General features: G+C 42.8%; 3 protein-coding genes across 6 annotated transcripts; 2 read left to right on the top strand and 1 right to left on the bottom strand.

Annotated features, from left to right (window-relative positions):
• Positions 1-4,465: 4,465 nt before the first annotated feature.
• On the bottom strand, positions 4,466-6,573 carry rh50 (Rh50-like protein). The gene has a single exon (XM_065000796.1). The coding sequence runs from the start codon at positions 6,542-6,544 to the stop codon at positions 5,048-5,050; it is 1,497 nt and encodes a 498-aa protein (XP_064856868.1). The 5' UTR covers positions 6,545-6,573; the 3' UTR covers positions 4,466-5,047.
• A 4,391-nt stretch (positions 6,574-10,964) lies between these two features.
• LOC115143028 (ADP-ribosylation factor GTPase-activating protein 1-like) lies at positions 10,965-24,275 on the top strand. Of its 3 annotated transcripts, XM_029683000.2 has the most exons (13): positions 10,965-11,148; positions 11,470-11,540; positions 11,776-11,885; positions 12,198-12,369; positions 12,535-12,635; positions 12,756-12,842; positions 15,021-15,135; positions 15,341-15,397; positions 15,488-15,520; positions 19,766-19,822; positions 20,248-20,307; positions 20,709-20,776; positions 20,883-24,275. In XM_029683000.2, the coding sequence occupies exons 2-13, from the start codon at positions 11,481-11,483 to the stop codon at positions 21,262-21,264; spliced, it is 1,302 nt and encodes a 433-aa protein (XP_029538860.1). In that variant the 5' UTR covers positions 10,965-11,148; positions 11,470-11,480; the 3' UTR covers positions 21,265-24,275. The 3 variants fall into 3 exon arrangements, with proteins under 3 accessions (XP_029538860.1, XP_029538862.1, XP_029538865.1); XM_029683002.2 differs by lacking the exon at positions 19,766-19,822; XM_029683005.2 differs by lacking the exons at positions 19,766-19,822; positions 20,248-20,307.
• A 3,121-nt stretch (positions 24,276-27,396) lies between these two features.
• On the top strand, positions 27,397-67,339 carry LOC115143027 (engulfment and cell motility protein 2-like). 2 transcript variants are annotated; one of them, XM_029682995.2, is made up of 23 exons: positions 27,397-27,480; positions 28,932-29,002; positions 45,386-45,486; positions 46,304-46,344; positions 47,763-47,835; positions 49,422-49,472; positions 51,864-52,033; positions 52,413-52,512; positions 53,274-53,419; positions 53,731-53,809; positions 58,173-58,208; positions 58,626-58,676; positions 58,818-58,940; positions 59,053-59,172; positions 59,335-59,439; positions 59,597-59,705; positions 59,951-60,087; positions 60,330-60,493; positions 62,155-62,267; positions 62,438-62,545; positions 62,888-62,970; positions 63,920-63,997; positions 64,156-67,339. In XM_029682995.2, exons 3-23 carry the CDS (start codon positions 45,409-45,411, stop codon positions 64,354-64,356), a joined length of 2,166 nt encoding a protein of 721 aa, XP_029538855.1. In that variant the 5' UTR covers positions 27,397-27,480; positions 28,932-29,002; positions 45,386-45,408; the 3' UTR covers positions 64,357-67,339. The 2 variants fall into 2 exon arrangements, with proteins under 2 accessions (XP_029538855.1, XP_029538854.1); XM_029682994.2 differs by having other exon boundaries at positions 53,274-53,425.
• Positions 67,340-72,089: the final 4,750 nt, after the last annotated feature.

Here is a 72,089-nt window from a genome sequence, read left to right as displayed (position 1 = left end):
TGAATAAACAAGAGATAACGATAATCGATTATACCATATTAAGGAATTATTAACATGGTAAAACAATTTTTGCAGATTATGCAACTAATTTATATGTGAAAGCTGAAATGGTCTATTCATTCCTTTTTCAGTAGACACGCTTATCCAAGACAACTTACAGTAGTGAGTGCATACTTTTTCATACTGCTCCCCCTTGGGAAATGAACCCACAACCCTAGCAATTCAAACACCATGCGCTACCAACTGAGCCACATCATCACAAACCACTTGATGTCTCCATGTACTCAATTACTGTATTGTCCATTGTTTTTTTTCATGGTGATGGAACGTCTACAGGTACAATCATAGATGACCAGCCTATGTATAATACAGTAATGCACATTTACATTAAGTGGTTTGTAAGGATGGTAAAGTAATACTGCACATATAGTGGTTGTTTTCCATGTTATTTGATCAAGAACAATATTTCATTAGTAGATGTTTTGTGTCTTTGCATATAACTTTCCACCTTTTGATTTAAATGTTTGAGGACAGGGTTTTGTTCTTTCTGAATACATTAGAATGACAATCACACCAAAATGGACAGGGCAACAACTCTTACAATTACAACAATTGAATCCTGCAAGATACTGTTCTTAATTGTACAACTACCTTTTTTGCCAAAGCAGAGATGCTGCAAAAATATTTTTTTCCTGTGCTAAAGACAATATCGGTCCGCTAATACTAGTAAAGGCCCAGTACACTACTTTTGTGAAAAAATATATATTTAAAAAAAAGAATTGATTCTTCTTCTTTTTAATTCAGATTTTTCAGGGGGTGCTGCAGCATCCTCAGCACCCGTACTTCCCGCGGCTGTGGTAAGTCCACAAAAATGAAAGTGGACAGAGAGTTCAAAGTAGTTTGAAGTGATCCTGCTCTGTACTCTCTACCAAAAGATAATGTGTAACGTGGATGGTATTGTGTCGAAGCTCTGGCTGAAATCAACATTGTGGACATAGTACAATGTTTTGACCACTTTGACCCTGTGTATCAGGAAACCAGTAATCCTACATGGCTCTGTGCCCAGAGCTCCTGTAAGAGGGGACCAGCAGCATAGGGCTTCACACACTAGACTGCTTTATCAAGTGCAAAAGAAACACCACCGCTAATGAAAATAGTTTATTCCTAATATCTGGGGCCAGGGGGTTTCCTGACCACGTAGCCTGACCAGGAACAACTCTGGACCTTATAATGGAAATTAAAAGATTCAACACGTGATCCCACGACCTTGAACAGAATTGAAAAACAAATTTGTAGTTAATAGCGGCAATTTACTTATGGGGGCAATTATTATTTTATTATTCAACCAAGACAGTCCACTCAGCAACAATAGTCCCTAACTATTGGTGATAGGTAGCCTAGCGGCATTAGAGCATTGGTCGCTGGATTGAATACCCGAGTCGACAAGGTGAAGTATTTATCTGTGTCTTTGAGCAAGGCATTTAACCCCAATTTGCTACAGGGGTGCTATGGCTGACCCTTTAAAACAACACATTTCACAATATATATATATATATATATATATATATATATATATATATTGTCATATACACCGGATAGGTGTTGTGAAATGTGTTGTTTTACAGGGTCAGCCAAGTACACTATATATATATTTTTCTTTTCTCACAAAAGCCTTTAATAGTACACTATATATATAGTACACTATATATATTATATATATATATAGTGTACTAGTAAAGGCTTTTGTGAGAAAAAAATAAATATATATAGTGTATATATATATATCATATAGTGTACTTGTTGCCTTGGAGTTTTCCAACAGAACATCTTGAGCCGGTCAGCAATAGGCAATAGGTACAGATGTAGGATCTTAATTTGAGCCAGTTTTCTACAGCAGGAAAATAAGCCTGCAGAAACAGGAAATGTTCATTATTATGTGGAATTATAATTAACGGACATTTTTGTAGGGGTTGACACATTTTTTTGTGAAGGAAAATCAACTTTGAAATGTCCAAGTTGAAATGACATTTCCTGCATTGCATGGATGATCTCCTGCCACAGGGTGATCAAATTAAGATCCTACATTTATATCACAATGCCGGTCATAAATTGCTGCTAATCATCCATTATAAACCAACCTTTCCTTGATCCTTCAACCTGTTGCATTCTTAACATAAGCTGCTGGTGCTGATATAGAATTGTATGATTATTGAGGTGCTGATAAAATAGTAAACCCTAGATTAAGATTGCAAACAGGAGATTAAGACTGTAAAAGAGCCAACACAAAGTTGAATGATTGTTACTACCTAACAAAGCTTTAGTCTCTCCCTCTTATAATGGATGTTTCTTCGTATCCCTTTTGTAGGGTTGTTCATTAAGCATAAAATGTTTATGTCTTTTTATAATTCATCATGAGATGAACTTGATAGATAGGTCTTATTTAAAGCCAGACTGAGTTCCACTACATTGAGATGTTAATGGTGTATGATCTCTTGTCAGTAATTGAAATCAAGTATTACCCTATGTGACCTCTGGTATTTCATTTGAGAACAAAATGTCTGCAGCGTACACTGTAAATTGAGTCAACTTAAAAAATCTAGGCAACCGGCTAACGTACATTCCTGAGCTGTCTCAACACATTTACCAAAGTTAAGTTAACTAGAAATCGTAATGCAGCTGGTTGCCTTGATTTTTCAAGTTGACACTTTGGATTTCAAGTCCTCTCAACTTAACGATGCAAGCCAACCCGCTCAGCTGAACTATTTAAGATCAATGGGAAAAGATTGCAAATTCTGTGGGTAGCCCCAACCGGGACTCGGACCCACAGCCAGTGACTACAACACCTTACCATTGCTCTATAGAATTACCACTATGGAAATGATTTGGTTATTGATGGCTGTAATATATATTTTATTTTGGATGGAACAAGTATGTTAACGCTGCATGAAGGCTGCGTTTACACAGGCAGCTAAATTCTGAAAATGTTTCCACAAATTGGTATTTTGACCAATAACATCAGACATTTTCACATCAGACGAGTGCTGAGCGATTTAGTGTTTTAAGGGCTCGGTTTGGTTTTGGTTCTGCTGTAAAACAAAAAAAATCATGGTTTTAAATTGTTATATATATTTTTTTACATTAAATGCATTATGAAATATGACCTTGAAATGATTTTAGAGCTTTTTCATTGAAATTCCAAGCCAAATATTGAGAACATTCAATTGACAAAACACTGAAAACATTACACTGTCTCTAACACAGAATAAAGCAATTAATAAGAGCCCCATGATCGTAGAGACTGCCCATTAAGTCTTATCACTTATTAACCACCGTCATTTATTCACATTACTTTACTTAAATACAATATTTCAGTTGTGTATATATATATATATATTTTTTAAATGTATGACTTTATTATTTAATTTCTTAATGTCATCCTGTTATCTCTTCTCAGACAGCAGACAGACAGTGAAAATGGTATCCCGTGATCATTGGGTTACCACAGTTGCCCATGCTGCAGAGCTGTCTGACGAAATCACTATTTTAGTAGTTCTTCAAAGTAGATAAGGCATACTTTCAAGTCTGCTACAACTATCAATTGGATCTCGTCACTGTGTTGGACATTCCTCTCTCATATGGTCTGTGTGCAGGCCCGAAAGGTACATTGGGTAATATGTTAATGAAACACATGTTTTTAAGCCAATACAGTATTTTACATTACGGGTCTCAGCAAACTAAACTCTCTTGTGTGATCAGCTCAACTCAACTTAAATATTTCAGTTCACGCAACATTGTCTTACAAATTCAGCTCACTTTAAGCAAAAATCATTAGGTTAGTGGAGTATTCCATGTCAGCTGACCAATTTCCAATATGAAGTCCAGCCAACTTGGATATTTAAGCTCCATGGACATTTTTCTAAGTTGTTGTTTTTTTTACAGTGAGAAGAATAATGGTGTTAGATATCTGTCCTGGAGAGTTTGATTAGAGGCGTAGCGTTAAGCTACTCCAAATTCCTAAACTAATTACACATTTTTAACATGCAGATCTCCTCAAGATCTGTCAATGGACCTGAAACACATAAAACATTTTCAGGTAACACCAACTGTCCCTTGTATAACCTCATAAATATATGGACCTCTCTTTCTTGGGAATCATAACAAAAAAGGTTTTCCGATAATGCCAACCTTTGAGACATAAAAGGTGTTTCCTGTCTAACCTTATAACTAATAATGGATGTACATAAAACATACCATAACGTAGACAAAAAAGGTATACAAAGCTTATTGAAAAGCTAATATCTGAAAGGTTATAGTGCAAGACCATGAACATCACAAGTGAACATGAGTAGGGCTAACTGTGTTCTTGATGTGAGGATCAACAACGCATGTTTCCTTGTTCACTAAAGCTTTCATAGAAGTTGCCATGATGTCTAATAACAAATAACAAAAAGTTGAATAACAAATATAAATTAAATATAATTCATGTTTTATTTCCAATAAAGTCAAAAATATGATTTTAAAACATCAATAAACATACTACAAAAAAAACATCAATTGTATTGTCAAATCTTTGATCATTTTTGCACAAATTCAGCCCATTATGAATATTTCAATATCATCCAATAGTTGTGTAAATTCCTGACAGCATCTTTGAGTATAACACTTTATTTCTCACTCTTACATTCACTCTGTAAAAAAGTGCACATCTGAAATTGTCATCTTGCAAAATTAACAAAACAAATAATTGTATAACAATTGTCAATAACAATAACAGGCCAAAATGAACAGCAGCTATTCCTTCTGTACACAACAAACATTCAAATAATAATTGTTTAATTGATCAAAATGCCAAAGAACTTGAAAGCTGGCAAGAATGTATAAGATGTCAATCCCATCTTCTCATGTCATATAAGAGAGAGTGGAAAGCTAACACTATGTGCAACATTTTGCAGCGTCACACCTTCACATTCATTCCTCAGTATTGCTAACCCAGTGTCCCCATACAGGGCTGGAAGCCTGAAATGTGAGTTCAGACCTTGGTATTGTCCTAAATGTCCTTTATGCTGGGGGGGGCCTTGTACACCCCCATGCTGGCAAAATCAGAGGGCACGTCGAAGAACAGCTCGTCGTCAAAGCAGAACTCGTCAGACGGCGTAGCGAGACAGGGCAACTTCAGTGCAAAGCCGGTCAGCACCCCACCGACAGCGGCTGCCCCGATGGTAGAGAAGATAGCTGCCACCTGGTAGATGGCTTGCTCCTTGGCGGTGCGCCCCAGCCCGGCCTTCAGCCCTGGGATCAGCTGCTGTAGCTCTAGGAGCTTTGGGTCTCCCTCCATGGGTGCACGGTGGGAGAAGATCTGGTACATGCTGGGGCCATAGGTTTCTTCGTTGGCCATGAGGATGGCACAAATGCCAGCCATGCAGGATATGAGGCCGGTGAGGCCGTGGAGATTGTGGATGCCACACTGGTCTTGGATCCTGAAGTGGCGGGCCATGAACGGGGTGAGGTACCTGTATCCCATGAAGCAGGCGGTGCAGCCCATGATCCCAAGGGCGTAGGCGGCTGCAGGGGAGATCATCATGTCCACAGAGGCCCCAACAGTCACACCACCCGCCAGAGTCACATTTTGAATGTCGGCCATGGTGAGCTTGCCTCTCTTGTTGAATACGGCAGATAAGGCGAAAGCGGTCATCGTTGAGGAGCTGAGGCCTATGAAGGTGTGCAGGACGGCCCTGTGCTGGTCATCACCCTTTAAGGTCAGAGCAGAGTTGAAAGAGGGCCAGAACACCCAGAGAAACAGGGTGCCCATCAACGACAGGATGTCTGACTGGTAACTGGTAACCTCCTTGACGTGGCCGTCATTCAGGCTAGGCCGATACAGCACAAACGTGACCCCCAACCCAAAGTAACAGGCAAACAGGTGGATGAGGATGGAGCCACCTGCGTCATTGATCTTTAGGTACTTCAGCACTGCCCACTCTGTCAAGGCAAAGATAGGGACCTCTAGCAGGGCCATGACCAGCAGCTGCACCGGACTGGTCTTTCCCAGCACCGCCCCGAAGGAGATGAGCACCACGGCACAGGCAAACTCAGCATTGAGCAGGTTGATGACCCCAAGGTGGATCTTTCCATCAGAGTAGAATTGGAAGTAGCCCTGCATCAAGATGGCCCACTGGATGGTAAAGGTGGCTGTTAAGAAGTTGAAGACCATCCCGCTGAAGCCATAGAGCCGCAGGAAGGCCAGCAGGCAGCCGAAGCCAACGAAGATCATCACCTGCACATCCGCGAAGAAGGGATAGTCCCGATACAGGGAGTTGTCCATAGGGTTGGTCTCATTGTTCTGAAACTTGGCGTTGGCATTGTCGTCGTAGGTGACAAAGCCGGCAAAGAGACCAAGGAAAACCACTTCCATCAACAGTACCAGCACTGGCAACCGCACCCTGAGGCTAGTGGAGTTATTCATGGTGGAATGGACACCTCGCATAGGCCAATTACTCCTGCAGCCGCACGCTTTATAGCTCTGCTGCCAGATAAAGATTGGCATTGGCAGATTGGCAGAAACGCACACTGTACAGCTACACAGGACTCCACATCTCTACCGCTGAAGACAGGGTTGTACTTTGGTCCCTTTTTTACAATCCAGCACATTCTACAGTTTCACAGAACAATGTGTACTGATGAAATGATTAGGGATTCAGATAAAATACATTTTTAGGTTAGTAGCCATGCAGGGTCTATTTTGAATAAGTAAGGGAAATGGTTTTTCAGAAGTTCATGTCTTTTTTAAACTTCCCGACTGTTTGTTACTGTATGCCTCAAATTAGTTTATATTGTACTGGGAAAAGAACTGAGCTAATGCCTCAAAGGTATTATAGTATTGAACACGTTTTTCAAAACAAAAGATGCCCAAACAATTGACTTTACATTAAAAAATAAAATAAAATAATGTTTCAGTAATTCTATATCTTTACAATTCCCTTTACAAAAAAAGATTGCAGTTTTGAAACTGCAGTAAAAGTGCAGTAACTGCAGTCGACTATGGCATTATGGAGGCAATAATTGCAGAATAACTATACTGCAATTACACTTACAGTTACAATTACAGTTACACTGCAAAATTACTGCAGTAAAAAAAACAGTGTTATTTTGGACGCAGTATTTGCAGTATACTGCAGTTATATTGCAATCTAACTGCAATCTTTTTTAGTGAAGTACAGCACAATATATTCAACAAAACATTCCAAATCAAATGGAAAAAGGGTTCTACCACTTCAAGAAAGTGTGTATTATTGCAGTGGATGAGAATATACCTTTGCTTTAGCCCCTATCAGTGAAATTGTGCTGGGTTGGTTGGCAAGTGGTTTTACAAACTTCTACAAACGTGCTGTTTCCAAGTTGTGTCCTTCATTTGTATGAATATGTTGATATCTAGTGGGCATATATAGACATTACAGGCACTCGATCTTTACAACAGTCGTCCTGTGGCCTCATTTATAACAGTTGAGTAAATTTCACACTACATTTCTGAATGAGCATTAAATGAGCAAGACACAAATCCACTCACCTTTTTATGGTGATAAAAACACCCCTTTATTTGCTGAATCATTTGGAACTCTTGGCATGTCGTGGCACGGCATACAAAAGACTAATTGTTGTTCAATAGTGTATATATTCTACTAGGTCCAATTAAATGATAGTTGCACATGGTAATTTGTTGCATGGGAGATCTGTGGCTAAATCGAGGGTGCCTACTGCGCTGGCTAATCGGATAGCTACAACCACAGTGCCTATAGCTTCCATGACCCCGGCCACAGCAGAGTTTGATACTAGCCTATATGATAAGTCAGAGTACAACCAATATTGTCTGAGAATAACAATAGTCAGGCTAGGCTTATAACCAATATGCTGTTGTAATGTATTAAGCCTACTGCACAAACCTCATTCCTATAGAATTGGTTTTATAGGTTTAGGTTAATGTTACAATTTTTAAGTCGTGTTTAAAATAATTCTGAGAGGTAGATTTTGACTGCGAAAGTGATCTTCACGCCAAAAAGGTTGGTGACCACTGGTCTAAAGTTCAGGGAGGTGAGCACATTCTCCCCTCAAGTTCATTAAAAACAAAAATCTAACTTTGCGTGAAAACTGGGCTGGCACATTTTCGGGTATATTTTTTACTATGCATGGTTTATAAATGAGGCCACAGGGGCCTTGTCTGGCCCGCCACAACTAAGTGTTCAGACCCTTTACTCAGTACTTTGTTGAAGCACCTTTGGCAGTGATTACAGCCTCAAGTCTTCTTGGGTATGACACTATAAGCTTGGCACACCTGTATTTGGGGAGTTTCTCCCATTCTTCTCTGCAGATCCTCTCAAGCTCTGTCAGGTTGGACAGGGAATGTCGCTACACAGCTATTTTCAAGTCTCTCCAGAGATGTTTGATTGGGTTCAAGTCCGGGCTCTAGCTGGGCCACTCAAGAACATTCAGAGACTTGTCCCGAAGCCACTCCTGTGTTGTCTTGGCTGTGTGCTTAGGGTCGTTGTCCTGTTGGAAGGTTAACCTTTGCCCCTGTCTGAGGTCCTGAGTGCTCTGGAGCATGTTTTCATCAAGGATCTCTCTGTACTTTGCTCCGTTTCTCATGATCTGAGAGTCCTTTAGGTGCCTTTTGGCAAACTCCATGCGGGCTGTCATGTGCCTTTTACTGAGGAGTGGCTTACATCTGGCCACTTTACCATAAAGGCCTGATTGGTGGAGTGCTGCAGAGAATGTTGTCTGGACCTTCTGGAAGGTTCTCCGATCTCCACAGAGGAACTCTGGAGCTCTGTCAGAGTGACCAGTGGGTTCTTGGTCACCTCCCTGACCAAGGCCTTCTCCCCCGATTGCTCAGTTTGGCCGGGCGGCCAGCACTATGAAGAGTGCCTCGACACAATCCTGTCTCAGAGATCTATGAACAATTCCCTCAACCTCATGGCTTGGTTTTTACTCTGACATGCACAGTCAACTACGGGACCTTATATAGACAGGTGTGTGCCTTTCCAAATCATGTCCAATCAATAGAATTTACCACAGGTGGACTCCAATCAAGTTGTAGAACCATCTCAAGGATGATCAATGGAAACAGGATGCACCTGAGCTCAATTTCAAGTCTCATAGCAAAGGGTCTGAATACTTATGTAAATGTGATATTTCAGTTCTTTATTTTTAATACATTTGCAAACCTTTCTAAAAACCTTTTTTTGCTTTGTCATTATGGGGTATTCTGTGTAGATTGATGATGGAAAAAACCCTAATTTAATCAATTTTAGAATAAGGCTATAATGTAACAAAATATGGAAAAGGTCAAGGGATCTGAATACTTTCTGAATGCACTGTATAGGCATATATACTGAACAAAAATACAAACACAACATGTAAAGTGTTAGTCCCATGTTTCATGAGCTGAAATAAAATATCCCAGAATTGTTCCACACACACAAAAACCTTATTTCTTTCAAATATTGTGCACAAATGTGTTTACATCCCTGTTAGTCAGCATTTTATCCATCCACCTGACAGGTGTGGCATATCTAGAAGCTGATTAAACAGCATGATCATTACACAGGTGCACCTTGTGCTGGGGACAATAAAAGGCCACTCTAAAATGTGCAGTTTTGTCATACAACAATGCCACAAATGTCTAAACTTTTGAGGAATTATGCAATTGGCTTGCTGATTGCACGAATGTCCACCAGAGCTGTTGCCAGAGAATTGAATGTTAAAATCGTTGAAATTGTTGCATGTTGCGTCTATATATTTTTTCAGTATATATAAAAGGTTATTTTACTTAGTTCTTTAAAGCAAGGCTACCCCAGGAGTGTGAGTGGGCTGAGGTTGCACTTAATCATGCACGGTCTGTTCTTTGGCTCGTGGGGAGGGTTTGGCATGGAGAAATAGGCCTACCGGCATGTTGCTGGTTAGATCCAAATGGCTCATATGCCTCATATTTAGTTGCCTAGATTTCTCCACGACTATGAAAGCTTATTTTGAAGTGTTGCGTATTTTCCAATCGTTGAAGCAAAATAAAATATAGGATTCGCACCCCTGTAGATTATTAGATATGGGTGTTATTCTGATGATGTAAACCAATGTCTCTGATAAAGTTGTGGCTTTCCTTGATCTAACCTTATAAAAATGATTAGGCTTAGTTAGCTATTTCATTTGGGATGAAATGTAGGCTACATTGAATGTTAATTTGAAATGAGCAAGCAGTATTGACATAAATAAATACAATAAAAAACGACCTATGCATAATTAGCCTAAATTTGTTATTAATAGAGCTCGCCAACTTGTAGTCCTAAAAACCGCAAATGACTTACCTCTGGTTCGTTCAGCCATTCCTATGGGGCAAATGAATGGGGGAAAAAACATGGTTTGGGGATAAAAGCTCAAAATAAGTTCTGAGGTTAACACAGGCTTAGTAGATCTAATGCGTTTTGTTCTATGAGATAATATCAGTCAGTTAACATGACCTTTATGAATTAAGAAGCCTTTTATGTGCTTTAAAAAAAAGTTCATACATGCTTCAAAATTCACAAAAAGTTACGTTAGCTAATGAATATTATCTAAACGTATGATATCTCCTTAGCCTGTGTTTACCACAGACCCTATTTTCGGAGTTTTTCCCAAATCTCTCCATAAACTACATTGATTTCCCCACAGGCTTCGTCCAGCAAACCATGGCAAAAATATGCCATTACTATTGTAGAGATGAAAGCCTCATGACGCTAACATTTTGGCTTTGTAAGTGACATTTATCTTCAATAGACTAATATTGTAGCTGGCTATGTATGCATCCTGCATTTTAATAGGTACAATTACTCAGGCAAATGGAATAATGCTCCACATAACAGTGTTTGAATGTCGGTGTCACAGTCCTTTATATAAAAAAATAAAATACAAAATATACCCATAATGCATTGCAATGCCAACGTAGGCAAATCTGCCACTGGCTAGTTGTCAACATGGCCACCAGTGTTTGCAATCCGCTATCATAGCTCTTCTCAATGGGATGTCATTTAACTCCACGTATTTAGCAAAAAGCCTTATCGAACTAGCTAAGCAAGAGAGACGCTTTAAACACCGCGTTCTTTAGGTTCTACAATACCCAGCCTGGTAAGAGACTACGAGCTAGCAGTAGCATAGTAGTAGTTAACATCAGTTAGCTACAGTAACTATTAGATCTCTTCAGATACATACACTATCATACATAGTATAGACTATTGAATGACATTCAGCTTTCTATTTGCAGTCAGTTCGAATATTGTTTATTTAACAAGGTATGGCTTTCAAAGTCTGTCAAAGGTGTCCTACGTTAGCCGCTTGGTAGTTAGCTAAACTATACACGTTATTGCTTTGATGCCGGCTTGGTTGGTGATAACAGAAGAAGCTAGGACATGATTTATGTGTAAGATTGCTAATAATTACTCTCTTCAGTGTCAGTCAAAATGGCAAGCCCAAGGACCAGAAGAGTTTTGAAGGAAGTGAGAACCCAGGAGGAAAACAACGTGAGTAGCTAGCTAACGTTAGCTTGCTGTTTGACCAGTAACGTTGTAGCTGGTTTAGTCACGACGTGATTGCCCAAAGGGCCAAGGCTGAACTATCTAAGGTTTAATATGAACACTGACGTTAGGACCTTGTGGGTGAACAATTTCTGTTGAGATATTCAATGTGATAGTGTCCACATCCATGTTTTCAATATCGACATCAAATAGTGAGCCAACATTTCCCCTCTTTTCTCAGCTTTGTTTTGAGTGTGGGGGCTTCAATCCTCAGTGGGTGAGTGTGACCTATGGGATCTGGATTTGTTTGGAATGTTCTGGCAAACACAGAGGCTTGGGAGTACACCTTAGGTGAGTAAATTCCAAAAGGCCAATTTTTCTGAATGTTGGTATTTATGCTTGCCTGTAGAGGCTCATGTGTGCATGAATGTCAATCCTCTACTGTTGAATCTCTTATCCTGAATAAGTAATTGTTCAAGCCTTCAGCCAGGCCCTTCTAAGATGGTGATTACCACTTATATTCTTTAACCCACCATACTCACCTAGTCATCCAAATGTCTTCCTATATAAGGTCCCATGCCTAGTTAAATAAAAAATGAAGTAACATTTCCTGTCAAGTCGGTTTGGAAGTATTTAACCCCTAATGTGATCTCTGTACTGTAGCTTTGTGCGCTCTGTTACCATGGACAAGTGGAAGGACATTGAGTTGGAGAAGATGAAGGCGGGAGGGAACGGAAAGTTTCGTATGTTTCTGGAACTCCAAGATGATTACGATGCCACCTGGACCATGCAGGACAAATATAACAGCAGACCTGCTGCACTTTTCAGAGACAAGGTAAGGAAGCCTCCCTTTTGAGTCATTATTTTAATGGTCATGTACATAGTAAAGTTGCCGGGGACACTCCAAATCAACATTTCTGAATTTCCAATGCTAATATCAAACAGTACACCTATAATGGTCTCACTCACTGAAATGCATGCCTCTTTATTCGATTGACAGGTTGCAACCATTGCAGAGGGGAAAGAGTGGTCTATTGAAACTTCCTCTGCCAAGGACTGGACTCCGCCTCAGGCTAAGACCGGACTTTCGACGTCTCATCGGTAAGGGTGAAAAGTGTTATTTCATATAGTTAAAATATTCAATGACTTGAATATTTTCAAAATACTAATTTCCAATATTATCACATCCCAAAATAATCTGTGGTTGGTTTTCCAATGTAGCTCAGGGGGCCCTGGCCAGAACTCGGGAAACCCTTCAGACAAGGTGTTTGAGGACTGGTTGAGTGACGATGTGAACTCTTATCAGAGGTGAGACCATTGTATCCATGACTTGCTTGTCTCTGAAGCAGATGTACAGCCCCCCCCCCAAAACAGCCTCAATTTGTCAGGCATGGACTTAACAAGTCGTTCCACCGGGATGCTGGCTCATGTTGACTCCATTGCTTCCCACAGTTGTGTCAAGTTGACTGGATTCCCTTTGGGTGGTGGACCATTCTTGATACACACTGGAAATAGTTGAGCATGAAAAAACAGGCATCTTTGCAGTTCTTGACACAAACTGGTGTGCCTGGCACCTACTACCATACCCCATTCAAAGGCACTTAAATCATTTGTTGCCCATTCATCCTCTGAATGGCACCCATAGTCTGTCTCAAGGCTTGAAAATCCTTCTTTAACCTCACTCCTCCCCTTCATTTACACTGATTGAAGTGGATTTAACCAGGTAAGTTGTTGAGAACAAGTTCTCATTTACAACTGCGACCTGGCCAAGATAAAGCAAAGCAGTGCGACACAAACAACAGAGTTACATTTACATTTAATTTATATAATTATAATAATAATAATAATAATAATACATTTATAGATGCACTATTGTAAAGTGGCTGTTCCACTGGATGTCTTAAGGTGAACGCACCAATTTGTAAGTCGCTCTGGATAAGAGCGTCTGCTAAATGACTTAAATGTAAATGTAAACAGAGTTACACATGGAATAAACAAACATACAGTCATTAACACAATAGAAAAAAGTATATATACAGTGTGTGCAAATGGTGAGGTAAGGCAATAAATAGGCCATAGTAGCGAAGTAATTACAATTTAGCAAATGAGCACTGGAGTGATAGATGAGTAGATGGTGATGTGCAAGTAGAAATACTGGTGTGCAAAAGAGCAGAAAAGTAAATAAAAAATGGGGATGAGGTAGGTAGATTGGGTGGGCTATTTACAGATGGGCTATTTACAGATTGGCTATGTACAGCTGCAGCGATCGGTTAGCTGCTCAGATAGCTGATGTTTAAAGTTAGTGAGGGAAATATAAGTCTCCAGCTTTAGCGATTTTTGCATTTCGTTCCAGTCATTGGCAGCAGAGAACTGGAAGGAAAGGAGGCCAAAGTAGGTGTTGGCTTTGGGGATGACCAGTGAGATATACCTGCTGGAGTGCGTGCTACGGGTGGGTGTTATCGTGACCAGTGAGCTGAGATAAGGTGGAGCTTTACCTAGCATAGATGACCTGGAGCCAGTGGGTCTGGCGGCGAATATGTAGAAAGGGCCAGCTGACTAGAGCATACAGGTCGCAGTGGTGGGTGGTATAAGGGGCTTTGGTGACAAAATGGATGGCACTGTGGTAGACTGCATCCAGGTTGCTGAGTAGAGTATTGGAAGCTATTTTGTAAATGACATCATCGAGGATCGGTAGGATATTCCGTTTTACGGGGGTATGTTTGGCTGCGTGAATGAAGGAGGCTTTGTTGCGAAATAGGAAGCCGATTCTAGATTTAATTTAGGATTGGAGATGTTTAATATGAGTCTGGATGGACAGTTTACAGTGCCAAGCTTGTGTCATCATACCCAAGAAGACTCGAGGCTGTAATTGCTGCCAAAGGTGCCTCAACAAAGTACTTAGTGAAGGGTCTAAATACTTGTGTAAACACTTTAAAAACCTGTTTTTGCTTTGTCATTATGGGGTATTGTGTGTATGTTGGTGAGGGGGGGAAACTATGTAATCCATTTTAGAATAAGGCTGTAACGTAACAAAATGTGGAAAAAGTCAAGGATTCTGAATTCTTTCCGAATGCACTGTTAACATATTGTACCCAGAAAGCACAGTCTAAATCCAAAAGTAAGATACCACAGAGCACATTTGACTATTGTTTAAAGATAACTTGAATCTGATTTTCTCTTTATGTTCTTAACCATCATTTTAACTAACAACTTTCAAGACTTTATCTGTAAATGCTCAACCAATGTATAGCATAGGTTCTTAATCCAACAGTAAGATACATCAAAGTACACATTTGTACTTTTGCTTTAAGATCAATTTCATCCATATTTGTCATTTTTTTCCTTTCCCACTGGGACCACCCATATGCATACGCATGATTGTAAGTCACGTTACATAAAAGCATTTCCTAAATGTAATTTATTATGTTTTTGCTCACCTTTTTATGAAGACTTATAATTTATGCAAACATACCATTTCCCCTGTAGTGGTGGCGGTTATAGTGGGAATCAGGAGAACCGCTATGTTGGCTTTGGGAATACACCGACCCCAGAGAAGAAGGAGGATGATGTCCTGAACAACGCTCTATCTTCAATTTACTCGGTACGGCAGTAATATGGCACAGCATCTGGGAATCTGCGTGGCCCTGAAGTAAAGGGGGGGTTCCCAAATGGCACCATATTCCCTATATTTGGGACACAGACATGGAGTTTAAGGTATCTGTCATGGTGACTCGTGTGTCTATTTGGGACGTAGAGTTTAAGATATCTGCCGTGGTGAATTGTGTGTGACATGTTTTGTTTGATAGGGCTGGAGCAATTTCACAATCGGAGCAAGCAAAATTGCAGCAGTCGCCAAAGATAATGTAAGTATCTCCAAGGAAAGCTGTTATCCTGTCACAGAACTTAATTTCACTGTTTATTAATAGCTTTTTTCTGTCTTTTCACTGGAACAGACTGCAAAACTTGCAACCTCAGCAACTCTAAAGGTATGACTTTCTTTTATTAAACAGTTCATTAGTACCCGATTGATTAGCACCAAGTTTTTAAAACTTTTAGTTACTATTAAGATATCGTTAAGGTTTGTTTTACTAGCATCATTTTGCAACTATTTATATGAATGTGTAGGTACAAACTCTTAACCTTACAGGTCTGAGATGCCATTTAACAAAGTTGATAAAGATGTGATTGTGTGAATCCCTTTTTGATGAAAAAGCAAACCATTATTATGCTCATGCTTGCATGACACAAGTAATAAATAGGTTTCAAAGTTTATTTGCCACATGCACAGGATACAATAGGTGTAAAGCAGTACAGGGAAATTCTTACCTTCAGAGCTCTTTCCAACAATGCAGTGATAATAATTATAATAATAATAATAATAATAATAAACTACGATGAGAGTTTTTTTTTAAAACACGAGAATGCAAGAGTATGTTTAGGTCAGTGCCGGTACCTTTATTCAATGTGCAGGTTTACTGGAGTGGTTGAGGTGGGTTTATGCATAAATAAATAAACTATTTCCTGAACTGCATTGTTGATTTAAGGGCTTGTAAGTAAGCATTTCACAGTAAGGTCTACTACACCTGTTGTATTCGGCGCATGTGACAAATAAAACGTCATTTGATTTAGTATGAGACACAGTACCAGTTAAAAGTTTGGACACGTACTCATTCAAGGGTTTTTATTTTATTCTTAATATTTTCTAAATTCTAGCGTTATAGTGAAGACATCAAAACTATGAAATAACACATGGAATCATGTAGTAACCCAAAGTGTTAAACAAATCAGAATATATTTTAGATTCTTCAAAGTAGCCACCCTTTGCCTTGATGACAGCTTTGCACACTCTTGGCATTCTCTCAACCAGCTTCACCTGGAATGCTTTTCTAACAGTCTTGAAGGAGTTCAGCACTCTTTGGCTGCTTTTCTTTCACTCTGCGTTCCAACTCATCCCAAACCATCTCAATTGGGTTGAGGTCGGGTGATTGTGGAGGCCAAGTCATCTGATGCAGAACTCCATCACTCTCTTTTTTGGTCAAATAGCCATTACACAGCCTGGAGGAGTGTTGGGTCATTTTCCAATTGAAAAACAAATAGTCCCACATTAGCGCAAACCAGATGGGATTGGGTGTTGCTGCAGAATGCTGTGGTCGCCATGCTGGTTAAGTGTTCCTTGAATTCTTAATAAATCACTGACAGTGTCACCAGCAAATCACCATCACACCACCACCTCCTTGCTTCACGGTGGGAACCACACATGAGGTCATCCGTTCACCTACGCTGCGTCTCAGAAAGACATGGCGGTTGAGAGCAAAAATGTCAAATTTAGACAACAGATTTCCACTGGTCTAATGTCCATTGCTCGTATCTCTTGGCCCAAGCAAGTCTCTTCTTATTATTGGTGTCCTTTAGTAGTGGTTTCTTTGCAGCGATTCAACCATGAAGGCCTAATTTACACAGTCTCTTCTGAACAGTTGATGTTGAGATGAGTCTGTTACTTGAACTCAGAAGCATTTATTTGGGCTGCAATATCTGAGGCTGGTAACTCTAATGAACTTATCCTCTAATGAACTTATCCTCTGCGGCAGAGGTAACTCTGGGTCTTTTTTTCCTGTGGCGATCCTCATGAGAGCCAGTTGTTGTGGCTGCATGTTTTTGCGACTGAAATTTTACGCATTGACTGACCTTGATGTCTTAAAATTATGATGGACTGTTGTTTCTCTTAGCTGTTCTTTCCTGCATTCCTGCTTCATGACGTGAATACGGGTGTATAAGGGTGGCTACTTTTGAAGAATCTCAAATATAAAATATATTTTGATTTTAATACTTTTGGGGGGGGGGGTTACTACATGATTCCATATGTGCTATTTCATGGCACATATGAAAATGTAGAAAATAGTAAAAATAAAGAACCCAGGAATGAGTAGGCGTGTCAACTTTTGACTGCTACTGTACATGTAAACAGGGCTGAAAAGTGACTTATATATATATATATATATATATAAAATAAAATGCACACATACTGAGTTTACAAAACATTAGGTACACCTTCCTAATATTGAGTTGGACTTCGAAAGCGTTCCACAGGTATGCTGGCCCATACTGAATTCAATGCTTCCCACAGTTGTGTCAAGTTGCCTGGATGTCCTTTGGGTGGTGGACCATTTTTTAATTTTTTAAAATTTGACCCCTTTTTCTCCCCAATTTCGTGGTATCCAATTGTTTTTAGTAGCTCTTGTCTCATCGCTACAACTCCCGTACGGGCTCGGGAGAGACTAAGGTTGAAAGTCATGCGTCCTCCGATACACAACCCAACCAAGCCGCACTGCTTCTTAACACAGTGTGCATCCAACCCGGAAGCCAGCCGCACCAATGTGTTGGCGGAAACACTGTGTACCTGGCAACCTTGGTTAGCGCGCACCGCGCCCGGCCTGCCACAGGAGTCGCTGGTGCGCGGTGAGACAAGGACATCCCTACTGACCAAGCCCTCCCTAACCCGGACGACGCTAAGCCAATTGTGCGTAGCCCCACGGACCTCCCGGTCGCGGCCGGCTACGACAGAGCCTGGGCGCGAACCCAGAGTCTCTGATGGCACAGTACTGCGCTGCAGTACAGCGCCCTTAACCACTGCGCCACCCGGGAGGCTGGTGGACCATTCTTGATACACACAGGAAACGGTTGAGCGTGAAAAACCCAGCAGTGTTGCAGGTCTTGTCACAAACCGGTGCGCCTGGCACCAACTGCCATACCCTGTTCAAAGTCACTTAAACATTTTGTCTTGCCCTCTGAATGGCACACATACACAATCCATGTCTCAAGGCTCTGTAACCTGTTTCCTCCCCTTCATCTAGCTACACTGATTTGAAGTGGATTTAACAAGTGACATCAAATAAGGGATCATAGCTTGTAATTGAAGGAGCAATTTGTATACTCAGTATAAATACTTATGGTAATATACTAATGGTAAAATATACTGTACATGTAAACAAGAGTAATAGTGACCAGTAGCAGGACAAATAGGTAAATACTAATGGTAATCGTGACCAATAATCGATGGACAGCAGCATAATGGAGTAATAAATCTAATCCAATAATAATTTTAACAGTTGTCTGAGTAGGTAGAGACCCGTGGATGGGCATATAGTCAGTGTGGATAGTCATGATGATCTGCTAAAGATAAATAGTTCTAGCCCCCTCTCTCAGGAAATACCAAGCTAGAGTCATTTATTTGAGTAAGACATTTTCATGTATTGGTTGAGGTTCAACCTCCTAATTCCATATGATGTACCCACAGAAAAATCATTATTCCAGATATAACTTAATTCTATGGATGCACCACTGTATGTGATTCCCTCTGCAGCAGAAACAGCAGTGCAAATGTTTAGCCTTTAGAGCTCATGGAACATAGATTTTCTTCCACGGGTTTCCCTGTTTATTTTTGCTCATAAATGAACTGGACATAAATAACTGTGAACTGTAGTTTGCTGTAGTTTGAACTGTTTGTCGCTTCTTTAACTTCCTTGCTTTCTCTGGACGTAGTTAAGGGGCTATAAGCCGCCCCCAGAGCCGGTAAAATCAATAACAAATGCATGCTCCTTGTCCATATTCCTGCATCCCATTTTACTCATTGTTTTCATGAATGTATTCATTCCCACCCTAAGCTTGTCGGCTGGTCATCGGTGTCCTGTCTGAAAATGTATGTGAAAATGACCAGACCCACCACTGCAAAATGGTGGATAAGTACAGTTAGCCTAACCAGTAGTGTTACATTGAGCTTTTCTTGGCTGCAGACAGAAAAACATATTTAGCAGTTGATGGATAATCTTAATGTCAAGGGTTGTCGTAGTTTAAATTATTATTAAATGAATTATTATGAAGTTCTTGGTCACGTTCACTTTAGTGGCCCATTTAAGACAATGGTTGAGAAACCATTCAAGGAGTGTGAACATTCCTGTCATTTACAAAGAAAGATATCTTGGCATAACTTGTTTTGTACTCGCCAACCATAGTTATTTATCCCTGCATGACCGTTCCATTTCTCAGTTCCCTTTGAGGGTCAGCCCTCGCTGTGCTGACTGTGCTTGTTTAATGTCCTAGTGAATGGAATGACAGTTCCCTCGCCTGCCTCAGCTTCCTGCTTCTCAGAAATTCAGTCAGTCTGTCTTGCATTGCCGTGAATGTCGAACTGTTTTGTTTAATTCACACATCTTCTCCCTGTCACTCCCAACTAGGCCACAGAGTTAGGACAGACATTAAATGAGAATGTTATCAAACCTACCCACGAAAAGGTAACTGTTTAAAGTTGAGTTAATAGGCTAAATGCTTCATAAAACCAGCTTTACATTTGATTTGCATTGTCTCCTTTGGAATGTGTCTGCTCTAGTGACTGACTATAGTGTGCATGTGCAATAGCTAATTGCTTGATGTAGAAAAATTCCACACAGCTTCTTAAAATGGGTGTTTTCAAATCTATCTTGACTGAGACTTAACAGAAATCACCTACTGTCTCATAAGTAGGCTAATCATCACATTATTGTCCTCTCAGTAAAATCAAATCTAAGACTAATTCCTTTGCGCACAATAAAATGTGCAACTGTTCACAATTCGAAACACTGCCTGAGCTAGCCTGTGTGGTGATGTCCTGATTTACACACCCACCTCTTGATGCTGTGAGTTGTCTCCATTTCCATTAACGGTGATTTGGCTTGTCCAGGTTAAAGATGGCAAGTTGCTAGATGAAATGTCCGTCGGCATTACTGGGCTGGCATCCAAGGTAGGAGAAGGCAGACCTCTGCCACACTGCACACCTACAACCAGTCTCCTGAGCAAGGGTCGTGGGAAGCTATGCATTCATCAGGAATTAGCCTAAGTTTAGCAGGGCAAAATATGTTGGTGCTGTCATCGCACTACTTACTCTGAAAAGGAGACTCGTTTGGGTGTGTTGATGTACATTTTGAAGATATTCATGCAATTTGTATCTCCCTTTTCTCTTGCTGCTATTGTTATTCTGGTGGTGAGTACTGTGTAGATTGAATTGTACTCATATTAATTTGTACAACCTTATACAACCTTTACTTTGGTCAATGAACTATTGTGAATCTGATAAACATGATTTGTAAACTTGTTTTGGTGAGTGCTGTAGACTTTTTATCAACATTTCATGTCTTTTCTCAGGTTCAGGATGCTGGTGCAAAAGGCTGGAAAGACATGACTGACTTCTTTTCTGGAAAGCCCGAGGACGGGTAAATCAAAATGATTAAATCTGGAATTTGGCATAGTGATGTGTCAGTTGAGGGTCTTTATTTCTGAGATAAGTTTCCCCTCTTTGTGACGAACCCTCTCCCACAGGTCAGAAGGAGAAAGCTACCAGAACATGGATGCCAATGAAGGTTACCAGTTCAACTCCTCAGGCCCAGAACTAGGCCAGGCCCCTGCGCAGGACTTCTGGACGTCCTTTGGCAGCGCCAGCTCCTCCAAGCCCAAGAAGTCCCCAAGCAGCGACAGTTGGACCAACGTCGACAACTCTGCCGCTGAGAAGAAGAGCTCCGACAGCTGGGACAACTGGGACTCGAAGGCGGCATCCAACAACAAACACAGCACTGGAGACAGCTGGGAGGCCTGGGACAACAACTGGGACAATGCTGCTGGTGGAGAGGCCAAAGGCAAGAAAAGCCCCGCAGCCGCCCCCACCAAACCTGCTGAGGAAACCTGGGACAATGCAGACTGGTAGAGGCCTCACTCACAATCCTCCCCAGCTCTATTTCTCCCTTTTCCTCTACCTTCACCGCCATTCTCTCTTTCCTTCCTTCTCACAGGCACTTTTACAGTTGCACAGTTATGTCTCTAACCTGGGTTGAGTTCAATGCCAGTTCAGTATGTATTTATCACTCAATAAGAACTAATTGAAATGGAATTGATCTCAACGCACACTGAATATTTACACATTTTAAAGGAAGGTTGCAGTCTATTTAATTTTGCCTGGATGTGTATAAATTTCTTTAATTCATTACAGGAGTTACATCTAAATGTAAGCAGAGTCATCATCTTATGTCACATTTAAAGTTATCTCCATATTAGAAGGCAAGGTGCCATCTTGGTTTAGTCTGACATTTTAATACATCATCCTCAACTAAAGATGGCAGCAGTCACCTACTCAACCAGTGTTTTTAGAGTGATAGGAGCCCGGTCTGTCAGTGGTTATCCCTTGAAAAACGGGGATTTCAACTTTCTGAGTTTCCACACTCAATTTATGCATAATGAAATTGACAAGGAACTGGAATCCAACTTAGTGTGCTGTCGTGTAAAGCCAGCATCCCTTGCACCCCAACAGTGCGGTCTGTGTTGACTAAAACTTACGGTCAAAATGTTCTTTTGTGTGTCAATTTACGACTGCAGCTAACCTTGGTATGATGATGCTTAACATTGTGCAATGGCGTTATATGTATAAAATGTAGCTGCTGGATTCATGTGATGCAAGTATAGTATTTTACCAATATTTTTTTCTTTCCATTCTCAGCCGTCTTCATTGAAACCTGAAGAGAAAGCTCTTATGAGTCGGTACGACTTGGTTATTTTGATGAGGAACAGGGGATAAGTACATTTTAGGTTTTAATTCAACCTAGTCTCAAAAGCAGTTGACAGTGTTAAAGTACTATTGCACCACCCAATCAGTGGTTGTCAATCGCATGGCATTAATCTCAGCAGCTAACTGTAATATAAATGATAATGTGTTAATTTAATGTGGTAAGCTGTACAATTATTGTGTGTGTGTGTTGAGAACTGGACACATTTGTTTTTGGAGCAGGGACTGTAACTCTGACTTATGGTTCATTGCATGTAATACTGCCGAACCTGTGGGACCACCACAGCAACCTTCTGTGACCTCAGTGGGATCTAGTATAGTCTAATTGCGTCTATTGTCCTCAACACACACACCAAAAAAAAGAAAGAAGCTATCTCATTAAGCTGATCTTTTCAGTCTCCATGTCTGTGTTAAGTGTTTCATCCAAGTTTTCATGACTTTTCATGTTAAAACAGACAATGGGAAAAGAACACGTCTCAGGCCAGTCATGTAAGAATCTTTGATACGAATTTCAGTTTGATACGGACAGTCACTTCTCAAGGAGTGAGGTTGAATACTGCCAATTTTGAAAGAGCTTTTCGCTGGACTTCTAAGATGAGTCCGATGTTTTACATTGACGTGCAAACTTCAGCCATGTAATCCCTTGCCCCTGTTCGATTTGACATGTTTTTGTGTTCGAAGGCAGGGGTTAAATGGGCATTTCTATGTCCTCTGAATTGCTGGCTTTTCCATAGTCAATTTTCACAGATTAGCCTAGTTCCTACTGTTTACTATCTCCCCTTGTAATGTCTCACGTTGGAACTCTCAATTTCACCCATGTATATATGTGAGAGAGTGGCGTTGCCTAGATTATTTTTTTCACTCATGAAAAAGAGAACAAGGCAAGGCTACTATTTCTTAATTGTACCAGATTGTTGGCATTTCCTTCCCCTGGCTGTTTTCCTGGTGGAACCACAGAAATATGGGCTGATGTGGCTTGCATTGTCTTGTGTGAATGACAAATGCTTCTGCTAAATGAGAAACAAAGACTGTCTGAGTTGTTTTCTACACACCAGGATAACTTTAATGACTAACTGCAACGCTTGTGTAGTAGTGCATGTTTTGCGGTATTGCACTCTCCCCACCCTCTATTTTAATGTTGTGTTACAAGCCTTAAAGAGCTGTCCTCATAGTCTATCTATTGATAAACCGGTGTCCATTTGGTTTTAAGTGTGTGTTTGGGTGTGTGTTTTCCGTTATTGGATGGTCAGCATGTATGATCAGATGATAAAATATGATCGTAAAACGAGGTGCTGCTGTTTACAGTTTGCCTCCATATTTCTGATGCTTTGACTTTTTTTGTACTATATTAAGTTTTATGACGACGCACACAGCCTGGATGGTGAACGTAGCGATTGGGCTGTCTCCACCAAGCTAAAATACACATTCTTAATCCCAATTTTGTTATATATATATATATATTAAAAAAAAAAGATTATTCAATGAATTCCAGTGTTTTAATCTAAAGGATGTTAAATGTTAGATATTATGTTTTATAGATCTACAAGTCTCAGTAGCTCATTAGGTATAAATGTGTTATGTAACACTTGCAAATTAAAGAATCTTCTCTTATTTTTTTACCATTGATGGTAATGAAGACTTTTCAGCAGTGTGGTTTAGTGAAATATAGGCCTAACGCTGAAAAGTACAGTAAACCATGTGCTTTTATGTCTATTCATGTTTTGACTGCCACATTGGAGATTGTCACCCACAATCTTTGTAGTCAAGTCAGTCAACAAATACTATTTTTTTGATATTGTACTTGGTTTCCTAATGTGTAACTATGGTTTGGAGATAACAAAACATTTTACTTTTTTTTATTTTGAAAAACATAGTATTTCTAAGTACAGTGGGCGTTGGTAAGTTGAGTTCCACTAATTTATCTAAACAAGCATTCCATATTGGTGATTGATTAAAGGGAATTTCCTCATGCTCTTGAATTTCATGTGAACCATAATTACTTTAGCCTTATCCCTTATAGTACTGTAATATGAATGTGTAAAATGTACAGTTATGGGTGTATGTACAGTGGCTTCAGTATGTATTCATACCCCTTGACTTATTCCACATTTTGTCTTACAGCCTTTATTGAAAATTGATTAAATAGCTTTTTTCTCTCACCCATCTACACACAATACCCCATAATGACCAATTGAAAACATGTTTTTAGAATTTTTTTCAAATGTATTGAAAATGAAATTCAGAAATACACTATGTGACAAAGTATGTGGACACCTGCTCGTCGAACATCTTATACCAAAATCATGGGCATTAATATGGAGTTTGTCCCCCTTTGCTGCTATAACATCCTCCACACTTCTGGGATGGCTTTCCACTAGATGTTGGAATATTGCTGTGGGGATTTACATCCATTCAGCCACGAGCATTAGTGAGGTCGGTCACTGATGTTGGGCGATTGGGCCTGGCTCGCAGTCAGCGGTCCGATTCATCCCAAAAGTGTTTGATGGTATTGAGGTCGGGGCTCTGTGCAGGCCAGTCAAGTTCTTCCACACCAATCTCAACAAACCATTTCTGTATGGACCTCTCTTTGTGCACGAGGGCGTTGTGGTGCTGAAACTGGAAAGGGCCTTCCAAAACTTGCCACGAAGTTGGAAGCACAGAATAGTCTAGAATGTCATTGTATACTGAAGCATTACGATCTCCCTTCCCTGGAATTAAGAGGCCTAGCCCGAACCATAAAAAAACAGCCCCAGACCATTATTCCTCCTCAACCAAACTATACAGTTGGCGCTATGCATTGGGGCAGGTAGTGTTCTCCTGTCATCCGCCAAACCCAGATTCATTCCTTGGACTACCAGATGGTAAAGCGTGATTCGTCACTCCAGAGAACGCCTTTCCACAGACGATTATCACCATTCTGTGAGCTTGTGTGGCCTACCACTTCGCGGCTGAGCCGTTGTTGCTCCTAGACGTTTCCACTTCACAATAACAGCACTTACAGTTGACCGGGGCAGATCTAGCAGGACAGAAAATTTGATGAACTGACTTGTTGGAAAGGTGGCATCCTTGGACAGTGCAACATTGAAAGTCTCTAAGCTGTTCAGTAAGGCCAATGTTTGTCTATGGAGATTGCATGGCTGTGTTAAATCTTACACTTCAACAACCGGTGTGGCTAAAATAGCTGAATCCACTAATTTGAATGGGGTGTCCACATATTTTTGTGTATATATAGTACATGTGATATCCATAAGTATTCACACCCCTGGGTCAATACTTTGTAGAAGCAACTTTGGCAGTGATTACATCTGAGTCTTTCTGAGTAATTCTATAATCTTTGAAGACTTGGAGTGTTCAAAATTTGCTCAATATTCTTTTCAAAATTCTTCAAGCTCTGTCAATTTGGTTGTTGATCATTGATAGACAACCATTTTCAGGTCTTGCCATGGATTTTCAACTAGATTTAAGTCAAAACTGTAACTCCGCCATATTCAGTGTCTTCTTGGTAAGCAACTCCCATGTAGATTTGACCTTGTGTTTTGTGTTATTGTCCTACTGAAAGGGGAATTAATCTCCCAGTGTCTGTTGGGAAGCAGACTGAACCAGTTTTCCTCTAGCATTTTGCCTGTGTTTTGCCTCCATTCCATGTATTATTTTTGTTTTATCCTAAAAAAAAACTCACCACTTAACAAAAACAAGCATTCCCATAACATGATGCAGCCACCACTATGCTTGAAAATATGGAGAGGTACTCTGTTGTATGGGATTTGCCCCAAACACAACAAAGGCGAATTGCTTTGCCACATTTTTTTGCTATATTACTTTAGTGTCTTGTTCAAAACAGGATGCATGTTTTGGAATATTTTTATTCTGTACAAGCTTCCTTTTCACTCTGAATTAGGTTTAATATTGTGGATGTTGTTGATCCATCCTCAATTTTCTCCCATCACAGCGATAAACTCTCAACATTTATTTCATTTTTCGCCAATTTCGTGATATCCAATTGTTAGTCTTGTCCCATCGCTGGAATTCCCGTATGGACTCGGGAGAGGCGAAGGTCGAGAGCCATGCGTCATCCAAAACACGACCCCGCCAAGACGCACTGCTTCTTGACACACTGCTCGCCTTACCCAGAAGCCAGCCACACCATTGTGTCGGAGGAATCACCGTACACTAGGCGACTGTGTCAGTGTGCATGCACCCGGCCCACCACAGCAGTCACTACAGCACGATGAGACAAGGATATCCCGGCCGGCCAAACCCTCCCCAAGCCTGGACGACGTTGGGCAAATTGTGTGCCGCCTCATGGGTCTTCCGGTCGTAGCCGGCTGCAACACAGCCTGGTATCGAACCCTGATCTGTAGTGACGCCGCTAGTACTGCAATGTCACTTGGGAGGCCTCTATAACTTAAAAAAAAATCACCATTGGCCTCATGGGGAAATCCCTGAGTAGTTTCCTTCCTCTCTGGCAACTGAGTTAGGAAGGATTCCCGTGTCTTTGTAATGACTGGTTGTATTGATACACCATCCAAAGTGTAATTAATAACTTCACCATGCTCAAAGGGATATTCAATGTCTGCTTTAAAAAAAATAAAAAAAAATATATATTTTTTTACACCCATCTACCAATAGCTGCCGTTTGCGAGGCAACCTCCCTGGTCTTTGTGGTTTCATTTGTTTGAAATTCAGTGCTTGACAGAGATGAGGTAGTCATGAAAAACTTATGTTTAACACTATTATTCCACACAGAGGGAGTTCATGCACTTTGTGTGACTTGTTAAGTATATTTTTACTCGTGAACTTATTTAGGCTTGCCATAACAAATAGGCTGAATACTTACTGGCTCAAGATACTTCAGCCTTTTTTCATTTGCAATTTTTTTTTAAATCTAAAAACCTAATTCCACTTTGACATATGCGGTACTGTATCTAGGCCAGTGACACAACATCGCTATTGTATCTATTTTAAATCCAGGCTGTAAAACAACAATGTGGATAAAGTAAAGGGCTGTGATTACTTTCTGAGGCACTGTATGTGCACTACCTGTTGTCTGAATGGAAAATATGCTGTTTTAGATCCCCCCCCCCCTTCCTTGGTAGATATATTTTTTTAATATGGTGTCATGAGATCAATTATAACATGTACATGTTACATTATGATATGTATTAAATGTTCATGTGTGCATAGCCCTGCACATGCACTGATTAAAATCAAAATGTTGAATTTATGTGAAAGACAGGATTCTTGTGCAGTAGCCATGGACAAATACTCTATGTCCCGCCTACGAGGCGTGGTGATGTATCGTCTTACCACAGATGCTGCATTGGTGGAAGTATCAAACGGCGGCGATCCGGTCCAGGCCATGGGGTAGGTAACCGCAGTTACATTGAACTATTTACTATCAGTAAATTAACCATTTTGAGTAATTATAGAAATTTGTCGTTATATTGTAGTCACTGTTGCGCGCCTGCAGACCAAAAAGCACATCGGCAGTAGCCTAGTGAAATATAGATGTTTGCGAATGAACAAATCGCTCTCCTATGGAATATCGTGTGTAGGCTTTTTTTTCTTAGTGTGGTGATTCGAGACGAATACGTTCTATAAATTCATACAGTTAGGATTTTATTCACTTGGAGGGGATTTAATTGTTGAAATATGAATGCCCAGAAGTTATGTTGAGCGCTGACTACAATTTAATTCAAGGTAGCTGTGTTTCTCAAATTAGTAAATGGATTTACATGCTTTGCCGTCTGATGTGGCTCATTTACAGCCCCACTGTCTTCCGTAAATTATCAACGCTCACTAGGCTACATGTGAGGTTATCATGGTTTATAAAATGATTATTAATATCCGTTTCACAATTTGGCCAGGTTTCTGAAAATACAGCGTTAAGAGCAGGAATGTCATTTTAAAGCTATGCATTGTGGCTGCAGCCCATTCTGTCTTAATTACACTGGCCTTACAAGGTGGTGGTGGTCAGCAGTAATTGATACATTGTTACAAATGTATCCAGCTGCCTTGTGTGACACACTGAAACCACCCTCATCTGTCTGAGGGGGACTCTCTGTCCCCATCATTCTACAGAAGGTCGATATTTGTCCTCCTGCAAGCTGGGGACGTGTCACTCAGTAACCTATCAGATCAGGTACCTACCTACCTGTCATACTATGTGAAGAGCCAGGATCATGCATGAGTCCTGAAAACAGGATTAACTCATTTTCCTGTAACATAAGATAACTGTAACATTGCCACTCAGGATTTGTAGTTGGGGCCAGTACATGGTAGGCTATGGGGTCTTTAGGATCAGTTATCTGAAGTCTCTCCTAACTTTTACAGATTAGGTACGTCAGTGGTTGCTTGAGTAGCTGAGCTCCTCAGCAGCATCACCAGCAGACAGTATTATCCTTTATTTTAGTCAGGATGCCTTTGAAAATGTGTATTTTGTCTTGCAGTTTTTACATTCCCACATCAATAAGAATTGCAAGACAGAATCCCTCTGTCTATAAAATAAGAAATTCAATACACTCAAATGATGTCAGTTAAAAGCGTTCTGCAAGATTGAAACCAATCTGAGATGCAATTAAAACAGTTTTAGAATGAATGTCTGCATGAAAGCAGGTTGTCAGTATTTGACTGGTTATTAACATCAAGAAAAGGATAAAGGGAACTTCTCAAGGAAGGTATTTTATAGGGGTGGAGAAGCATTAAAGGTGGAATGTTTGACTATATTTTACAGTTCCTCTAATGATACTTTCCCGCTGTTAGGCTTTGCACCAGTGTTTGACCCAAAGATGCCTTGACAGTTTCTGTCTTTACAGGGGAACTGATGCCATGGTCTGAAACGTGAGATTGAGAGAGCGAGTGAGGTGCCCACTCAACGCTCCAACAGGTGAGGATGGTCGCCATATCTTGTTAAGATGAGACCCAGGATGAGAGGAGAAAACATAAACAACGGCACCCACTTAACCTCTGGGATATTCGGGACGGTAGCGTCCCACCTCGACAACAGCCAGTGAAAGTGCAGGGCGCCAAATTCAAAACAACAGAAATCTCATAATTTAAAATTCCTCAAGCATACAGGTATTTTACATCATTTTAAAGATAAACTTCTTGTTAATCCAGCCACAGCGTCTGATTTCAAAGAGGCTTTATGGTGAAAGCACACCAAACGATTATGTTATGTAAGTCACAGAAAAACACAGCTATTTTTCCAGCCAAAGAGAGGAGTCACAAAAAGCAGAAATAGAGAAAATTCATCACTAACCTTTGATGATCTTCATCAGATGACACTCATATGACTTCATGTTACACAATACATGTATGTTTTGTTCGATAAAGTTCATATTTATATCCAAAAATCTGAGTTTACATTGGCGTGTTATGTTCAGTAGTTCCAAAACATCCGGTGATTTTGCAGAGAGCCACATCAATTTACAGAAATACTCATCATAAATGTTGATGAAAACACAAGTGTTATACATGGAACTTAAGATACACCTCTCCTTAATGCAACCGCTGTGTCAGATTAAAAAATATATTTTCCGAAAAAGCACACCATGCAATAATCTGAGTACAGCGCTCAGACAACAAATCAGCCAAACAGATATCCACCATGTTGTGCAGTCAACAGAAGTCAGAAATAGCTTATAAATATTCACTTACCTTTGATCTTCATCAGAATGGAATCCCAATTCCACAATAAATGTTTGATTTGTTTGATAAAGTTCATAATTTATGGCCAAATACCTCCTTTTTGTTTGCGTATTTAGGACACAATCCAAACTCACGACGCACAGCAAGTCCATGCGAAAGTTCAGACAAAGTTATATTAGTTTGTATAAACATGTCAAACGAAGTATAGAATCAATCTTCATAAATTTTCGATATTGTTCCAACCGGAGAATTCCTTTGTCTGTAGAATTGCAATGGAACGCAAGCTAACTCTCACGTGAACGCGTGTGGTAAGCTCATGGCACTCTGCCAGACTTCTGACTCAATCCCCTCTCATTCGCCCCCACCTCACAGTAGAAGTATCAAACAGGGTTCTAAAGACTGTTGACATCTAGTGGAAGCCTTAGGAAGTGCAATATGACTCCATAGACACGGTGTATTCGATAGGCAATGAGTTGAAAAACTACAAACCTCCTGGTTGGATTTTTTTTCTCAGATTTTTGCCTGCTTTAGAGTTCTGTTATACTCACAGACATCATTCAAACAGTTTTAGAAACGTCAGTGTGTTTTCTATCCAAATCTACTAATAATATGCATATATTAGCAACTGGGCCTGAGTAGCAGGCAGTTAACTCTGGGCACCGTATTCATCCAAGCTACTCAATACTGCCCCCCAGTCCCAAAGAAGTTAACAGTTAATGAGATTAGCATTGCCGACTTGAGAGATTTGCCTTTTGGCATTAGAGAAGAGCCCTGGCTGAGGTTCTTCTTCAAATGTGTGGGGGAAAGTTGTACTAGGATGGAAAATGAGTAGGGCTTTTTGTTTTGAATTCACATTGAACAAGATGGCTGTCTAGACTGCATAGTCCTCGTTATGGGCAGAGGGAGAAGCCTACTAAATTAAGAATGTCTCTCTCAGGCTTTACTGGGCATCTGTTTTCAATTCCCTCCCTTATTGCCCAGGCACATAGGTCCTGACATGTACTGACTGTCTGATTCGCCTCCTCCAACCTAGACACACACACACATACTGTTTCTCTTAATAACCTCTTAGCCTTGTCCTTCATGTACTCTGGTTTCTTATTAGTGCTTTGTGGTTTCCCCCACCATTGTGGCTGTAAGCACATGGCCCTCTGTCAACTACTGGAATTCTGAGTTAGTATTCAGACGGTATCCTTACTATGCTGGACTTAGTGTTTCATGCCATGCATATTGTTCCCCATGTAGAATATTGACTCAGCTCTTAATTATTTCCTTAATTTAAAATTAAATGATAGATATCAGTCATGTTTGCTTGCTTTGGTTCAAGAATTTCATTGATACCCTAATTTTTAAAGATTTTTGTAGAGCTAGTCAGTGAACTGAGAAAATTAACACCATTCTTGCCAGCTCTAGGTACTCTGTGTTATGTGTGTGTGTGTGTTATGTTAAATTATGTGGACCCCTTCAAATGAGGGGATTTGGCTATTTCAGCCACACCCGTTGCTGACCGGTGTATAAAATTGAGCACACAGTGATGCAATCTTCATAGACAAATATTGGCAGCAGAATGGTCTTACTGAAGAGCTCAGTCACTTTCAACGTGGAACTACCCTAGGATGCCACCTTTAAAAGTCAGTTAGTTAAATTTCTACCCTGCTGGAGCTGCCCGGTCAACTGTAAGTGCTGTTCTTGTGAAGTGGAAATGTCTAGAAGCAACGACGACACAATCGCAAAGTGGTAGGCCACACAAGCTCGCAGAAAGGGACAGAGTGCTGAAGTGCGGAGCTCGTAATAATAGTCTGTCCTCGGTTGCAACACTCACTACCGAGTTCCAAACTGCCTCTGGAAGCAACGTCAGCACAAGAACTGTTTGTCGGGAGCTTCATGAAATGGGTTTCCATGGCCGAGCAGCCGCACTCAAGCCTAAGATAACCATGCGCAATGCCAAGCGGTGGCTGGAGTGGTCTATAGCTCGCCGCCATTGGACTCTGGAGCAGTGGAAACGTGTTCTCTGGAGTGATGAATCACGATTCACTATCTGGCAGTCCAAGGAACGAATCTGGGTTTGGCGGATGCCAGGAGAATACTACATGCCTGAATGCATAGTGCTAACTGTACAGTTTGGTGGAGGAGGAATAATGGTCTGGGGCTGTTTTTCATGGTTCGGGCTAGGCCCCTTAGATCCAGTGAAGGGAAACCTCAGCGCTACAGCATACAATGGCATTCTAAACTCAGCAAAAAAAAAAAAGAAACATCTCATTTTTCAGGACCCTGTCTTTCAAAGATAATTCATAAAAATCCAAATAACTTCACAGATCTTCACTGTAAAGGGTTTTACCACTGTTACCCATGCTTGTTCAATGAACCATAAACAATTAATGAACATGGACATGTGGAACGGTCGTTAAGACACTAACAGCTTACAGACCATAGGCTATTAAGGTCACAGTTATGAAACCTTAGGAGACTAAAGAGGCCTTTCTACTGACTCTGAAAAACACCAAAAGAAAGATGCCCAGAGTCCCTGCTCATCTGCATGAACGTGCCTTAGGCATGCTGATAGGAGGTATGAGGAGAGGTGATGATATGTGGCCAGGGCAATAAATTACAATGTCCGTACTGTGAGATGCCTAAGACAGCGCTACAGGGAGACTGGGGATAGCTGATTGTCCTCGCAGTGGCAGACTGTGTAACATCACCTGCAGAAGATCGGTACATCCGAACATCACACCTGCGGGGCAGGTACAGGATGGCAACAACAACTGCCCTAGTTACACCAGGAACGCACAGTCCCTCCATCAGTGCTCAGACTGTCCGCAATAGGTTGAGAGAGGCTGGACTGAGAGTTTGTAGGCCTGTTCTAAGGTAGGTCCTCACCAGACATCACCGGCAACAACGTCGCCTACAGGCACAAACCCACCGTCGCTGGACCAGACAGAACTGGCAAAAGTGCTCTTCATTGACGAGTCGTGGTTTTGTTTCACCAGGGATGATGGTCGGATTCGCGTTTATCATCGAAGGAATGTGCGTTACACCGAGGCCAGTACTCTGGAGTGGGATCGATTTGGAGGTGGAGGGTCCTTTATGGTCTGGGGCGGTGTGTCACAGCATCATCGGACTGAGCTTGTTGTCATTGCAGGCAATCTCAATGCTGTGCGTTACAGGGAAGACATCCTCCTCCCTCATGTGGTACCCTTCCTGCAGGCTCATCCTGACATGACCCTCCAGCATGACAATGCCACCAGCCATACTGCTCATTCTGTGTGTGATTTCCTGCAAGACAGGAATGTCAGTGTTCTGCCATGGCCAGCGAAGAGCCCGGATCTGAATCCCATTGAACACGCCTGGGACCTGTTGGATCGGAGGGCTAGGGCCATTCCCCATAGAAATGTCCGGGAACTTGCAGGTGCCTTGGTGAAAGAGTGGGGTAACATCTCACAGAAAGAACTGGCAAATCTGGTGCAGTCCATAAGGAGGAGATGCACTTGTTGTTCAGTTGTTGAATCTTATGTTCATACAAATATTTACACATGTTATAAACACAGTTGACAGTGAGGGGACATTTCTTTCTTTGCTGAGTTCAGATGATTCTGTGCTTCCAACTTTGTGGCAACAGTTTGGGGAAGACCCCGTGCACAAAGCGAGGTCCATACAGAAATGGTTTGTTGAGACCGGTTTGGAAGAACTTGACTGGCATGCACAGTGCCCTGACCTCAACCCCATCGAACACCTTTGGGATGAATTGGAACGCTAAATGCGAGCCAGGCCTAATCGCCCAATATCAGTGCCTGACCTCACTCTTGTGACTGAATGGAAGCAAGTCCCCACAGCAATGTTCCAGCATTTAGTTGAAAGCCTTCCCAGAAGAGTGGAGGGTGCTGTAGCAGCAAAGGGGGGGAACTCCATATTAATGCCCATGATCCTGGAATGAGATGTTCGTGTAAGTACTTATGGCAATGTAGCGTATCAGAAGTCCATTCACAAAGTGGAGCTGACAGCTGCAGTACGATTTGTACTGGACTTGACTAGTGCTGTGGCTCAAACTGTTATCGTAGAGGTTCCTTTGTGGAGACTGCAGTGAGCGGTAGAGGTCTTCACAGGTCCAACTTCCAAAATGGTCCTGGGGTTTTCCCGCCCTGACCAGATATAAATGTTTTGAATATAGACCTGTTCCGAACGGACACGGGGACAACTAGACCCGTATAGACCGGGTTGGATCCATACCCAGTCCGATCTGAGTGAGGGAAGCAGCAGATTTTTTTTTTTTGAGCTACTGATAACCAGACCTGAAAGCGCAAGAGGGAGAGAGCGGTGCCGCTCTAGCAGGCAGGGGAGCTGTCGTTCTGTGAACGTACTGTGAGCGAGTGGCACAGGAGCAGGAAGGGAGAGACTAGAGACCGCAACCAATCAAGCGGACTCGCGCTATAGTAGACTAATAGCTGCTGTGACTCGATTATTTATCATCCAATATGATTGCTCAGTACCTGTCTTGACTGCGTCAAACTGGGAAATGCTAGTTAAGCTAGGTAACGTTTGCTAGTTAGGCTAGTTGAGGCTGCAGTGCATGTGCTTTCTCATCTTACAGTTACACAACAAAAACTTCATTCAGAATATTAAGTAGCCTGTAGCCTCTCCTTCTCATTGAACTTTTAATTCCTTCATTGTAATTCCATCTTCCATTTAATTAGATACAGTGGGGCAAAAAAGTATTTAGTCAGCCACCAACTGCAAGTTCTCCCACTTAAAAAGATGAGGCCTGTAATTTTCATCATAGGTATATGACAGACAAAATGAGAAAACAAAATCCAGAAAATCACATTGTAGGATTTTTAATGAATTTATTTACAAATTATGGTGGAAAATAAGTATCTGGTCAATAACAAAAGTTTATCTCAATACTTTGTTATATACCCTTTGTTGGCAATGACAGAGGTCAAACGTTTTCTGTAAGTTTTCACAAGGTTTTCACACACTGTTGCTGGTATTTTGGCCCATTCCTCCATGCAGATCTCCTCTAGAGCAGTGATGTTTTGGTGCTGTTGCTGGGCAACACGGACTTTCAACTCCCTCCAAAGATTTTCTATGGGGTTGAGATCTGGAGACTGACTAGGCCACTCCAGGACCTTGAAATACTTCTTACGAAGCCACTCCTTCGTTGCCTGGGTGGTGTGTTTGGGATCATTGTCATGCTGAAAGACCCAGCCACGTTTCATCTTCAATGCCCTTGCTGATGGAAGGAGGTTTTCACTCAAAATATCACGAGACATGGCCCCATTCATTCTTTCCTTTACATGGATCAGTTGTCCTGGTCCCTTTGCAGAAAAACAGCCGCAAAGCATGATGTTTCCACCCCCATGCTTCACAGTAGGTATGGTTTGGATGCAACTCAGCATTCTTTGTCCTCCAAACACGACGAGTTGAGTTTTTACCAAAAAGTTCTATTTTGGTTTCATCTGACCATATGACATTCTCCCAATCTTGTATGTCTTCCATTTCCTAATAATTGCTCCCACAGTTGATTTCTTCAAACCAAGCTGCTTACCTATTGCAGATTCAGTCTTCCCAGCCTGGTGCAGGTCTACAATTTTGTTTCTGGTGTCCTTTGACAGCTCTTTGGTCTTGGCCATAGTGGAGTTTGGAGTGTGACTGTTTGAGGTTGTGGACAGGTGTCTTTTATACTGATAACAAGTTCAAACAGGTGCCATTAATACAGGTAATGAGTGGAGGACAGAGGAGCCCCTTAAAGAAGTTACAGGTCTGTGAGAGCCAGAAATCTTGCTTGTTTGTAGGTGACCAAATACTTACTTTCCACCATAATTTGCAAAGAAATTCATTAAAAATCCTACAATGTGATTTTCTGGATTTTTTTTCTTTCTAATTTTGTCTGTCATAGTTGAAGTGTACCTATGATGCAAATTACAGGCCTCTCATCTTTTTAGGTTGGAGAACATGTACAATTGGTGGCTGACTAAATACTTTTTTGCCCCACTGTATCTCCTAACTTTTGCCACACATGGAGGCTCTGACTGTAGCCTATTGCCACTTTGACTTATGATTGGCCAACAATAAGCTACACATGTCACGCTCCCCTCTCCTGAAAAAGGCAAGAGTAGCAGCATAAATAATACAATTTCTCTTTCTACTGCAGCGGTCTCGTTCAAATCTGTACGGCCGTTCTGGACAAGTCGGTTAAAATGAAACATACCCGAGACCTGTGAAAATCAGATCAGACCCGTGACATTATTTATAATTCTGGATCCGGTCCTGCATTGCGTCTTGAGTATTCGGGTACAGGTGGATGGATCTGTGAGGACCTCTAGTCAGTGACTTTCGGACTGGGAATGGACGATTGTGTCCGAAATGGCACCCTGTTCCCGATGTAGTGCACTACTTTGGACCAGAGCTCTAATAGGCCCTAGTTATTCCCATTTGGGACTGGGAATGGACTTCTCTTATTTATACCCCCAGACAATGGCAGCATTGTGGCCCAGATGATGTGTCATGGCAGGAGTTCCTGTCTGGCAAGGTTAAGTTAGCCATTACATGTGCCTTGTCTTCCGGCGTCTATTTTCATGTTGTTGTTGTTGATGTTTGGCCACAATGCACTGACGGTGGGGCAGTGTGTCAAGAAAAACATGTTGTCTGTGAAATGAAAAAAAATAGAAATTACTTTTAGAATTAAACCCTCACAAAGAATCCCCAATGCTTTTGATGTGTTCTTATAAACCGTTTGTGTAATTGTATGCAGCAGTGAAACATGGTTCATTAGCATATGCTTTTGTGTGTAACAGTGTGGTTAACTTTACAGGTCTGTTTTTCTTGTTCTTTCATTTGTGGATGTGGTGGGTTATAGTGAAGTCAGAGTATCTGAATGTGCTCTGATGAGCTGTCCTGCACTTGCCAGTCTTGGACTAAATTCTTTTAAGTATTTTTCTGCAGCTTTTTCACAGCCTGTTTAGGCAGCCTGTTGCACAATGCCCCATTCATCATTCCAAGCCAAGTCTCATCACTGATTGTTTGACTTGTTGTTCTCATTTAGCTAAATTCTCCTATCCCCTATCCTTCCTACCAGGCAAGTCTCCTCATGTATGGATATTATTGCCTGATTTGAGAGAAGAGGAAATACTTTATCAAAAGGCAGTATTGAATTGGATCCAGCTTGTTATTAGAGGTGTTACGAATGGAATTACATTTTCCTCAAGAAAGTAAACAAGTGTTGTCACAGACCATTTAAGAGTTGATCATTAGGTTACTACTGCAGATTATGAATTTAACTTTGTCTTTGCAGTACAGGATATATTCAGTAGAATCAATTGATCATCACCTGAAATGCTTGAATTTATTAGTTCATGGTCCCTGAAATTGTTTGCTGTGAAAATATCCGTATTGAAACTCGGGTGTCCTCAGAGAACCAAGGCACGCAAACAGACACTTTTAAACCATGTCCACACACCATCTGATCTCCAGCCAGAGTCAGGGCCGGATTACTGAACAGGCACGCAAAGAAAACAATTCTGAAGTTTTGGGGGGCCGAGATAGCATATGATAGCGAAATGTGTACAATTGCAGGAAATTTACTTTATAACTGCAATGTATTTCATGCCAAATGTGAACAAGAGACAGGAGAGGGAAATCCCCCCCCCCCCCTCCTCCAAAAAGCCCCCTACCCTTCTTCTCCCCCTACCGCCCAATACTCAACAAAAAATGTTGGTTACAGCTATTTGGCATCTGCCCAGTGCAGTGACAAGCACTGCTTGATTATGTGTTGTGTGGTTCCCCAAGTAAAATGCCCGCTCTTGGCACTGATTTCTACTGCTTTGACGCGCACTCTCATCTGTCGTCACACGACGCCAGCCGAGTGCGGAGCAAAGAATCCCTGTGGATTTAGAATAGGGAGGCTAGCAGGGGTATACCTGATGCTGGTGCTGTTGTATCTGCAGTAGATCGGGAGCTGTGCTAAACCAACCCCAGCCCACGTACAGGTTCTAGGGCTCCTGAGTGGGAGGACTGAGCCTGCCAGAGATGTGGATGAAACTTGCTGTTTCTCACTACCCCAGATTGTGTGTGTGTGTGTGACTGCATTAACATTTTCTGTATAGAAATGCGCAGAAAGATTCTCAGTCCGTAGGCATCTGAATACAATGTCGATGAATGAGAATGTTTTGATTTTTCTGGCAGTAACACCAGAGAATACCACCCTATAGTGGAGTTTCCCATATATTCATTTAGCTGCAGCTTTTAAAGGAATAGTGCAATGTTTTGGCAATTTAAGCTCTGTTTAAAAAAAAAATGGTTACCATTGTTATGTCTTTGCATGCAGTTTGAAGGAAGTTGCTAACTAGCATTAGCACAATAACTGGATCTCTATGTGAACAGCTAGCATGCTGGATGTCTACAGATGTGGTCAGCAACAGGCGAGGGGGGGATTTTTTGGTAAAAATATTAAAATCACCAGAAATTCAGCTAAAACTTTGTTTAATTTAGTTAATCTGTTCACCTACTATTCCAACGAATAAAAGAGCCATGTGATTGTGTCTCAATGCAATCGAGGTGTAAAATGATTACTTTCAAATACAATCTTTTTTTGAGTTTGGTGGTGGTCAATTTGCAGTGTACAAATTATTATAACTGTTACGGACCCCCGACCTTCCCTCCATCAAAAATTGTCCTGTGGCTGAATCAGTTGCCTACCGCTGGACTACAGGAACAGCTAGCATGCTAGCTTTTCCCATAAACTTCCAGTCATTGCGCTAACACTAGTTAGCAATGGCTCGCGAAACTACCTTCAACTTCCTTCAAATTGCACGCAGACAAAAATGGTATCCATGAGTTAGTGACTCTTTGTTTGTAGAAAAAATGCTTAATTTCCCAAATCTTGTACTATCCTTTGAAGATTACATTTACATTTAAGTCATTTAGCAGACGCTCTTATCCAGAGCGACTTACAAATTGGTGCATTCACCTTATGACATCCAGTGGAACAGTAGTGCATCTAAATCTTTTAAGGGGGGTGAGAGGGATTACTTTATCCTATCCTAGGTATTCCTTAAAGAGGTGGGGTTTCAGGTGTCTCCGGAAGGTGGTGATTGACTCCGCTGTCCTGGCGTCGTGAGGGAGTTTGTTCCACCATTGGGGGGCCAGAGCAGCGAACAGTTTTGACTGGGCTGAGCGGGAACTGTACTTCCTCAGTGGTAGGGAGGCGAGCAGGCCAGAGGTGGATGAACGCAGTGCCCTTGTTTGGGTGTAGGGCCTGATCAGAGCCTGGAGGTACTGAGGTGCCGTTCCCCTCACAGCTCCGTAGGCAAGCACCATGGTCTTGTAGCGGATGCGAGCTTCAACTGGAAGCCAGTGGAGAGAGCGGAGGAGCGGGGTGACGTGAGAGAACTTGGGAAGGTTGAACACCAGACGGGCTGCGGCGTTCTGGATGAGTTGTAGGGGTTTAATGGCACAGGCAGGGAGCCCAGCCAACAGCGAGTTGCAGTAATCCAGACGGGAGATGACAAGTGCCTGGATTAGGACCTGCGCCGCTTCCTGTGTGAGGCAGGGTCGTACTCTCCGGATGTTGTAGAGCATGAACCTACAGGAACGGGCCACTGCCTTGATGTTAGTTGAGAACGACAGGGTGTTGTCCAGGATCACGCCAAGGTTCTTAGCGCTCTGGGAGGAGGACACGATGGAGTTGTCAACCGTGATGGCGAGATCATGGAACGGGCAGTCCTTCCCGGGAGGAAGAGCAGCTCCGTCTTGCCGAGGTTCAGCTTGAGGTGGTGATCCGTCATCCACACTGATATGTCTGCCAGACATGCAGAGATGCGATTCGCCACCTGGTCATCAGAAGGGGAAAGGAGAAGATTAATTGTGTGTCGTCTGCATAGCAATGATAGGAGAGACCATGTGAGGTTATGACAGAGCCAAGTGACTTGGTGTATAGCGAGAATAGGAGAGGGCCTAGAACAGAGCCCTGGGGACACCAGTGGTGAGAGCACGTGGTGTGGAGACGGATTCTCGCCACGCCACCTGGTAGGAGCGACCTGTCAGGTAGGACGCAATCAAGCGTGGGCCGCGCCGGAGATGCCCAACTCGGAGAGGGTGGAGAGGAGGATCTGATGGTTCACAGTATCGAAGGCAGCCGATAGGTCTAGAAGGATGAGAGCAGAGGAGAGAGAGTTAGCTTTAGCAGTGCGGAGCGCCTCCGTGATACAGAGAAGAGCAGTCTCAGTTGAATGACTAGTCTTGAAACCTGACTGATTTGGATCAAGAAGGTCATTCTGAGAGAGATAGCGGGAGAGCTGGCCAAGGACGGCACGTTCAAGAGTTTTGGAGAGAAAAGAAAGAAGGGATACTGGTCTGTAGTTGTTGACATCGGAGGGATCGAGTGTAGGTTTTTTCAGAAGGGGTGCAACTCTCGCTCTCTTGAAGACGGAAGGGACGTAGCCAGCGGTCAGGGATGAGTTGATGAGCGAGGTGAGGTAAGGGAGAAGGTCTCCGGAAATGGTCTGGAGAAGAGAGGAGGGGATAGGGTCAAGCGGGCAGGTTGTTGGGCGGCCGGCCGTCACAAGACGCGAGATTTCATCTGGAGAGAGAGGGGAGAAAGAGGTCAGAGCACAGGGTAGGGCAGTGTGAGCAGAACCAGCGGTGTCGTTTGACTTAGCAAACGAGGATCGGATGTCGTCGACCTTCTTTTCAAAATGGTTGACGAAGTCATCTGCAGAGAGGGGGAGGGGGAGGAGGATTCAGGAGGGAGGAGAAGGTTGCAAAGAGCTTCCTAGGGTTAGAGGCAGATGCTTGGAATTTAGAGTGGGAGAAAGTGGCTTTAGCAGCAGAGAGAGAAGAGGAAAATGTAGAGAGGAGGGAGTGAAAGGGTGTCAGGTCCGCAGGGAGGCGAGTTTTCCTCCATTTCCGCTCGGCTGCCCGGAGCCCTGTTCTGTGAGCTCGCAATGAGTCGTCGAGCCACGGAGCGGGAGGTGAGGACCGAGCCGGCCTGGAGGATAGGGGACATAGAGAGTCAAAGGATGCAGAAAGGGAGGAGAGGAGGGTTGAGGAGGCAGAATCAGGAGATAGGTTGGAGAAGGTTTGAGCAGAGGGAAGAGATGATAGGATGGAAGAGGAGAGAGTAGCGGGGGAGAGAGAGCGAAGGTTGGGACGGCGCGATACCATCCGAGTAGGTGCAGTGTGGGAAGTGTTGGATGAGAGCGAGAGGAAAAGGATACAAGGTAGTGGTCGGAGACTTGGAGGGGAGTTGCAATGAGGTTAGTGGAAGAACAGCATCTAGTAAAGATGAGGTCGAGCGTATTTCCTGCCTTGTGAGTAGGGGGAAGGTGAGAGGGTGAGGTCAAAAGAGGAGAGGAGTGGAAAGAAGGAGGCAGAGAGGAATGAGTCAAAGGTAGACGTGGGGAGGTTAAAGTCGCCCAGAACTGTGAGAGGTGAGCCGTCCTCAGGAAAGGAGCTTATCAAGGCATCAAGCTCATTGATGAACTCTCCGAGGGAACCTGGAGGGCGATAAATGATAAGGATGTTAAGCTTGAAAGGGCTGGTAACTGTGACAGCATGGAATTCAAAGGAGGCGATAGACAGATGGGTAAGGGGAGAAAGAGAGAATGACCACTTGGGAGAGATGAGGATCCCGGTGCCACCACCCCGCTGACCAGAAGCTCTCGGGGTGTGCGAGAACACGTGGGCAGACGAAGAGAGAGCAGTAGGAGTAGCAGTGTTGTCTGTGGTGTGATCCATGTTTCCGTCAGTGCCAAGAAGTCGAGGGACTGGAGGGAGGCATAGGCTGAGATGAACTCTGCGTTGTTGGCCGCAGATCGGCAGTTCCAGAGGCTACCGGAGACCTGGAACTCCACGTGGGTCGTGCGCGCTGGGACCACCAGATTAGGGTGGCCGCGGCCACGCGGTGTGGAGCGTTTGTATGGTCTGTGCAGAGAGGAGAGAACAGGGATAGACAGACACATAGTTGACAGGCTACACAAGAGGCTACGCTAATGCAAAGGAGATTGGAATGACAAGTGGACTACACGTCTCGAGTGTTCAGAGAGTTAAGCTTACGTAGCAAGAATCTTATTGACTAAAATGATTAAAATGATACAATACTGCTGAAGTAGGCTAGCTGGCAGAGGCTGCGTTGTTGACTATGTAGGCTAGCTGGCAGTGGCTGCGTTGTTGACACTACACTAATCAAGTCGTTCCGTTGAGTGTAATAGTTTCTACTGTGCTGCTATTCGGGGCTAGCTGGCTAGCTAGCAGTGTTGATTACGTTACGTTGCGTTAAAAGAACGACAATAGCTGGCTAGCTAACCTAGGAAATCGCTCTAGACTACACAATTATCTTTGATACAAAGACGGCTATGTAGCTAGCTATGTAGCTAGCTACGATCAAACAAATCAAGCCGTTGTACTGTAATGAAATGAAATGAAAAATGTGATACTACCTGTGGAGCGAAGCGAAATGCGACCGGATTGTTGAGTGCGGAAGTTCTGTTCGGTAGACGTTGGCTAGCTGTTGGCTAGCTAGCAGTGTCTCCTACGTTAAGGACGACAAATAGCTGGCTAGCTAACCTCGGTAAATTAAGATAATCACTCTAAAACTACACACTCTAAACTACACAATTATCTTGGATACGAAGACAGCAAAGACAACTAGCTAACACTACACTAATCAAGTCGTTCAGTTGAGTGTAATAGTTGTGCTGCTAATCGGTAGACGGTGGACTAGCTAACGGTGGACGTTAGCTAGCTGGCTAGCTGCAGGGCAGTGTAGACTGCGTTAGGACGACGAAGTACGATAATTACGCAATTATCTATGATACAAAGACGGCTATGTAGCTAGCTAAGAGGAAATTGCTAAGATTAGACAAATCAAACCGTTGTACTATAATGAAATGTAATGAAATGTAATACTACCTGCGGACCGAGTGCAGATGCGACCGCTCGCTCCAACCCGGAAGTTAAAGATCAGTGACAAGTCACAATGTATATTTGTAGCAAACCGAGCGACCAGTGTGGTGAATGAGAGCCACAAGCAAACAGCCATTGCTTTCTCATCTCCCTATAGTGTAGTGGTGCTCATCTGTTATACACTGCTCAAAAAAATAAAGGGAACACTAAAATAACACATCCTAGATCTGAATGAATGAAATATTCTTATTAAATACTTTTTTCTTTACATAGTTGAATGTGCTGACAACAAAATCACACAAATGATCAATAGAAATCAAATGTATCAACCCATGGAGTTTTGGATTTGGAGTCGCACTCAAAATTAAAGTGGAAAACCACACTACAGGCTGATCCAACTTTGATGTAATGTCCTTAAAACAAGTCAAAATGAGGCCCAGTAGTGTGTGTGGCCTCCACGTGCCTGTATGACCTCCCTACAACGCCTGAGCATGCTCCTGATGAGGTGGCGGATGGTCTCCTGAGGGATCTCCTCCCAGACCTGGACTAAAGCATCCGCCAACTCCTGGACAGTCTGTGGGACATGATGTCCCAGATGTGCTCAATTGGATTCAGGTCTGGGGAACGGGCGGGCCAGTCCATAGCATCAATGCCTTCCTCTTGCAGGAACTGCTGACACACTCCAGCCAAATGAGGTCTAGCATTGTCTTGCATTAGGAGGAACCCAGGGCCAACCGCACCAGCTTATGGTCTCACAAGGGGTCTGAGGATCTCATCTCGGTACCTAATGGCAGTCAGGCTAGGCTACCTCTGGCGAGCACATGGAGGCCTGTGCGGCCCCCCCAAAGAAATGCCACCCCACACCATGACTGACCCACCGCCAAACCGGTCATGCTGGAGGATGTTGCAGGTAGCAGAACGTTCTCCACGGCGTCTCCAGACTCTGTCACGTCTGTCACATGTGCTCAGTGTGAACCTGCTTTCATCTGTGAAGAGCACAGGGCGCCAGTGGCGAATTTGCCAATCTTTGTGTTCTCTGGCAAATGCCAAACGTCCTGCACGGTGTTGGGCTGTAAGCACAACCCCCACCTGTGGACGTCGGGCCCTCATACCACCCTCATGGAGTCTGTTTCTGACCGTTTGAGCAGACACATGCACATTTGTGGCCTGTTGGAGGTCATTGTGCAGGGCTCTGGCAGTACTCTTCCTGCTCCTCCTTGCACAAAGGCAGAGGTAGCGGTCCTGCTGCTGGGTTGTTGCCCTCCTACGGCCTCCTCCACGTCTCCTGATGTACTGGCCTGTCTCCTGGTAGCGCCTCCATGCTCTGGACACTACGCTTGTACAGACACAGCAAACCTTCTTGCCACATCTCGTATTGATGTGCCATCCTGGATGAGCTGCACTACCTGAGCCACTTGTGTGGGTTGTAGACTCCGTCTCATGCTACCACTAGAGTGAAAGCACCGCCAGCATTCAAAAGTGACCAAAACATCAGCCAGGAAGCATATGAACTGAGAAGGGTCTGTGGTCACCACCTGCAGAACCACTCCTTTATTGGGGGTGTCTTGCTAATTGCCTATAATTTCCACCTGTTGTCTATTCCATTTGCACAAGAGCATGTGAAATTTATTGTCAATCAGTGTTGCTTCCTAAGTGGACAGTTTGATTTCACAGAAGTGTGATTGACTTGGAGTTACATTATGTTGTTTAAGTGTTCCCTTTATTCTTTTGAGCAGTGTATTTCAGATGGTGTCAACATAGTTGCATTTTGGAGTAGAATGTATTTTTCAAAAGTCACCAGAAGTGACCTTCTCAGTCGTTCTACAAAAAACAATCTCCCAGGATGCATGTGCCCTGACCCCCGCAGGAAAGAGCACAAACCTCACCCCCCTCCCCTGCTGTCTTTGCCACCACTGCTGAAAAAAATCCTAGAGAAAACTGCATCGAAAGACAGACAAAACAATGTGTGTTTTAACAAGACACGGGATGTTTTTCTTTGTCAAATCTGGTTGGTTTTAGTGCGTGTATTTCTGGCAGCGACAGAGCTGGAGTCTAGTTCAGGCTACAAGATGCATAATATCAGCCTGTTTTCTACTCGGTGGTGCAGGGCTTTGATGTTGAAAACCCCTGGGCACTGATATTTAGAAGACTTTTTCTCCCCATCGTTGGGCTTGTCCATCAGGCTGTTGAAATTCCCCTTTTGAAGTGGATGTAGGTAATAGCTAAACAAAGTGTGGTGCTACCTACCACGGGTAATACATCTGAGGATTTAATGGCATTGATAGCTGATACCTTAAGCCACTGCAACTGTAAAAGCTGTCCTGGGCCCATCTTTTTACATTAACATGTCCTCTTAAAAACAACATTTTGTCATGTGGGGAAAGCTTTACCAAAGATGGGCTATGACAAACTGGACTGTAATGAGACAATTGAGTGATGTTGTTGCTAAAATGTACATTTAAGAGGAGTGTACTTGTCTGACCTTGTGCCAATGATAAGGAACAGGCTTTCTAGAATACTTTGACAGGCGTCATGGTGTTTTTAAGCCACAATTGGCTTTAACTATGAAATGTAAAAATTCCTGTCAAACCTTCATACCAACATAATGTGATCATGGTGACATATGCAATAATGTAACATGGTGGCAGACATGGGATCCCTATATCTAACAGTGTAACAGTAATAAAGGGCTCTCATCTTCTCTGTGATGTCTGTCCTCCAGGGGCGTGTGAGAGGACAGCAGCCATGCCACCCCACTCTGACATCGTCAAGGTGGCCATCGAGTGGCCCGGCGCCAACGCCCAGCTCATCGAGATTGACCAGGTCAGTGCCCGTCTAACCCCCCCCCTAAAGGACAAGACATACCAACATGAATGTTGGTCATGCGCAGTAGAATACCTGCTTGGTATCGGCGAACAGTGTCGATTCAACGTGTAGAATCGCCTGGAAATTAACAGAAAAATGAGAGCCGATGTCCTGTGGTCAGAGGCGATAGGACGGCCACTGTGCTCGGCTGCTGATTGTGTTGGTTGGTCTTGTCCTTAACAGCATCAATCCTCCACTCTGTCTACTCAACCAAACGTTTTATAGAAGTCTATTTTCCCGGTGCCTGGAGACTTTAAACTCCAGAGACTCCATGTTAAATAATTGTAGGGAAAAGACATCTACAGTATGTTTCTGCTCTGACCAGCATAAACTACTGAGATTTTGTTGGTAAGTCTAGCACATCTTTCGACTCTCAGCATAAACTGTAATGTATGTCGCCGGCAATGACATGAAACCAAATCCATCAACGTTTGTTTTCCACTGAATGCCAAGCTAGGCAAGTAATGAGAACCATTGTTGAAGTTACTTTAGGGCAGCGTTTCCCAAACTCGGTCCTGGGGACCAACAAGGGGTGCACGTTTTGGTTTTTGCCCTCACACTACACAGCTGATTCAAATAGTCAAAGCTTGATGAGTTCATTATTTGAATCAGCTGTGTAGTGCTAAGACAACCAAAACGTGCAACCCTTGGGGTCCACAGGATTGCCTTTGTAAAGCTCTGCTATAGGGACTTTTTATGACCAATCGGCAACTTTCCTGTGATTCCAGTGGCTTTGCAGAGTTTGACTGTTTTTTTGTCTGTTGTGTGTTTGCAGAAGAAGCCTCTGTCCTCTATCATACGGGAGGTGTGTGATGGGTAAGCACCAGGTCCACACCCAGCTGTTTCTGCTCACGCTGGAGATAATGGCCGCACTATGTTTACGACTGATTTATATATGTGTGTGTGATATGAGCACACACGTGAACGCACACACAGACACACACACCCTGCGTTCACTTATGTAAGATTAGTGCTAGCTAGACAGACTTAGTTAGGGCCAAATGTATAGCAGGTCCATATTGAGAACACACAAAGGAACATTAGTAAGAGCCATTACACATGGACTGGATCACATATGAGTTTCATTACAATGACAGAATTCTTATTATAAAATGACTTCTTTAAGGGTCTATATATATTATAATATATTACCCTGTGTAGAAATGGAACAGTTTGTGCCTGTTGGAGTACTGCAGAACGTTCTGCTCAAAATACAAAAAATGTCATTTGAATGCTTTCTACATTCTTGCTCCATCATACCCATTGATTCACTATGCTATATTATCACACAAGTTTAGAATGCTATTGCATTCAAAGATGTTGGATATCATTCTTCACTTTTGAGGTGCAGATATTTCTACAATAACATACGAGGCATTTCAGTGTTATCTCCAGATACACATAAATGCTGTGGTACTCCACCTTCTGCTTGGCTCCCGAGTGGCGCTGCGGTCTAAGGCACTGCAAGAGGAGTCACTGCAGTCCCTGGTTCGAACCCAGGCTGCATCACATCTGGCCGTGATTGGGAGTGTCCCATTGGGTGGTGCACAATTAGCCCTGCGTCGTTTGGGTTTGCCCTGGGTAGTCCGTCATTGTAAATAAGAATTTGTTCTTAACTGACTTGCCTAGTTTTTATTGTGCTTACTCACATAACACTGCCAATAAACACACACCTCTAGCCAATACACTAAAGGAGGTCTAATGGCTCATAGATGGGGGCCAGACTTGAACTTTTAATGTGTTTATATACTTATGTAACCATTTAGACCCCCCCCCCCCCAGTGCCTCCTCCCATTGCCTTTCCGTTTCCTCTCTCTTGTCTCCTGGTCCACATTGTCTGTCTATGATTACTGAGTCTTTTCCTAACTCGCTACTTCTCCTTATCCCTCTCTCTCCAGTGCTTCCTCCTACTCTCTTGCTCTCCCTCTCGCATCTGAATGTATTTTTTTCGCCCACTGAATATCACCCTGTACAATCTTCTCCATCTGCTCCTCTTGCAAATAGAAATGCTTGAGGCTCCGATAATGACTTTTATTAACCTTATGCACATGTTATGTATTTTCTGTAGGGTGGAAAAACAAATGCACAGCATTACAGTAGGTCTTATTGAGATATGTGTGGGTTTAGCTTCTGCCTGCCTCATGTTTAGGGAGGTCAGTGCACTCTGGTATTGAGTGGAAAATTGGTGAATTCATTCACCTACTTTTCAATTGATTTTGTGCGTGTGTCCACAGCTGGTCTCTGTCTGGCTCTGAGCAGTTTGCCCTGCGTTACGCTGACGGTCCTCAGCTCTACATCACTGAACAGGTGAGCCTCAACACCTTGGCAGAATTCATTACTATAATACACTATGTGGTTCCTTAGTTAATGTTACTGTTAGTACACTACATGACCAAAAGTATGTGGACACCTGTTCGTCGAACATCTCATTACAAAATCATGGGCATTAATATGGAGTTGGTCCCCTCCTTTGCTGCTATAGCAGCCTCCACTCTTCTGGAAATGCTTTCCATCAGATATTGGAACATTGCTGCAGGGACTTGCTTCCATTCAGCCACGAACATTAGCGATTAGGGCTGGCTCGCAGTCGGCATTCAAATTCGTCCCAAAAGTGTTTGATGGGGTTGAGGTCAGGGCTTTGTTCAGGCCAGTCAAGTTCTTCCACACTGATCTCGACAAACCATTTCTGTATGGACCTCTCTTTGTGCACAGGGGCCATTGTCATGTGAAAACATGAAAGGGCCTTCCACAAACTGTTTGCACAGAATTGTCTAGAATGTCATTGTAACCTGTGGCGCTAAGATTTCACTTCACTGGAACTAAGGGGGCTAGCCCGAAACATGAAAAACATCCTACTCCACCAAACTATACAGTTGGCACTATGCATTGGGGCAGGTAGCATTCTGGCATCCGCCAAACCCAGAATGAAACTTGGTGATCTTAGGCCTGTGTGCGGGTGCTCGGCCATGGAAACCCATTTCATGAAGCTCCCATCAAAGTTATTGTGCTGACTTTGCTTCCAGAGGCATTTTGGAAATCGGTCATGTGTGTTGCATCCGAGGACAGAAGATTTTACGTACTTCAGCACTCGGCGGTCATTTTCTGTGAGCTTGTGTGGCCTACCACTTCGCGTCTGAGCCGTTAGACGTTTCCACTTCACAATAACAGTTGACCAGGGCAGAAATGGACTTGTTGAAAAGGTGGCATCCTATGACAGTGCCACGTTGAAAGTCACTGATGTAACGCTCAATGAGTGAATAGGTGTGGAGTCAGGCGCAGAGAGCAAAGGATGCGGAAAAAACGCGCTTTAATGTCCAGAAATAATCACAGGAACAAAAATAGTATACCAAACCAGGTATAACTATAGAACAAAAGTACCCTATCGTGAAAATACAAGGACAGCGAGAAACCCAAAAGAAAACACTAACCACTCTAACACATACAGATAAACAAGCCCGCACAAACAGAAGCGGGATGAACGAACTTAAATAACCCCACCCTAACAACCAAACAAGGAACAGGTGAAACCAATTACACAAAACCAAACGAACACAGACCAAAAGATCGGTGGCAGCTAGTAGACCGGCGACGACGACCGCCGAGCGCCACCCGAACAAGAAGGGGAGTCACCTTCGGTAATATTCGTGACAACTGAGCTCTTCAATAAGGCCATTCTACAGGCAATGTTTGTCTATGGAGATTGCATGGCGGTGTGCTCGATTTTAAACACCTGTCAGCATGAGTGTGGCTGAAAATAGCCGAATCCACTCATTTTAAGAGGTGCCCACATACTTTTGTGTATATATAGTGTCATATCACCAATATAAAGTTGTTGTTGTTGCTACAGCATCATGCTGTGGTATAGTAGCAATGTTCACCATCTTTCTTTCCAGAGCCGTAGTGAAATGAAGAATGGGACCATCCTTCGATTAGCCATATCTCCCGTGAGACACTTTCTCTTCTTGTACATGCAGTTATTTTCATTTTTTTCAAGTAAATTACCAGTATTTCTTAGGTATATTTTATTAACTCTATATAGTGACTGCAATGCTCATAGTTTCACCAATGATAAACAGGGAGAGGCTATACAGACATGCCTGGTGCCCAAAATTGATAACCTATGTCGCGCAGTGAGAGTTGAGTGTGGACTAATGGATTCGGTTCAGTCAGTCATCCTGATGAGCCCTCCTCAGCTAGCTAGTTTATGCTTGTGGCTAGAAACTTCAGTGAGAATGTGAAACTTGTTTGCCGAAGTTGGGACTTGGGAGTGTTCAGAATTATTCCGTTTTTATTGGACTACAAAATCAACAAATGTGCTTTAGCTGCCTGTCACCCTTGGCTGATATTAGCTACACTATAGCTACTTCCCTAAAAATGAGTTACTGCAGGACAGCCAGAAAGTACCGACCCTACCTTTACGCTTGTTTACACTGAGCTGCACTGGGGTCGGAATGCAATCATGGTTACATTAAGACACAGAGGAGCCGGCATGAGATATGGGTCGAAAAATGTACCTCAATTCAGGGATGGGATATCAAATAAAAAATGTATTTGCCACTGTACTCCACACTGCCGCATAGAGAAGATTGAAATACTGCTGCTTTTTCCGGAAAACTTCCCTTTTTGTCCTCATGCTAGCTAGCAGTAGCCACCGCTGCCAATTTTGGAATGGCAGTGTCAGCCAATCAGCTCCTTTTGTTGTTTCTGACGTATCATTCCATAATGGCTACTGGTAGCTAGCATGAGGATGCAAAGGGCAGTTTTCGGGAAAAACTTGCAGTATTTCAATCTTAGCAATGGAGCAGTGTAGGTAATTGTACAATTTTGGAGTACCGTGGTATATCCCATCCCAGCATTAAGGTACGTTTTCAGACCCATATTGCGCGTCGGCTCCACGGTGTCTTAATGTAACCATGAATGCGTTCTGACACCAGTGCAGCTCAGTTTAAACGAGCGTAAGGGTAGGGTCGGTATCTTCTGGTAGGCTTGGGTGGTATATCATATACCTGGTTATTTGGAAAAAACCATGGGATGGTTTTTCAATAACTTCAAAATGATTTATTACGAGATTTTTGAATAAATCTGAATATTTGTAGCTACTTTTTAACGTAATACCTGCAGTCAACTTGTGCAATACTTTAGGAGAGAAAGCAGGTTGTGTTCTTCATTTCACCTGTCACATTATTTTACATTATGAAGATTACCGTAGTTTCTCAGAACAGTTGAGCCAGTCTGTTTGTAAATAGCACAACGGGAGACGGCGGGAGCTGGTGAGTCTATAGTGTTCTATATCGGCGAGGCTCTGTTGTGCGGTGTACATGGGGTGATGAAGTTACACTTGTATTCAATTCACTACTAAATGTTTGCCATCAGATATCTTATAATGGCTTTCTGCCAGAAGTCAAAGAGCTCTGGATGAGTTATCTGTACAGCTTACATTTTTCCTTATGCTTCCTACTAGTGTTTTTTAAAAATCCGTTCTTCTCCTCTGTGCTCCGTGTACACATTCTGCTCTTCCTTATGACATTCGGTAGCTACTAGCTATGCTTGTATAATTTATGAGCTGTTTTTTCCTGTCTTTGGGATTAGTTTATGTTCGTTTTCGCTCATTAGCATTTAGCTAACAGCGTCTTTGTGATTTCGCTATTAGTTTGTGCTCATTTTGTTAGCATTCTGGTAAGAGGCCCAATGGTCATCCTGATAGTTACAGCAAGTTATTTCTCGTGTAGGCTGCTATCCTACTCAAAAATATAATAGAGTATTGAACAAATTTGGCTAATGCCAGCGACGTTATACAGCTGCCCGGTGGGAAGCAACAGTGGGAAGCAGTGAAGCGCCTCGGTACAACATACAACACCGTTGCATTGGTCATTCACACAGGCTTGCGTTAGCTAATTGGCATGTCACGGTGACATCCAGATTCCAGATGGTGACCAATACTAAGTTATTTATCCCTCGCCCATCAAAAATAAACACAACTTTCTTTTACAAGTTTTAACTAGCGCAGTGCTGTTGTTGCCAGATGGCCAGCATAAACTAGCTAGCTAGAAAGGGCTTATCAGAACGACTGACTGAACTGAATCCATTAGTTTCCACTCTGCTCTCAGCTGAGTGACATGTCATCAAGTTGGGCACCCGACGTATCCGTATAGCTTCTCCCTAATAAACAGATCAAAAACATGGCAGCTGCTTTAGACTAACCCTATTCCTACTTATACGTTTCGGTCGCTGCCTATATGTATCAAGCTAATGTAGTCGTTGAGGTAAACCAGTTTAAAAAAAAACTGTCAATAATGGCCAACATTGCCTTGCCTGACCCCCCCCACCCACAATAGGCCCGTGCAGCACGGCAGCTCCTGGACAGGATCCAGTCTCATGGCATAGATGCCCGCTTGGAGGCCCTGAAGGAGCTGGCCAAGCTGTCAGCTGACCCCACCTTTGCCACAGAGTTCATCAACATGGAGGGCATCGCGACCCTGGCGCGCCTGGTGGAGAGCGGCACCCAGTGAGTCTCATGCAGTGTATGGTGAATTGCCACTAGACGCTGATCCTGGGTCAGTTTTGCATTTTCCCCACTAATGATTAAGGTAAGAATTGGGCGAGGGGAAGCTGATCCTAGATCTCTACCTACGGGGAAACTTCACTCCGGAGCGAGTCTCATTATGGTCTCGTACAGACAGACAAACCATGTTGTAGGGTACATACCACACCACAGCCCTTGGGCTACTTCTACTGGCTACTAGAAGCCTTTCTGGATATGGTTGCCATAGGCTAACACTGATTTCCCTATACTGATACCTTGCTGTTTGTGGCTGCAGTTGTCTTGCTTCTTTTCCCCATCAGTTGGTGAGTGTTGTCCTCTGACTCTGGTCTCCTCTCATCAGCTTTGGAGAGATGCTGGCCTTCACTCTCACTGCCTTCCTGGAGCTGATGGACCATGGAATAGTGTCCTGGGACCTCATCTCTCTGTCTTTCATCAAACAGGTCAGAATCCATACCTGCCTCAACTAAATAGTTCAGGCTGCATATATCGGAAATGCTATTCCCTATACAGTGCACAACTTTTGACCAGGGTGCATAGAGCTCTGGTTAAAAGTGCACTTCATAGGGAATACGGTGCCATTTCGTACGCAGACACTCTCAATGTAACACTTGTCATATAAGGAAGCCACTGTCAGATTCCTACACCATCCACAATGGAATTAAGACTCAATGTATTTCTGACTTATTTTGATGGAACTTGGCCATATACAGTATGTGAACTATCTTTCTCAGTTTGAACACTGGTAAATGAGTTTGGGTGGGTTCAGTAGTTTGAGGCATATCTCGAAGTCCTCCCCCATGTTTTTTTTTTTTTCACTTTTCTTTAATTACTTGACCTTCAACACCTCACTGGTTGCCAGAACTGAGTGGGTTGCGGTTACCTAGCAACCCCCCATGTTATTTGGAGCTCTTTCAGTTGAATTGTCTGTGAAGTTTTCACCCTGATGAAGTCCTCTGAAGTGCTGCACAGCAACAAGCACTGTAGAATTTAGATACATCGTTTTCTATAGGCTGTGCATTTATGCACAAGTATGGATATTATTCATTTTTTTTGTCCACTGTATGTCATTTGATAGACCTACTTTTCAAGTCCTAGTCTTGAGTTTTCAAATCTACTTCCATAAACCAAGTTGTAATCAAGAAGACCCTAGATTTATGTGTCCATTTTAATGGAGTATTTCCCTCCTATCCTGTCTGGTCAGATTGCGGGCTATGTGAACCAGCCGATGGTGGATGTGTCAATCCTGCAGCGCTCTCTGGCCATCCTGGAGAGCATGGTCCTCAACAGCCACAACCTCTACCACCGGGTGGCGCAGGATATCACTGTTGGACAGCTCATCGGACACCTGCAAGTGTGAGCACACACTCACGCACTGGGGCCTCCCACATACAGCTATGTGGGGGATGTAGTCGAAGTTAGTGTGTAGAAATGTAGTGGCGTAACTTACTAATGTCGGTGGAATCAAACGTAAATGACGAGCCTTGCCTTGCTACGCAACCTTATGACTAAGCTTAGAAGTGTAGAACCCCAGACTAATACTATCTGAGTACTGTATTAATACATTTAACCAGCTGCTACTTTAGTTTTTGTAACCATGTGAGCATTCCTAGAACCAGATGCTTCTAACTGGTGTTGCTGTGTCTGATATGCCTTTTTAGATCCAATCAGGAGATCCAGACGTATGCCATCGCACTCATCAACGCCCTCTTCCTCAAGGCACCGGAGGATAGACGGCAGGTCAGTACAGTACCTGCTCACCAATACACCGAAAGGGTACCCTTGCAATATATAGTACATGACCAAAAGTATGTGGACACTAGGGCTCTTACGGTGACCGTATTCCCGCCACACTGGCCGTCACGAGTCATGACGGCAGTCAAATTCCACTTGACCATTTAGTCATGGTGATTAGGCTTCTCCAAGCTCTGATGCTGCTGATGGCTATTAGTAGCCTACCAAACATGCTACCTGCCTGGTACTCAGCTCTCTATAGTCCCTCTAATCACTCTGACATCAATGCAAATGTAATTGAAAATCTAATTTAACACTTCATGAGAGCCCATGAGCTCATGTTGCGCAACATTTCAATAGGCTATGCAATTGCATGAGAAAACAGAGTGATGGCCTCTACTAAAAAGAGGATCCCACCAGATTTCTATAGACTAGACCTACTATATTTATTTCTCAACTTTTCTAATATTAAGCACATTGCTTCTCTTTACAACAGGAGTATAGCCAACCTGCCTGGCATGAAAATTAACCACGGAAAAAGCATCCTCCATTCGCTATTTAGTTGCATAGATGGCACATTTCTTTTCCACTGACCCAGTTTCGAGACATAATAATGGTCCATTCTAAATTTAAAACAAATTTCACACACATATTATTTAGTACATGTAAAGACAATATTGAATCAAGAATATTGTGATGGGTGACAATATTAGCCTATCACTTTGTGAATGATATATTATCACTTGCGAATCATGCCCAGCTGTTGCTTATGCTTTTTTTTTGTGAGACTTTTTCCAAATGAAAGTCACACACCTCATATAGCCTAGACCATAGGCCTACAGTGCCTTCGGAAAGTATTCAGACCCCTTGACTTCTTCAACATTTTGTTTAGTTACAGCATTATTTTAAAATGGATAAAAAATAATCCTAATCAATCTACACACAATACCCCATAATAACAGCGAAACAGGTTTTTAGAATTTTAGCAAATTTATTAAAAATAAAAAGCAGAAACCTTATTTGCATAAGTATTCAGACCCTTTGCTATGAGACTCGAAATTGAACTCCGGTGCATCCCGGTTCCATTGATCATCCTTGAGCTGTTTCTACAACGATTGGAGTCCACCTGTGGTAAATTCAATTGATTGGACATGATTTGGAAAAGCACACACCTGTCCATATAAGGTCACACAGTTGACAGTGCATGTCAGAGCAAAAAGCAAGCCATGAGGTCAAAGGATTTGTCCGTATAGCTCCGAGACGGGATTGTGTCGAGGCACAGATCTGGGGAAGAGTACCAAAACATTTCTGCAGCATTGAAGGTCCCCAAGAACACAGTGGCCTTCATCATTCTTAAATGGAAGAAGTTTGGAACCACCAAGACTCTTCCTAGAGCTGGCTGCCCGACCAAACTGCGCAATCGGGGGAGAACGGCTTTGGTCAGGGAGGTGACCAAGAACCCGATGGTCACTCTGACATAGATCTAGAGTTCCTCTGTGGAGATGGGAGAAACTTCCAGAAGGACAACCATCTCTGCAGCACTCCACCAATCAGGTCTTTATGGTAGAGTGGCCTGACGGAGTTAGAGTTTGCCAAAAGGCCTCTCAGACCATGAGAAACAAGATGCTCTGGTCTGATGAAACCAAGATGGAACTATTTGGCCTGAATGCCAAGCGTTACTTCTGGAGGAAACCTGCCACCATTCCTACGGTGAAGCGTGGTGGTGATAGCATCATGCTGTTGGAATGTTTTTCAGAGGCTGGTACTTCCAATATCTGAATCAAAAGCATTAGTGAGTTCGGAACACACTAGCTCACTGTGGCGCGGCTGAGCCATAGTTGCTCCAATACGTTTACATTTCACAATAACAGCACTTACAGTTGACAGGGACAGTCACCACCACAAAGACAACAGTGTTAAAATGAGGCTTTACACAACAGACTCATCGAGTACCCCCAACAGTACACCTTTTTATTATAACCCTTGACAAGCACACCTGATTAAACTTGTCAACAAGCCCTTAATGAGCTGAATGAGGTATGTTTGTCCAGGGCTACAACACAAATGTGTACTGGCTTCCTCTCCAATACAATGTAGAGGAGTCATGAAATAAACGTGGTTGCATGAAGATAATGTAAACGTGTGAAAAGTAATTTCTATAGCCTCTTTTTCAGGACAAACACACCATACCAGTTTAACATATTTATTCACACAAAACAAAATATACTTTTTTTAGTAAGGCAACAATATATACAGACAATGATTTATATATGAATACCATATGTACAGTTGAAGTGGGAAGTTTACATACACCTTAGCCAAATACATTTAAACTCAGTTTTTCACAATTCCCGACATTTAATCCTAGTTAATATTCCCTGTCTTAGGTCAGTTAGGATCACCACCATTTTAAGATTGTGAAATGTCAGAATAATAGTAGAGAGAACGATTTATTACAGATTTTATTTCTTTCATCACATTCCCAGTGGGTCAGAAGTTTACATACACTCAAATAGTATTTGGTAGCATTGCCTTTAAATTGTTTAACTTGGGTCAAATGTTTCAGGTAGCCTTCCACAATGCATGGCTGTGTGCTCGATTTTATATACCTGTCAGTAACGGGTGTGGCTGAAGTAGCCAAATCCACTCATTTGAAAGGGTGTTCACATACTTTTGTGTGTGTGTGTATATATATATATATATATGGTGTATTTACACTGAACCATGGTCACTCATACATGCATAACACCTACAGTGCCTTCAGAAAGTATTCACACCCCTGAACTTTTTCCACATTTTGTTAAATTGATTTTTTTGTCACTGGCCTACACACAATACCCCATCATGTCTAAATGTGTACAAATCAATGAATGAAAATGAAAAGCTGAAATGTCTTGAGTGAAGTATTTCATCCCTTTGTTTATGGCAAGCCTAGGTAAGTTCAGGAGTAAAAATGTGCATAATAAGTTGCATGGACTCTGTGATATTAGTGTTCAACATGATTTTTGAAAGACTACCTCATCTATGTACCCCACACATACAATATATAAAGTCAAGCAGTGAATTTCAACCACAAAGACCAGGGAGGTTTTCCAATGCCTTGCTAAGAAGGGAATATATTGGTAGATGGGTAAAAAAAAAAAATGCAGACAGTGAAATATCCCTTTGAGAATGATGAAGTTATTAATTACTCTTTGGATGGTGTATCAATACACACAGTCACTATAAAGATACAGGAATCCTACCTAACTCAGTTTGCCAGAGAGGAAGGAAACATCTCACCGATTTCACCATGAGACCAATGGTGACTTTAAAACAGAGTTTAATGGCTGTGATTGGAGAAAACTGAAGATGGATCAACAACATTGTAGTTACTCCACCACACTAACCTAATTTACAGAGTGAAAATAAGGAAGCCTGTACAGAATACAAATATTCCAAAACATTCATCCTGTTGGCAACAAGTCACCTAAAGTAATTACGTTTTTGTCCTGTATACAATGTGTTATGTTTGGGCCAAATCCAACACATTACTGAGTACCACTCCATATTTTCAAGCGTAGGTGGCTGCATCATTTTATGGGTATGTTTGTAATTGTTAAGGACTGGGGGGAAAAAAATCAAAAAAATAAACTATGGTGCTAAGCACAGGCTAAATCCTAGCGGAAAACCTGGATCAGTCTGCTTTCCACCAGACACTGGGGGATAAATGTACTTTTCAACAGGACTATAACCTAAAACAAGGTTTCCCAAAGTCGTTCCTGTGCAGTCCCTGAGACGACCAGCCCTGAGAGGGTGGAGGGGAGGATTTCATGCTTCATGGTGTCAGCCTGAGCTCTCTCAATTAGCCTCTAGAGCAGGGTTCCAGCCCGCTGGCCCAATTTTATCTGACCCCCAAATTTTGTGAGCAAAAACAAAGTATTATAAAAAAAAAAAGTATATCTTTTTTATTGTTCTAGTTTTCGCTAAAATCATCAAGAAATCATCTCAAAGTGATTAGGAAATCTGTTCCCAAGTATTCCCATTAATAGAGGCGAAGGCCTATGTGATCGTATCCAAATGTTATCAAGGTTTGAAATGATTCTGTTTTTGTCATGCTATATCTGTTTGGGATTCTTGAGGTCAATTTGCAGTGTACGAATGATTTATGACCATGATCCGGCTCCCCCGCAATCCGCTCAAGGACATCGCTGTGTCATGTCACATACTGTACTGTTGTGCTCCGCATAGCCATGCCATATCGTGCTGTACCTTACTGTGCATGCTGTATCTTGTGATGTATGCCTGTATCTCGTGAACCATGTATAAGTGTGCACTATTTGTTTCCATTGCCATCACCGGGAACCTCTCCCAATCCACCCCCTCTCAGGAAGAGCATAATAACCCCCTGGACCAGCGGCTCACTGTGAGTACACTTCATCCCACAATCCTTCGCTCCATCCTCTCCGCCCCCTCTTCCCTCTGATCCATAGAGAACCATGGGCTGCCACCCTCATAGTTCAATCCACTCAGATGAAGTCAGTGGGGAAGAATACAGTATGCAATCTTGTCATAGTAACTCTGGGTCCCTATAGTGGTAGCAGCTGCGTTCTGCACTATTAGACGTCTCACTGGTGATGACGTCTATGATGATGTGACCCCCCACACACAATAAATATGGAATTGTAACAGTTATGAACCCATCCAGGGCCTAGTGATTTGACTGTGAGCCTTTCCTCAAATGAGCCTTTTGATATTGTTGTCTGGTAGTAAGCTTATTGCCTAGCTGTTCCATACTGGCCTTGCTTTTGAGGCTCACTGTATTTGTCTATTTCCCTCTCAGGAGATGGCGAGCACCCTTGCCCAGAAACACCTACGATCCATCATCCTCAATGTGAGTTTCGGGGAAAGCCTGAGTGTACTTGTCTTGGATAACCAGTCACAACCAAACAGCCCTTCATAATAACATGATGCTTTCTAAACAGTACAGATGGAGAGGTGCTGCTGCTCCTAATATGTGTGTCATCTCTCGCAGCACGTTATCCGAGGCAACAGACCAATCAAAGCCGAGATGGCGCACCAGCTCTACGTGCTGCAGGTACTGACCTTTAACCTTCTGGAGGAACGCATGATGACCAAGATGGATCCCAGCGACCAGGTAAAACAACCAGAAGCAGTTTTTCTTTTTGTATTCCCTGAGTCTTTCACATCAACCCTTTTCACCCTCATACCGTTTGATGTTTTTAAGTTCTGCGCTCATCCATTTCCAGGCCCAGAGGGACATCATTTTCGAGTTGCGCAGGATTGCGTTTGACGGGGAGAACGACCCCAGTGGCACGGAGAAGAGAAAGGCTATGTACACCAAGGACTACAAGATGCTGGGCTTCACTGTGAGTCCAGCTAGTGGGTTGCTTTCATCTGTATAACTGCTCTCTAGAGAGGTTGTTTGGGTCGGAGAGTGAGTGGATGTGTTAAAACAGTTGTTTGGGGTCATAAAGGGATTGCTATGGGTCTGTCCTTGTCATTGACTCACCTGTCGGTTGTTTCTCCAGAACCATGTGAACCCTGCCATGGACTTCACGCAGACCCCTCCAGGGATGCTGGCCCTGGACAACATGCTCTACCTGGCCAAGCTGCACCAGGACACCTATATCAGGGTGTGTGTGCCATTTTAAGACAGAGCCTGTACCACACTCTCCAGTGAAGGTTTTCTGTGACAAAAAGTTCTGAACAAATACATTTTATATTTCAAATGGTAGCACTTGAGTTTTCCCGAGTGTGACCATATATATATGTGTGTGTCACTCACATCAGATTGTTCTGGAGAACAGCAGCCGCGAGGACAAACACGAGTGTCCTTTTGGTCGCTGTGCCATCGAGCTCACTCGTATGCTGTGTGAGATACTACAAGTGGGAGAATTGCGTGAGTACACTTCTCGCAGATGGACACCACACATTACGATGGCTTTAAGGCGGACGTGGCATTCAAGGAAGCCTCAATCTTTTTGGGGCTTGTCCAAGCTAATCAGAGTGGCCAACCTCATTCATTTTTAATGTACTTGTATCCTCAGAGGGATAACTGATGTACAATTTTTCAGGATAACCTCATGCATTATAATAAGTATTCGATGGTGTGTGTGTGTGTGTGTGTGTGTTCCTTCTCTCCAGCCAACGAGGGCTGCAACGACTACCACCCCATGTTCTTTACTCACGACCGGGCGTGGGAGGAGTTCTTCTGCGTCTGCATCCAACTGCTCAACAAGACCTGGAAGGAGATGAGGGCCACGGCTGAGGACTTCAACAAGGTCAGAGTTCATCTACCAGAGTCAGTTGATCACTTGGTTACTTAGGACTTAGGCCATTAATGACTCCTATCCATCCCACTTTGTTTATCTGGTTGACTCTGGTTGGTAAAGGAAAAGCTGATAACTCGCATGGCTTCAATGTAATGTAACAAGTGCCAATGTTTCGACAGCTAAGCTGCCTTTAATGTATCAGGGTTTTCACTAAATGTTTGACTCTGGTTGTTAACCCATTGGTTGGCCAGGTGATGCAGGTGGTTCGGGAGCAGATCACCCGGGCTCTGGCCATGAAGCCCTCGTCCCTGGACCATCTGAAGGGTAAACTGCGAGGCCTCAGCTACTCTGAGATCCTGCGTCTGCGCCAGTCGGAGAGGATGAGCCAGGACGACTTCCAGTCACCACCCATTATGTCAGTCCCACATCCACGTTAACTTTTTGACTTTGTCCATCAGATTAGTCTGCCTTTGTGTTTGGGTTTAACCCCCCGTGTCAGTATTTTAGCCTCTCTTCAGACTTAGTTTTCATTTCAAAAGTTTCATGGTACTGTATGACAGGATTAGGGTCAATTCCATTTAAATTCAGGAAGGAAACTATGGAGCCCCTTAGGGGTCAAGGTGGAGAAAAAAACTGCCAGGATAATCCATTCCCTTGTTTTAAAAAAATAAATTTCTTCGGATTCTTTATTCGTTCCCTCAGTTTATTCCTGATTTGTGTAGCTCTAAGCCTAAAAACAGCATTCTCCTCATGTAGGCTACCATGACAGCCCCCACATGGCCGATAACATTGCAGCCTAACTATAATTCTATTTAGTCAATTACATGCTTCAAATGGTGATGATCACTGACCATTCAATAGCTTATTTCCAGTTTCAGTGTTTTCATATGCCTCCGAGTCATATGGGCAAATAGGTAATGGGTGTGCAAAACCCATGAAGTAGGCTAGGTCATTTCAATAGCCTGAAAAGCCAGGAGCCTCACTAGCAGTCAACTGGATGATGCATGTTTACGATGCAAACCAAATAGGCTACACAGTTGTCTATTTTGCGCGCCTCTCATCCCTGCGACCCAGTGTTTTACCCCTTGTGCATAAAGTTAGTGCCAAGTACTCCAGTAAAACATGGTGCAGCCAAACGCCTTGGTGTGTTTGTTGTTTACAATTGTGCATGTGACTCATAGAAGGCAGAAATTGCAAATTGATTGTGCGTCATTTCCAAGAGGCTTCGGTGTTACCAGGTACAATGATGCACTCGTCCCTGTGCTCGACAGGTGAACTTCTTGTGCGACGTAATCAACCAGGCACAGATCGATGGTTTAAATCAGCTCTGGTTCTATGTTCATAACTAAAACTGTCTATTTCCTTTGTTGGGATGACAATGCGTCACCTGGAAATGAGCAAAGTTCCAGGCTAGGGTAGGTAGCTAAAGAACTCTTCCAGAATACAGATATAGAACAGCGAAGGTCACGAAGCAGAGCCAGATGGAATTCTTGCCTAGGGATGAGAGCTCATCACTGCACCGTATTTGCACCTTGAGGGGTTTTTGTACGCCCGTTACCTATTATTTGCCCATATGACTCGGAGGCATATGGAAACACTGAAACTGGAAATAAGCTATTGAATGGTCAGTGTTCATCACCATTTGAAGCATGTAATTGACTAAATATAACATATTGCAGCCTAAATATAATTATCGGCCATGTGGGGCTGTCATGGTAGCCTACATAAGGCGATGAAAAAAGAAATCTGTGAACGGATACAAAAACAGAGGGAACAAATACAAAATCTAGAGGGAATGGATAAAAAACAGTGGGACCAGATTAGCCTGGCTGTTTTTTTTTTCTTTCTCCACCATGACCACTAAAGGGGCTCTGTGGGACACTGAAATTCCAATTACACTTTTTTTCTCATTGAAAAGCATTCAGGAAAATTGGAATTTCAGTTTACGTTCTGAATTGACTGAATTGAAATAGAGTTGACTCCCACCCTGCTCTATGAACAATATAGGTTAGTTAGCGCGTGTGTATTTTGGTTGCTGTTCAATGCTACCAGACCTATGTGAGTGTTGTGTTGCAGTGAGCTACGCGAGAGGATTCAGCCAGAGATCCTGGAGCTGATCAAGCAGCAGAGGCTCAACCGCCTGTGTGAGGGAAGCTGCTTCCGCAAGCTGGGCAACCGCCGCAGACAAGGTGGGCACACACACTTAAATGAACAGAGTGATAGGAGCAAGAGCAGTGTGCGGGTTTTCTTTTAAAAAGCATTATTCCTACGCACCTGCAACAAGATACGCTTTTGAATATTTGCTGAGCACTACCTTTCTGTGTTTTTTCTTTTCACTGCCGTCATCTTTTGTCCTCAGAGAAGTTCTGGTTCTGCCGCCTGTCTCTGAACCACAAGGTGCTGCACTATGGAGATCTGGACGAGTCTCCCCAGGGGGAAGTGCCCCTTGAGCTGCTCACCGACAAGAGTGAGTATCCTGGCTGCAACTCTGTGTCTCCCCCCACTCACTCTCAGTGATGGGGTCACCGTGACCTGTGCAATCGTGACTATTTGAGATTCGAGTGAGGTTGCCTATCAAAAGGCAAGCTAATCAGGTGAAGTCTCAATGAACATGGAGAGGCATTAGCTCTGAGCTGATGTTGCACAGATTCACTTGTCGTCTGAAGGGCAGACGATCCAGTCAAGTGTTACGACTGACACTGACTGATCCACATCACACCTAGGTCAGTGGAACTGTGCAGTGGTTGACTTAGATAAATGCCTGTTCATCTCGTCTTAATTTCCTGCTCTTTGTCGTCTTCCCCTTCAGTCCCCGTGTCTGATATCAAGTCTGTGGTGACGGGGAAGGACTGCCCCCACATGAAGGAGAAGAGTGCACTGAAACAAAACAAGGTAGGCTACTGTGGCCTCTTATCAGCAGAGTGCATCCCAAATGGTAACCTATTCCCTATATACTGCACTACTTGGATATAGGGTGCAATTTGGGACATAGACCTGTTGGTGTGATGTCTGTTAGCATGACTTCTTCAGCTCAATGGTTATGGAGTATCTAGGGAGTTTCTCTCTCCTCCGTCCTCTCCTACGTGACCTGGAAACCAATAAGTGGTCTCCATATGTATGAGAGTGTCAGTTCGTTAATATGCCAACAGAGGACTTTGCTCCTCTTCTCGATTGCCATCTCCAGCGGAGGGTACTCCGGTGTATCCTACTGCGGGAAGACTTTTGAATTCTGCCACATCCCCTTTAAAACAGCTGTTTTCTCAGATGAGAAAAGCATGTACACATTTAAAAGCTATATGTAACCGTGTTGCTTCTGTCCCTCTCCTTGCCCCGGCCTGGGCTTGAACCAGGAACCCTCTGAACACATCAACAACTGCCTTCCATGAAGCATCGGTACTATTCACTCCACTAAAAGCCGCGGCCCTTGCAGAGCAAGTGAAACAACTACTCTAAGGTCTCAGAGCAAGTGACGTCGCTGATTGAAACACTACTAGCGCACTCTGCTAACTAGCGAGCCATTTCACACCGGTTACATATACGCTACTTATCCTTTCATCTATAAAATAGCACAACTAGCTACATTTATTTTTATCTCTTTACACATGTTTTGGGATTCCACCTCCTGTAAACGTCATTTGTCTGATAATGTGCTAATGAAGGAGTCTCATTTCATACAAGCCCATTTGTTTTCACGTTTCCTTATCTCATCTCCTCGATTACCTTTTTCAAAAAGGAGGCGAGGAGAGGACCGAGGAGAGAATGCGAGGAAATCCATCCTAGTGCACTGTATGATGTTTATATTAGAGGTTTGGACATGAGGTGTGCTCTCTTGTTTGGGTAGGAGGTTTTAGAGCTGGCCTTCTCTGTCCTGTACGATCCTGATGAGAACCTCAACTTTGTGGCCCCCAACAAATATGAGGTGAACGGCATGTTTAACCCCTCAGAATTAATAACTCTGAAGACATGATCTGCGTTGTATGTGAGGGCATACCGCAAATGTACTGTCTGTTATCTGACCCGTGCTTTCTATTTGCTTTGTGTGTTGTGTGCGTGCATGCGCCTGCCTGCACTGAGCAGTACTGTGTCTGGACTGATGGGTTGTGTGCGTTGCTGGGCCGAGAGATGGGCAGTGACCTCACCCGCAGCGACCTGGACACGCTCATCTCCATGGAGATGAAGCTCCGCCTCCTGGACCTGGAGAACATCGCCATACCCGAAGCCCCTCCCCCTGTTCCAAAAGAGCCCAGCACTTACAACTTCACCTACAACTACGGCTGAGGGGTGTGTGTAAGGCCGGTTTGTGTGAGAGAGCTGGGCCGTATTTGTGTCGGTGTGTGTGGGGCACGGTTGCGTGTGTGTATTTGTGTGTAATAAGACGAAGGAAACCACTCATCCCCCCTAGCCACTTAATCTTGAAATCAACATCACTTGTCTGATACTCTGAAATCCAACTGCCCACAAATAATCCAGGCAGGCTACGTAACACTAGACAACAAAATGTTCCATTGTATTTAAAAAAAATAATAATCACCGTTATGGTACATGCTTGATACGAACCTGAAAGTTAATATTTTGTTTCATAATTCATCACTTCATGGCCGTACCAACTGTTTTTGTTAAATAAGCTCTGTGTTTTGAACAGTTACAGCTGAGCTCCAATATTGCTTCATGCATCGTCATAACAATAGAACCAGATCTGTTTGAACTGACACATCACGGCCCAGGGTCTTTTCCAAGGTGTTGTATTCAAGCCACTCCCCGTGTCTGCTCATCCTCTAATTCAGTACTAATCAATATTATTGATGTTTGTTATGCAGAATCTGATTATATTTTTGTAAATGACTGTGAACTCAGACTCAGCTTTGAAGAGAAGGAACATTAACGTGGTTTAGGGCACAAAAGATTGAGCTAGGTATTAAACTGACAGAGGTATCAGAGAAAGCAGTAAGCCATTTGATGGCTTATCACATATTTGTCTTCTATAATTATTATACTTTGCACAGTCAGACTCAGTTGCCAAATGGTGATCTGTATGTGGAGACATTTAACACTAAACAAAATGGACCTTTCACCACGCAAACACTCAGTCACATATTCTCTGGAATTATTAGGTTAGGAGATGGCCAAAATGCCTCGTAACATGAATCCTCAATGGTCAAGGTGTCAAATATTGAATAATGTGTTTTTGTTGTATCTTGCACTGCTGATGAAAGTAACAAGAAATGTGCTCAGTATATGCTATTGGAGTTTGGTTACACTGTACGTAAATGAATAGGATTCAGTGGTCTTGTATTGCAAGTTATTTGTAAAAGGGTTCTGATATTTGATGTCCCATTGTTCATAGTACACAATCTAAAAGGGATGTTATGTCAAAGACATCACTGTCAAAAGCTTGTAGCTGCTTAAAGAATTCTACAAAATGCCACATTGAACAAAGTCGGCTTGCTAATGGACACCCCAACAGTATGGAGACTTCTGAAGAGGCTTAAGCATTAGGTACACTTTAACATGACATGCTAAACCATGACTGTGTTCAGGCTAGTGCTGTTAGTGAATGACATGTTAGTCATGAAATACATTTACAGTTGAAGTCGGAAGTTTACATACACTTAGGTTGGAATCATTAAAACTCGTTTTTCAACCACACCACAAATTTCTTGTTAACAAACTATAGTTTTGGCAAGTCAGTTAGGACCTACTTTATGCATGACACAGGTCATTTTTCCAACAATTGTTTACAGACAGATTATTTCACTTGTAATTCACTGTATCACAAATCCAGTGGGTCAGAATTCTACATACACTAAGTTGACTGTGCCTTTGAACAGCTTGGAAAATTCCAGAAAATGATGTCATGGCTTTAGAAGCTTCTGATAGGGTAATTGACATAATTTGAGTCAATTGGAGGTGTACCTGTGGGTGTATTTCAAGGTCTACCTTCAAACTCAGGGCCTCTCTGCTTGACATCATGGGGAAATCAAAACAATTCAGCCAAGACCTCAGAAAAAAAAATGGTAGACAATTTCCAAACGCCTGAAGGTACCACGTTCATCTGCACAAACAATAGTACACAAGTATAAACACCATGGGACCATGCAGCCGTCATACCGCTCAGGAGGGAGACGTGTTCGATCTCCTAGAGATTAACGTACTTTAGTGCAAGAAGTGCAAATCAATCCCAGAACAACAGCAAAGGACCTTGTGAAGATGCTTGAGGAAACCAGTACAAAAGTATCTACATCCACAGTAAAACGAGTCCTATATTGACATAACCTGAAAGGCCGCTCAGCAAGGAAGAAGCCACTGCTCCAAAACCTCCATAAAACAGCCAGACTACGGTTTGCAACTGCACATGGGGACAAAGATTGTACTTTTTGGAGAAATGTCCTCTGGTCTGATTAAACAAAAATGGAACTGTTGGCAATAATGACCATTGTTATGTTTGGAAGAAAAAGGGGGATGCTTGCAAGCCGAAGAACACCATCCCAACCGTGAAGCGCGGGGGTGGGAGCATCATGTTGTGGGGGTGCTTTGCTGCAAGAGGGACTGGTGCACTTCACAAAATAGATGGCATCATGAGGAAGGACAATTACGTGGATATATTGAAGCGTTAGTTAGACATTAGTTAGGAAGTTAAAGCTTGGTCGCAAATGGGTCTTCCAAATGGACAATGACCCCAAGCATACTTCCAAAGTTGTGGCAAAATGGCTTAAGGACAACAGAGTCAAGGTATTGGAGTAGCCATCACAAAGCCATGACCTCAATCCTATAGAAAATGTGTGGGCAGAACTGAAAAAGCGTGTTGCGAGCAAGGAGGCCTACAAACCTGACTCCGTTACACCAGCTCTGTCAGGTGAATTTTGGCCCATTCCTGCTAACTTATTGTGGGAAGCTACCTGAAATGTTTGACCCAAGTTAAACAATTTAAAGGCAATGCTACCAAATACTAATTGAGTGTATGTAAACTTCTGACCCACTTGGAATGTGATGAAAGAAATAAAAGCTTAAATAAATCATTCTCTCTACTATTATTATGACATTTCACAATCTTAAAATAAAGTGGTGATCCTAACTGACCTAAGACAGGGAATTTTTACTAGGATTAAATGTCAGGAATTTTGAGTTTAAATGTATTTGGCTAAGGTGTATGTAAACTTCCGACTTCAACTGTACGTATGGTATTCATATATAAATCATTGTCTGTATATATTGTTGCCTTACTAAAAAAGTGTTTTGTGTGAATAAATATGTTAGACTCGTATGGTATGTTTGTCCTGGAAAAGAGGGTATTGAAATGACTTTTCACACGTTTACATTATCTTCATGCAACCACGTTTATTTCATGACTCGTAGGCCATACAAGCTCATAGAAACTGGACTGCTGAGTTCTAAATCGTGTAGCGTGTAATAATTGTCTGTTCTCGGTTGCAACACTCCGTAGTGAATTCCAAACTGCCTTTGGAAGCAATGTCAGCACAATAACTGTTCGTTGGGAGCTTTATGAAATGGGTTTCTATGGCCGAGCACACAAGCTTAAGATGACCATGTGCATTGCCATGGGGTTGGCTAGAATGGTGTAAAGCTCACCTCCAATGGACTCTGGAGCAGTGGAAACGCGCTGTCTGGAGTAATGAATCACACACTATCTGACAGTCCGAAGGATGAATCTGAGTTTGGCGGATGCCAGGAGAACAGTACCTGCCCGAATGCATAGTACCATCAGTAAAGTTTGGTGGAGGAGGATAATGGTCTGGGGCTTTTTTTCATTGTTAGTTCCAGTGATGGAAAATCTTAAAACTACAGTATGCAATGACCTTTTAGATGATTCTGTTCTTCCGACCTTGTGGAACAGTTTGGGGAAGGCCCTTTCCTGTTTCAGCATGACAATAACCCTGTGCACAAAACAAGTTCCATACAGAAATGGTTTGTTGAGATCAGTGTGGAGAACATAACTGGCCTGCACAGAGCCCTGACCTGAACCCGATCTAACACCTTTTGGGATGAATTGGAACGCCGTCTATGAGCCAGGCTTAATCGCCCAACATCGTTGTCTGACCTCACTAATGCTCTTGTGGCTGAACGGCAGCAAGTCCCCACAGCAAAGTTCCAACATTTTGTGGAAAGCCTTCCCAGAAGAGTGGAGGCTTTATAGCAGCAGGGTTGGGACCAACTCCATATTATTACCAATGACTTTGTAATGAGATGTTCGACGAGCAGGAGTCCACATACTTTAGGTAATGTAGTGTAGGGCCGGCAGGCCAGGAAGATAGGTCCGGCCGACTGGCCAGGTAGGAAGGTCTAGTCGGCCAGGTAGATAGGTCGGCAGACCTTCACGGTAGATAGGACTGACCAGCCAGCCAGATAGGTCCAGCCAGGTAGATAGGTAAGGCCAGCCAGTCGGCCAGGTAGATAGGTCTCGCTGGCCAGGAGGTTGTAGGTCCGGCCTGCCAGGTAGGTAGGTCCTACCGGCCAGTTAGGTAGGTCCGGACCTACCTATCTTGTCGGCCAGCCGGCCGGACCTAGCTGTTGACCAGCCGGCCTGACCTAACTATATCGCTGACCGGACGGACTTAGCTATCTGACCATCTGGACCTACCTACCAGCCGGACCTAGCTACAGTGCATTTAGAAAGTATTCAGACCCCTTTATCCAAATGTTGTTACGTTACAGCCTTATTTTTAAATGTATTAAATCGTTTTTTCCCTCATCAATCTACACACAATATCCCATAATGTTTTTAGGACATTTTTGTAAATCTATTAATAAAAGATTAACTGATATCACATTTATGTAAGTATTCAGACCCTTTACTCAGTACTTTGTTGAAGCACCTTTGGTAGCGATTACAGCCTCAAGTCTTCTTGGGTATGATGCTACAAGCTTGCCACACCTGTATTTAGGGAGTTTCTCCCATTCTTCTCTGCAGATCCTCTCAAGTTCTGTCAGATTGGATGGGGAGCATTGCTGCACAGCTATTTTCAGGTCTCTCCAGAGATGTTCGATCAAGTTCAAGTCCGGGCTCTGGCTGGGCCACTCAAGGACATTCGGAGACTTGTCCCGAAGCCACTTCTGGATCGTCTTGGCTGTGTGCTTAGGGTCATTGTCCTGTTGGAAGATGAACCTTCGCCCCAGTCTGAGGTCCTGATCGCTCTTGAACAGGTTTTCATCAAGGATCTCGCCGTACTTTGCGCCATTCATCTTTCCCTCTATCCTTTTCCTGTGATTTGGAAAGGTGTGTGCCTTTCCAAATCATGTCCAATCAACTGAATCTACCATAGGTGGACACAATCAAGTTGTAGACACATGTCAAGGATGATCAATGGAAACAGTTTACATACACCTTAGCCAAATACATTTAAACTGTTTTTCACAATTCCTGACATTTAATCCTAGTAAAAATTCCCTGTCTTAGGACAGTTAGGATCACCACTTTATTTTAAGAATGTGAAATGTCAGAATAATAGTAGTGATTTTATTTAAGCTTTTATTTCTTTCATCACATTCCCAGTGGGTCAGAAGTTTACATACACTCAATTAATATTTGGTAGCATTGCCTATAAATTGTTTAACTTGGGTCAAATGTTTTGGGTAGCCTTCCACAAGCTTCCCACAATAAATTGGGTGGATTTTGGCTCATTCCTCCTGACAGAGCTGGTGTATCTGAATCGGGTTTGTAGGCCTCCTTGCTTTTTCAGTTCTGCCCATTAAATGTTCTATAGGATTGAGGTCAGGGCTTTGTGATGGCCACTCCAATATCTTGACTTTGTTGTCTTTAAGCCATTTTGCCACAACTTGGGGTCATTGTCCATTTGGAAGACCCATTTGCGATCAAGCTTTAACTTCCTGACTGATGTCTTGAGATGTTGCTTCAATATATCCACATAATATTCCTCCCTCATGATGCCATCTATTTTGTGAAGTGCACCAGTCCCTCCTGCAGAACTCTGGATAAGAGCGTCTGCTAAATGACTTAAATGTAAATGTAAATGTAAAAGCACCCCCACAACATGATGCTGCCACCCCGTGCTTCACAGTTGGGATGGTGTTCTTCGGCTTGCAAGCATCCCCCCTTTTCATCCAAACATAACGATGGTCATTATGGCCAAACAGTTCTATTTTTGTTTTTCATCAGACCAGAGGACTTCTCCAAAAAGTACGATCTTTGTCCCCATGTGCCGTTGCAAACCGTAGTTTGGCTTTTTTATGGCGGTTTTGGAGCAGTGGTTTCTTCCATGCTGATCAGCCTTTCAGGTTATGTCGATATAGAACTCATTTTACTGTGGATATAGATACTTTTGTACCCGTTTCTTCCAGCATCTTCACAAGGTCCTTTGCTGCTGTTCTGGGATTGATTTGCACTTTTCACCCTAAAGTATGTTCATCTCTAGGAGACAGAATGCGTCTCTTTCCTGAGCGGTACGACGGCTGTGTGGTCCCATGGTGTTTATACAGTGGGGCAAAAAAGTATTTAGTCAGCCACCAATTGTGCAAGTTCTCCTACTTAAAAAGATGAGGCCTGTAATTTTCATCATAGGTTCACTTCAACTAAGACAGACAAAATGAGAAAAAAAATCCTGAAAATCACTGTAGGATTTTTAATGAATTTATTTGCAAATTATGGTGGAAAATTAGTATTTGGTCACCTACAAACAAGAAAGATTTCTGGCTCTCGCAGACCTGTAACTTCTTCTTTGAGGCTCCTCTGTCCTATTAAATGGCACCTGTTTGAACTTGTTATCAGTATAAAAGACACCTATCCACAACCTCAAACAGTCACACTCCAAACTCCACTATGGCCAAGACCAAAGAGCTGTCAAAGGACACCAGAAACAAAATTGTAGACCTGCACCAGGCTGGGAAGACTGAATCTGCAATAGGTAAGCAGCTTGGTTTGAAGAAATCAAATGTGGGAGCAATTATTAGGAAATGGAAGCCATACAAGACCACTGATAATCTCCCTCGATCTGAGGCTCCATGCAAGATCTCACCCCGTGGGGTCAAAATGATCACAAGAACGGTGAGCAAAAATCCCAGAACCACACGGGGGGACCTAGTGAATGACCTGCAGAGAGCTGGGACCAAAGTAACAAAGCCTACCATCAGTAACACACTACGCCGCCAGGGACTCAAATCCTGCAGTGCCAGACGTGTCCCCCTGCTTAAGCCAGTACATGTCCAGGCCCGTCTGAAGTTTGCTAGAGAGCATTTGGATGATCTAGAAGAAGATTGGGAGAATGTCATATGGTCAGATGAAACCAAAATATAACTTTTTGGTAAAAACTCAACTCGTCGTGTTTAGAGGACAAAGAATGCTGAGTTGCATCCAAAGAACACCATACCTACTGTGAAGCATGGGGGTGGAAACATCATGCTTTGGGGATGTTTTTCTGCAAAGGGACCAGGACGACTGATCCGTGTAAAGGAAAGAATGAATGGGGCCATGTATCGTGAGATTTTGAGTGAAAACCTCCTTCCATCAGCAAGGGCATTGAAGATGAAACGTGGCTGGGTCTTTTCAGCATGACAATGATCCCAAACACACTGCCCGGGCAACGAAGGAGTGGCTTCGTAAGAAGCATTTCAAGGTCCTGGAGTGGCCTAGCCAGTCTCCAGATCTCAACCCCATAGAAAATCTTTGGAGGGAGTTGAAAGTCCGTGTTGCCCAGCAACAGCACCAAAACATCACTGCTCTAGAGGAGATCTGCATGGAGGAATGGGCCAAAATACCAGCAACAGTGTGTGAAAACCTTGTGAAGACTTACAGAAAACGTTTGACCTCTGTCATTGCCAACAAAGGGTATATAACAAAGTATTGTGCAACTTGTTATTGACCAAATACTTATTTTAAACCATAATTTGCAAATAAATTCATTAAAAATCCTACAAATAAATTCATTAAAAATCCTACAATGTGATTTTCTGGATTTTTTCCCCCTCATTTTGTCTGTCATAGTTGAAGTGTACCTATGATGAAAATGACAGGCCTCATCTTTTTAAGTGGGAGAACTTGC

This window comes from Oncorhynchus nerka, linkage group LG15, assembly GCF_034236695.1.
Source record: "Oncorhynchus nerka isolate Pitt River linkage group LG15, Oner_Uvic_2.0, whole genome shotgun sequence".
Classification (NCBI taxonomy): Eukaryota; Metazoa; Chordata; class Actinopteri; order Salmoniformes; family Salmonidae; genus Oncorhynchus; species Oncorhynchus nerka.
The sequence above is the reverse complement of the archived record's forward strand: the minus strand, read 5'-3'. Positions and strand labels throughout refer to the sequence as shown.

Coding starts and splice junctions, on each gene's coding strand:
- LOC115143028 (XM_029683000.2), top strand. CDS start 11,481: ATGGCAAGCCCAAGGACCAGAAGAGTTTTGAAGGAAGTGAGAACCCAG. Junction 11,541..11,775: donor GAACCCAGGAGGAAAACAAC/GTGAGTAGCTAG, acceptor CTCTTTTCTCAG/CTTTGTTTTGAGTGTGGGGG. Junction 15,398..15,487: donor CAGCAGTCGCCAAAGATAAT/GTAAGTATCTCC, acceptor TCACTGGAACAG/ACTGCAAAACTTGCAACCTC.
- LOC115143027 (XM_029682994.2), top strand. CDS start 45,409: ATGCCACCCCACTCTGACATCGTCAAGGTGGCCATCGAGTGGCCCGGC. Junction 53,426..53,730: donor CTCATCGGACACCTGCAAGT/GTGAGCACACAC, acceptor ATGCCTTTTTAG/ATCCAATCAGGAGATCCAGA. Junction 62,971..63,919: donor GTGCACTGAAACAAAACAAG/GTAGGCTACTGT, acceptor TTGTTTGGGTAG/GAGGTTTTAGAGCTGGCCTT.
- rh50 (XM_065000796.1), bottom strand. CDS start 6,544: ATGCCAATCTTTATCTGGCAGCAGAGCTATAAAGCGTGCGGCTGCAGG.